Below are 72,089 nucleotides of genomic sequence, written 5' to 3'. Positions count from 1 at the left end.
GATTTGTAATTTTTATAGTACTTTATATACAAATGTGACGGCGGGATTGAAAAAAAAATAATGTGATCGATACTTCAAAATTGTTCCAAAATCATATACTGTTTACCTGTAAAGGCTAGGCTGCATAGCGACCTCGAAGCGCAATTTGCGGTGTGATTCGTAACATTTTTTGCTGCTTTTAACTCTTGATGAGATTTAGTAATGAATAAAAAACTGCGCTTCTGTGTTAGAAATAACAGGGCAGTGCGAATGATTGTTGCTGCATGCCTGAGGGCATATGATGTATCCCCGCTTTTCTTGCTGTCAGAAGCTTCACGGCAGAATCAAATGCTACACATACCGACCTTCACATCATCAACATCAGCCGGACTATGCCCACTGCAGGGCAAAGGCCTCTCCCATTTCTCTCCAATTAAACCTATCCATTGCCAGCTGCGGCCATCGTATCCCCGAAAACTTCTTAATCTCATCCGCCCAACTAATTTTCTCCCGATCCCTGCTACGCTTGCCGTCTCTTGGAATTCAAACCATCACCTTTAAGAACCAGATGCAAGATGAAAAAAAATCTATAGCAAAATGTTTGGAAAAAGAGTTGATTCGCTAAATTTCGCAAATATGAATTGGCTATCGAAATTATTCCGCCATATGTGAGCTCAAAATCAGAGTGGAAAGAAAAAAACTTATGTTTACGATTCCTAGCGCACCTCATATGTAAAGTATGCAGAATTTGCTTTAGTTGATTACCAGAGATAAAGGCATGATGCGCAAATATAATGCACAAACAAGTAACATTTGAAAAAACAAATTTCCCGACACTGCCTTAGTATTCGACTTCAGAGCATTTGCTACGGGAGCTTCAAGTCTTTACTTGGGTGTGCTCAGAAAACAAGGTACCGATAGAAAGAAAACGCCCTCGCGCTGCGAAAAATAGGTTCCCATATTCTTTGCTGCCGTCGTTTAATCTTCCTTGTTTGCTAATAAAATAGGTGAAAGCCAGGACGCTTACCTTGCGGTTCATCACCAACTTTCAAAAGTAGACAATCCTTTGCAGCAGCTAGCACCAAGTATTCTCTTTCCAAGTCGAACGGAAGCGGATCTGGTGAGGCAAGCAGGGCTAACATAACTTTACATGCGACATTTACGTGGCGACACAGTTTCCAGATTGCATAAAGAATAGAAGGTGGAGTAGTCAGCTACATAATTAAACAAGAAGTTCCCCAGGGTAAAAAAAGGCGATTTATGCCCAATTATAAATAAAATGAGGTATTAGCACTGACATACTAGAGACCATTTTGGTGGAGTTTTTTGTATAAGAAAGGCAGTAAGTCAAGGGTGCAGGAAATAGACAAATAAAAAAAGTAAAGTGACTTTGATATCGCCAGGTTTGCCTGTACTCGACGTGCCTGACCTCGAACTGTTTTCGCACCTGCTTCTGTTGGCCAGGCAGTACTGTGAAAACCTCATCTTACATTTATTGGAGCTGCTGGGTGCCAGCCCCAGGACTTCCTCGACGCCTACGACGCCTCATGACGTTCAACGTCAAGCCGGCAAGCGCGCCTGTCTGTCACCTGTGCCGGCTCCTTTAGCAAACACAAACAGGTAACTTTAAGCGGATTCGATTAGCATTATATGAAATACTGGCTCAAACCATACGTGCGAGGGAGCCTTTACAACAAATGGGATATTGCGACAGACCTGAATAACGCGATTTTTCATCTCACAGTCATGAACCAACCTGTCGTGCCAGAGCCATAAGAACAGCCAACCTGTGTCCACATTCAACACGAATTGGGCTAGTTAGGGCACGTTTGTCATTTTTCGCAAGCGCTAAAATAACACGAACAAAGAAGGAACAAACATGGACAAGCGATCGTCAATGTTTGTTCCTTCTTTGTCCGTGTTCTTTTAGCGCTTTCAAAAAATTCAACACGGATTTCTCAGAAGTTTTTGGTCGTTCGGCTTTCAGAAAACTCGGCGCCGAACAACGCTTGCGCGAACGGTCCCAGCAGGTAGACGAGACTTTTACCAGCTACGTCGAAAATGACATCGACTTGTGCAAACGCGAAAACTTCACCATGTCGGAAGCCGACAAGATCAAACACACTTTCAAGATTATTGACGGAGACACCTTTCAGGTGTTGGTGCGCGAATTGCGCACTGTTGCCTGTTGCTGAAGTTGTCACAACCCTGCCAGAGCTTCCAGGAGCTGCACATGCAAGCAAGCATGGCAGGTTCCTTCGCTTGCCGGGCTGACACCTGCAACTGCCAACTTCCCGCTGCTGCAGGAAATCGTAAACTTTGTTTGCGAAGAAGTGATTCGTCAGCTCTATCTTCTGGCGAGCCTCCAAGAGGGTACCACCATATCTGGCTCCGGGAATCAGGCATGTCATCCAAGAGCACGTTGCTGAGGTTCTTCAGCCCTGCAATCATCTACCACCTGTGAACGCTCCGCCGCCACTCGCCGATGACGTAGCAAAACATCACCCGCCTAAATACCCTTCGCCTCCAGCACCTGGGCGAAAGCCGGCGCGGTAGCGGTAGTAGATCGATTGTCGGTTCTGCGCAGTCCCCGGCGTATAACCTACAATCGATCTACTTGCTGCACATTCGGATTACCAGGTCACGTCGCACGGTATTGCCGTCGTCGTCTCTAAATCCTCGTAACATATCCCCGGGCTTCCGGTTACTGGCCTCCAACGAGGTACTACTTTACGCTTGCTGCGCTGCCACCAAGTCGTCTTTTCTCTACTGACCATTCAGCCCTCGACACTCGAAGTTCAGTTTGGCGCATCGCGCGCTTCATTTCTACAGTTCCAATTAGCCTCACATCTACAGAAGAGAAAAGCTAGGTACCGCAGCTCCCGAGGCGAGAACGCGCCCCCGTCGAACCTTCAATGGCCTCATCCGTCACTTGTCAATCTTGCTGAAGCTTTCGTCGAGGACGTTTTTGTCACGGCGCAATGCAACTCTGCGGTTCTGTGGTTTCTGTAACAGAGGCAAAGCTTCGCCGCTCTCTAAAGAAAGAAAAAGACTACAATGGCTGGCGCTCACTGCGCACGGACAGCCACGGCAAGAGTTCTGCGCGCCAGCCGCTAGCAGCGTCTTCCAGCTTCTGTCAGGCAGTTATAATTTATCGCTACTGTGTGAAACATGCGAGGATGCATACAACACTTTGCGCCGCCTCCTCAAGGCACTGCCCAATCTTCGCCATTGCGACTGGACCACTCCCATCTACATCCACCCGAATGGTAGTGGTGTTGGCTTCGGCACCATACTCGACCAGCGAAATTATGGATGCGCCGAATACGCCTTTTGCCTTGTATGCCGCACACTTACGAAGGCTGAGTCGAACATACCGTAACATAGACGCTGTTTTGTCATATTCTGGGACCTTGCCAAAATTTAGCCTTTACTCCTATGTCTGGCCTTTTCACTTTGTGATGGAACCACCATGTGCGCTGTTATCCTAAAAGAGCCTTCCTGACGCCCTTGTAGGTGCGCCCATTGGCTGCAGGAATATGGTATCCACGTATTTTATCGCTCAGGGTCAGTGTTCTGGTTAGTTGGTTCATTATGACGAAACTCGTAGCACTTGAAGGTGCGAAGAGATACGAAGTAGACAACAAAGGTACAAAACTTCAGTTTATTTTTACTCATGGCAAGCGTGGGTTTTTTGTGGCCCTTTAGTACCTTTTTTGTAATGATTTTGGCATTTTTGTAAGCACGATATACCCATCGGGTTTGCACTCTAAACAGTGTGTGGCAAAGTTGCTTGACAATTACAAGGCTCGTATTAAGATCTTTTGACCTCTCATTGGAACCCATACTCAGATATACCTTATGTCATATTTACCGCATGACAGTGGCAGTGAATGCACACACAACCCCATCCGCTTATTTTACAGGCTTCTTTAGGGCTTTCTTTTGCATATCGTTTCGTTGCAGCAAAACGATCAGTTATCCGACGTTGTTTGCGCGTTTCTCTAGTGGCAAAACACTTATTTGGCTTGTTGCCCGATCTTTTTTTTTTCAGACTGACAAATCCGTTGCAGATATGGAAGCACTGCTGCTCTTCAGTACTTATCGCGTAGGTTTTAACCTAGGGAATATATTTTTGTTATTACACCTTGAGCTACAGACATCAAGATTAGGTTAGGATATTCGGCTTCTCATGTGCATTTGGACCTGTGATCGTCCGGTGCGTGGAAGACTTTTCCAGCACTTTCTAAAAACTTATTCTGCCATTGCTCTGTTTAGCGAGTTTAGAATAAGGAGAATTATACGGTAGCAATGATTTTTAGTCGCAGGTTCATAGCTTCTGTATATGTCATCATGAAATTTGAACCTGTTGTCAAGGAAGCGAATCTTCCTGTTTGCTGGGATATCATAGGCCATCTTGAATAGATGAAGACCTTGTAGTCTTTATCATTGTAGACATTGTAGAATGTAATCAGTGAAAGACGTTCTCGAGGTCAAACACTAATCGGGGAATACAAAGTAGTAGCAGCGGTCCGGTGTCTTCAGGGGACTTAGCATAATCTGAAAAAATTGGGCAGCGAGCTTATGTTAAAGTAGTATTTTCAGCAACAGATAAACTTGCAAAACTCTGTAGAATTATTGATCCTTCTGCCATGAAGAAAGAGATGCCAAAAGAGTGCCAAAAAGTACATGTGGAATTCTTAAACAGGTCTGTGTATTCCGTGCCATTTCCATGAAAAAAGTCTATACCAGAGGCACCAGAAGACGCTTCAATAAGGCTAAGAATTCATAATAAATACATTGAAAGTAACGAGGGGAGCCGTGCAGAAAACTCTTTGGAGTTCAAGCCGTATGGCTGCCATTCGATTTGGAAAGAATGTTAAACCGCAACCGGTAATAGACCATGTAATACGTGAGATTGCAGAAGCCAGAAGTAAAAACCTAAAGTATGCAAGTGTTCTATCTAGATCACTGTCGAAGAAAAATATTGACTTTGAGAGGAAATGTATACAAAAATCCGGCTCAGTGCTATAGTGAAGAACTGTGATTCCCTACTGGAATCCTATAACGCTCTTGCTACCGCAGACTTTAATAAGGATATAGCTCCAGTGAGTAAAACTCAGCTCAACGTTAGCCTACGTGTTGTCAACTTCGTATCGGTCTTTATCGAGTGGTATAATAAGTTTCGTCAATTAATCCTACCGGCCGCAAGCATCAAGACTCTGAGGCTCTGTCCCACCTCCCACTTCCAGCTGAGATCAGCAACTTTTCAACCTACAACGGGTCACCACTGTCACTACATGTTCTTTCAGCATGATGTAAAGACGCCTGAATCACTTCTCTTTTCGACTTTCTCAATAACTTAACGGCTTTCACCCCTTCATGTGCTTCATGCTACTTTGATTTTGCATTTTGCATTGTGTGATAATCTTCCTTTAACCGGCAGCAACAGCTCAGATGACCGCGCGTGGTTGCTAGTTATTCCTGCAGACTTGCACTCGCAATAATCTGCGTATACAGCTACGCTGAACCACAGTGCGATCACGCGGGAGCTTTCTAGATATACATTCCAATCTGGCTTTGATGCTTCAGGCGTGGTGTGTACGTATATGCCCTCAAGTTCGTGTGCTCATGCCTCACATGTCATGTTGCATCACATCTCCTCATCGTTCTGTTGGAGAGCTGCAGCCGCTACCTTGCTACGCAAGCCTATTCACTGCGTTGGCGTTGATTTATACGGTCCCCTCTGTACACTGCAGCCTTTAACGGTAGGGACATCATGGCTCTTGAGCACCTGACGGGGTACGCAGAAGCCACGGCCCTTCCCACTGCCATAGCGCAGACTTCGCCTCCTTTATGATGCAACAATTTGTCTTTCTTCGCGGTGTAATTCATCGCTTCCTGTGATAGAGGATGCATCTTCTTTTCTGACATTTTCTCAGGACTTCTCAATAAACCTCCGCTGACGCGTCAGGGTCACTGGGTCCCGGAAGTGACTGCACTTTATTTCATTAGCATCTTACCCGATCACGTGCTCTACTAGTGCTACCATATCACATGGAATAACAATGTCACGTAACAAAAGGTTACAGTTCGTATGCACGCGCTCGTCACCGACATGCACCTATAATCACACACATACTAATTAGCATACAGTCCTATACAATTATACGCTGAAAGATCATAAGATATACATGTAAAAGTTCTCTTTAACAAAGCCGCACGACCCTGCCTGCATGATTTAGGATTAGTTTGTGTGCAATATAGCAATTTTCCGATCAACTCAAAGCATTTTCTTCATATGCTTTACTAAAGTGAAGTTTGGTTTATGATGTGACCTTGTAATTGCCATTTATATAATGTTTTATAATGTGCTTCTGGCGTCTTATGTGCGGCAGTTCTAGTCCGACGTGCTTCTTTATTTATGCAACGCTTAAGTGTCCGGAGTATTGCCTTGATATGAAACTGACAGCGCGGTTTTGTATGGCTTCTACTTGATCAACCAGGTACCGCTGTTGAGGATCCCATAAGGCGGACGCATATTCTAATTGCGCCGTTACAAGCGACTTATATGCTGTAATTTTAAGAATCTGAGGGGCAGTCCTAAGGGTTTGTGTAAGTAGGCTAAGCATTCTCCCGGCTTTTTTGACAGTCGTGTCAATATGGCTAGGAAAGAACAGATCTGCCGTTAAAAAAAACACCTAAGTACTTAATTTACCTTTCTGAGTATGGAATCGTCCACTTTGTAGGTGGGTTCAGTAGTGATTTTAGATCTAGTAAATGTTACCTGGTAACATTTGTCTGTATTCGGAGCAAGTTCCCAGTTTTGACACTAGGAGGCTATCCTGTTTAGGTCTTGCTGGATTGCATCTATATTATGTTGATTTCAAGTGGCTCCGTAGACAACGCAGTCGTCTGCAAATAGTCTAACTTCTGAGGAAATGTTTGAAGCGATTTCATATATGTAAATTAAAAATAGTAGTGTTCCTAGCACAGAGCCCTGCAGCACTGCCGAGGGGATTAGAGCAAAACTAGAATTCTTGCCACCAATAACTACACTTTCAGTTCTGTCGTTCACCTAGTGTTCAATAATCTTGATGACTTTTGTATCTAAGTTAAGAGTACTCATTCTGCGTATTAAGAGATCATGTGATAGGAATCAAAGGCTTTGAGATAATCAAAAAAGACTGCATGGTACCCATTCTTTTTCCTGGTTCAGTTCTTTCTCCCTGCAGGCTTCACTTTTCTATACTACTCCAAGAAAAAAGAACAATCGCCTTTTGAAAGTCGTTATGGACACCCGTTTCAAACTGTTTTCTAATTCGGTACCTGTGCAAGCTGTGTTTTTAAAGCATGCAAATCTCACTTTCTTGATAGGATAGATTTTTAGACAATTGCGTTGTTTAGTAGCCCAACTCGACTATCCTCGTCGGCGCCTTCAAATGCCATCTGTTGATCATTTTTTGGGACATAAATTTCAGAATATACCTTAGATATGTACTGCGCATCTACCCTCTGAACCAACAAAAAAACTTACACTTGTTTGTGGTCGTCAACAGAATGCTTGTGAACTGTTTCTCTTTTTCTACTTTAAAAAATATAGTTTGCTTCCTGAAAAGTACAACGATTACATTTAAATGCAACGGGAGAAATTCTTTGGGCCACAAGGGTGAAATGCGTTAGTTCATCAGGCGTCAATAATTTTAACAATGATCCTACTAGGCTCTCCTTCCTTTCCAGAAATTTTCTTTGCAAAATTCTGCCACATACTGCGACTTTCTTCAGTACATATAACTTCTAAAGTTTTTTTTTGACACAAGATAGCACCATATCTTTATGGGAAACTGTTTCTATAGAGACTAGCACTAGCACCTGTTTTCAGTGACAAGCTTGATGGGACGACAAGAGGAAAACAGTGCGAAAGTTGTATTTTGGAGTTGCAGAGAGTTTTGAAGGAAGAAATTGTTTATGGTCACAATATTTTTCTTTTGCTGCTGTTAGGAGAGCTCTGCCAAAATGTACGAATGAAGTGTCATGAATGATTCATAAGAAGGACAACCTTGGACCGGTAATTATGCTTTTACTTTGTTTTCTCTTCTATTGTCCTTTTATTACTATAATATTCACATTGACAAGAAACAGGAAGTGAACCGAGGTAGAAAAATTAAAAAAAGAAAATTGCTCTTTGAGGAAAAGAAATGGCGGATTATCTGTCTCACATATCGACGGACACCTGCACCGCACCGTAAGAGAAGGGACAAAAGAGGGAGTAAAAGAAGAAAAGAAAAAAAGGTGCCGTAGTGGAGGGCACCCGCGTGCTGTGCGATGTCAGTGCACGTTAAAGATCCCCAGGTGGTCGAAATTTTTCCGGAGCCCTCCACTACGTAGCGTGGTAGGGCTTGAGCTATATTCCGCTCACCGACTGAAACATATCAAAACCAGTGGGTTACTCCTTAAATCTAACTGCCTAATCGATAATAAATTCGAACAAAGAATATTTTAGGCGAATATTTGAAAAAACAAAAAAAAAGGCAGTTGATGATGACAACATTTCGTGCGCACTTGATAAAACTGTGATGCAATGAATTCACCGCTTCTTAATAAAATACTATTTTACCTCCTAAGAAAAAAATGTTTCGCCTTTTAAATGTGTTCTTTTATTTTTTTTGGAAACTGAACACATCGAGAAGAATCAAACATTTCGGTTTCTAATCAGGTAAAATGAATATATGATGGTTGATGGGTTAAATTTAAAGCCTCGGGTGTATTAATTATCTTGCTTTAGCTGTTCCCTTTTTAGAGGTGCGTTGTATGTAGATATATTCCGTAAAAGCGGTGACGCGGTTTGGACACTTAAGCTCCATTCTTCTCGCTGCCCGTAGCAGCATTAGGCTGGCTGCCAAACGCCCGAACAGCGTGGTGCATCGGTGACCCGTTCAACACACGAACAGAGCGTGTCCGGCACATGTTTTATCTCAACCAATCGTCGACAGGAACGGCGGCGTGAGTTCCGTCCCATCATGTGAATGAGGCAAAGCGGTCGACATACATTTGTAGGAGGGTTTATTTGAAGAAATCAAGCTCTTAATTTTCAGCTGGCTACCCTAAGTGAATAGGTAGATATTAAGCGTAGGCACTAGGTCTGCGTGTCATCCCTAAGGCGACTCTGATATCCATAACCTCAAAGCAATGCACGCGATAGAAACCCTGGGCGCGATTGCATTGAATCTTAAGACTCTCGCTGGGTGCGAAAAAACCCATCTGTATATTTTGATATTCCAGGTGCTGTATAGCTTTTGCTTCAGTGCGACTATGGTGTAACGGTTAACGTCTGCTCAGTAATGATGTTTACTGACGCCACGGGAAATGTAATGTCGCAGGATCATTGAACCCGAAAGGCTTAACCAGTCTAGATTATAAGACGTGCTGCTGGACTCTAGAGTGGCTTTTAATCTTCCGCTCACCTCACGTGTACGAAGGCTAAAGGAATGTGCACATAATATTAAGAAACCTCGCATGAAAAATGCTGCGCAGTGTAGAAGGAACGTAGGCAAGAAAAACAGACAAGCGCCACGTTCTATCTGTTTTGCGCAAGCTTTTCTTTTTTTTTAGAAAAACTTTTTGTTGGGCTAGATGGTACATACTGTAACAAAAGAACTGTAGCGCGACCAAGACGAACACAAGAATAGAGGCACAGGCACACAGTCCTGTGTGCCTCTATTCTTGTGTTCGTCTTGGTCGCGCTACAGTTCTTTCTTTTTTACGGCAAGCATTGTTCACCAGTGGACCCATAAGTCTGCGGAAATTAACACTGCGCTGCAAAAAGAAATCTCGGTGTCTAGTGTGTTCGAACCCGACCGCGGCGGCTGCGTTTTTATGGAGGAAAAACGCTAAGGCGCCCGTGTGCTGTGCGATGTCAGTGCACGTTAAAGATCCCCAGGTGGTCGAAATTATTCCGGAGCCCTACACTACGGCACGTCTTCTTCCTTTCTTCTTTCACTCCCTCCTTTATCCCTTTCCTTATGGCACGGTTCAGGTGTCCAACGATTTATGAGACAGATACTGCGCCCTTTCCTTTCCCCAAAAACCAATTATTATTATTATTATTATTATGTCTAGTGACGAACGGCGTAGTTTTACGTTTGAGTTGTCGAAAAAGACTGCGATGTTTTATTTTATTCCGGAGATGCCAGCTGAAAGAAATAGTCAAGCTGGAATGTTAATCGTGGAACATGGAGCGATTAAATTATTTTTCAGTGTGCAAATACCTCCCGTCCCCTTGCTATTCATATGGGTTACAGAGTAGCGTAGCAATATCTAAAGGTACGCACGATTTCGTCATTGCCTCCATTGCAGTGTCTGGACGTGTCCTGAAAAATAAACAGGAGAGGTAAGTGATCGGTTTCGAACGGTACATTATTCATTAACCGTGTCTGAAATGGGTTAGTTTCACTTCATACGTTCAGGCGAAAATACAGGCGTTGGGTGTAGCCGCCTTTGAATCATACATATTATCACTCTGATGCATCGATTGATGGTTCCTCGCGCTCACAATATAATTCATCACATTATACGCCGCGAAACTCCCGAAAACACTGTGGCTTCAGTATACAAAAAAATGTGAAAGGTAGGCGATAATCTCCTAACAAATAACATAAGTAATATATATACGAGGTGTTTCAGGGAAGGTGATCACTAGTGTTAAAAAAAGGGCTTTTGAGGTAAACAGAAGCTTTTTCCGGCATAGCGATGCCAGCGTTGGCAGACGTCAAAAACAGGCGAATCATCTTAACCAGCTAAGTGATTAACTAAATTCTAGTAGTTAACTTTTTAACTATTAAGAATAGGCATGTGGTTGCAATTAGAGATTTGCAGCCGGCCGTTAATATTAGCCATATCATTTTTTAGAATTTCGAAAACGCCATTACTGTCGCCGCTGTGGCTTGACAAAATTCGGCAGCTTCGTGCGAAAATACATGTTCTTTCGAAAGCATGCAGGCAAAGCAACCCCTCCAGTGGTCGTAACTAGTCGAAATAGCCAAATTTTGTCGTGACAGAGCGGTGAGAGTAACGACGTTTTCGAAATTCTAAATGCTGATATGGCTATTACTAACGGCCGGCTAAAAATATCTGATTGCGGTCAGGCGCCTATTGGTAATAGTTAAAAAGTTAACAATTAAAACTTGATCACATAGCTAGTCAAGATGATTCGCCTGTTTTTTGACGTCCGCCAACACTCATGTTACTATGCCGGAAATTGCTTCTCGTTACCTCAGAAACCTTATTTTAAAAGATTAGTGATCACCTTCCCTGAAACATCTGGTATATTGACACCCCATGTCGCCCACGAGGACAAGCGGTTAATGTTAGTAAAGGCTTCTTTTGAAAGCAGGAATGCAATGCATCAGACCGCAGCAGCAATAAAAGTGCAGTCTCACCGCAGAGGATTTGCAAAAGCAGGTTTTATTGTTCCACAACGAAGGTCTTAGGTTATTGGAAATTTGATGAGGCTTTTGCAATGAAGCTTTTCGGTCATTAGAGAATGATGACGGATCATGGCACTGGTGTGTCAGTGCGAAAGCCCTCATACGATCAGGAACACCGACCGAATATTCAGTTCTTTTTGAATCTTGTGCCATTCCTTAGAAACAGCGACGCCACATTACGTGAAAAATGAAATCGAGTCAATATCCACGACGGGTAGTCGAACCCACTGCGACTCGCACAGATCAGCTTCGCAGGCCACTGCGCGAGAGAAGTAGGCTATCGGCGCCGCCTAACACGCCTCGTGTTAAACTGCAACCAACTCTTGCAGTGTGCCTTGCACGGAATCTTATTCGTCCATCAATAATACCCGTGCTTTCGCACTATATTTGGCTCAGCGAAGTCAAAAACGTTGACACTTTTTTTAATTAGAAACTTAAGCTATACGCACCGTATTTCAGTAAACGCGTAGCACTCCACTGTACGGTACGCTCCATTATCCTCGGCTTCACGCAGTTTAGATTTAAGGCAGTAGCAGACGGTGTTCATCCATGTCCATGTAGAAATATACAGCAGATCGAGGTCATTCCTGCCTTGAATAACCTGTGTAAGAAAGAAGGCCTTTTCAGGAAAAGAAATTTTATCATATATAGCGAAACGGTAGTGCGTCAGTCGAAAAACCGCTTCGGAAGCAAAACTGAGACGAGCGTCATTCATAATCTTTGAAGACACTTCTGACACGCTTTCAAAGCAGGCACTCTATTTTTTTGCAAAGCTTTAAGTAACGATGTCTATTGACGCGATATCAGTGTTATTGCAATGAGCGAAGGCGTTTGCTTTTTGTACCTTCGTGGGGATAAATAAATGAATGAAAATGTTTTTTCGTGTGGTTAATTCGAGGACAATTCATAAATCACAGAGCGCGATTAAAGTTTTCCTTAGCTCAGACATTATAGCGATTCCACGTTTAAAAGTAACATTAGGCTTTAATTAGCTTAAATACATGTGCAAACAGGACGTCGTAAAGGCCTACGGTCATACATCTAGCCGTGAGCCGATATTGTCGAAAGCTTCTATGTAGACGTGGAATCGGCAGCGAGCAAAGTAAAACACAGAACTGTAATAATGGGCGACTTGAACAGGAAAGAAGGCAATAAGTGGCTGTAGACAAGGCAGTAGGCGACTGTCGCATAGTTCTACGAATAGCAGGGTGGAGTTATTAGTAGATTTGGCAGAGAGAAACAATTGATAGATCATGAATACTTTCTCCCTCAAACCAACGAACGGGAAGCGAATATGGAAGACCGGCAGTGCTAGACTAACAAAGAAATAGACTTCATACTATGCGGTCAATTTGGCATTGTTCATGATGTGGCCGTCGGAAAGGCGCGCTATAGAGACCACAAAATGATAAGGTCTCGGATTAGCATATACTTGAATAGGGGGAGATATGGTTTGGTTTACGGGGGTTTAACGTCCTAAAGAGACTCAGCCTATGAGGGATGCCGTAGTGAAGGGCTCCGAAAATTTCGACCACTTGGGCATCTTTAACGTGCGCTGACATCGCGCAGCACACCGGCCTCTACAATTTTGCCTCCATCGACATTCGACCGCCACGGCCGGGATTGAACCCGCGTCTTTCGGGTCAGCAGCCGAACGCCATAACCACTCAGTCACCGCAGCGAAATACGTGCTTTGAGAACGCATGCCAAAAGCCAATGAACTCTTAATCAGGTACTGTTTTTGAAACAGTTAAGAGTGAATACCAGACTTCAATTAATGATTGGACAGCGCACACAGCCAGCAGGAACTCAAGCTAGAGAGCGAGCAAAGCGCCGCTTCCTGACTTTACGCCAGGCTTTGCGGCGCTTGAAGAAAAGCAGCGAACGTGACTCTGTCAAAACCGTCGATTGAGAATCGAGGAAATTTTTTTTTTTTGAAGTCGTAGCATTCATGTGCGGACGCCGCCATTTCACCGTTCTGAAATTCCTTATGATTAGGTTTTATTCAGTAAAAAAGCATGCAGTTCTTCTAGTGTGTATACACGTAGCGCCACCAACAACCTTAGTGTACCAGCTCTGAGCAAAGAAGATTGCTAAACTGGCTTACGAACGCATTTGCATGACCACGTCTTGGACAGGGCGCTTGAGTATCGTAAACAAAAACGGTAGAAGGGGGTTCATATACACGTTGTACTTTTTAATTTTAGTTTGTAGATAATGTTCCGAAAGCTGGCATTATTCGCTAAGGATGCAGAAAGACAGTTGCCCTTCCATTATTTGATGCTGTTGATGGTTCTGCTTGTTGAAACTCAAACCATCAATATTCTCGTATACATGCGTCGTACGATAGCACTTCGGTTCATCCTTTCATAGGTGTTGTTTTACAGAAGGTATGCTCTTAATAACTGAAGTTTTCATACCTTTAGAGTATGTTCATAAACCTTTTCTTTCCTAATTTGATGTTCCTTGCGTTTTTGTTCAGCCTCCTTTAAAACCGCATCTGCAAACAAAGATTTGAAATGCCTTTTGAATAATAAAGAAAAAGTATACATTTTCATTGGGAAGCTGTGAGAAATAGTATAGTGCGATTCTTTAATTCTTCTTGGTCCCTGTTTTCATTGGTTACCTGCTGTAATTTCTATGCGTATATATCGAAGTAAGGAGTTTGTTGCCTTCAGAACTACTGGTAGCTTGTCGATAAGAACAGACAAATACATCGAGTGCAAGATAATCTGAGCAAAATACTTCTCGTCACCTATTGTACTAATTAGAAAAGCTAAATAAACGCATGACAGCAAATTGGTAGTAATTGTTTAAATTTCATCATCATCATAATCATCAGCCTTACTACACCCACTGCAGGGCAAAGGCCTCTCCCATGTCTCTCCAATTAACCCTATCCTAATTGTTTAAATTTAACAGGCGGAAATCTATGCGTTATTTCATCACAGTGAACCGTTGCATTTCCAGCAAACAAATAACAAGCACTGATAAAGCGAAGCATTGCAACACGTGTGCATGTATAATGGCTTTTTCATCTCAGCGCATCTGCAAATTTTAGAACTAGCATTTTTAAGTTAGAGAAGCGCTTTCCTTGGTATAGCCCTGTCAGTGGTGTAGCGCATCAGAATACAGAAATGGGTGATAGTTTGTAGGATGGTCACTCTATACTGAAAACTTACTTTCCTAACTATTGCTGCCATTTTCACTAATTGAAAACTTTATTGAACCAAAAGGTTGCATTGTCACCGCCGTGGATGCGGTGTTGGGTCCAGGGTTCAGGCGATGGCCGCGGGTTCGTGCCTGCAGGCGACCTCCAGTGCCCAATCCACCACCAGCCTCTGAACTTCAGGTTCCGAGCTGATTACCGCAGTCTCCCAGTGTTCTTTATTGCTAATATGCCATTCTGGCCTAGGAATAAGCCTGGGGCATCCGTACATTATATATGCAAGGTTTCTTTTTGGATCCTTACACATGGGGCACTGTGGTTTAAAGTTACCGGGGTACATTAGGGCTCCTCTGTGTGGCCTAGCGAATGTGCCTGTTTGAAGTTGCCTCCAAACAACCTGTTTCTGTTTATTTAGTAATTTATGTGGGGCCGGATATATTAATCTCTGTTCTTTGTAATAGTTTATAAACTCCTGGTATGTAGTCATGCGCTCCTCAGCTATCTCCCAGGGATGAGAGCTCATTGCCCGGTTAATGAGACCCCGAGCTTTTTCATGAGCCATTTCATTCCCTGGATGAAAAGAGTGTGCGGGGGCCCGGATCAATTTAATCTGGTGGATTTGAATATATTTTACCTTGTCGAAGATTTGGTGTGCAATTTTGCGTATTTTTCCTTGTGCAAAGTTTCTTGCAGCACTTTTCGAGTCACTCATTATGACCCTACATTGTGTGTTGGTTATCGCCAGAACAACTGCTGCCTTTGCTGCTGCCTCGATGTTGTTTGTGAGGACGGTGACAGCTGTTGTTGTTAGGTCGTCCTGGTTTACAGCGGCTATCACGTGGCCCTTGCTCTCCTCATGCTTTGCCGCGTCCACGTAGGTTACCTCCCTTTGGCCACTGTAATATTTATGAAGAGCTTTAGCTCTAGCCAGTCTCCAAGCTTCATGTCTCGTGGGGTTCATATTTTTTGGAAGCCGCTTAACTTGAAGCATCACGTAAATATTCTTACGTATTCAATGCTTCTCGAATTTTTTGCTGACATAGCCAATTTTGAGTTTTCTAATGATTGTTTAGCCGGTTTTAGAGTCAGCGAGTCTCTCCAACTGGGAGATTTTGTGAGCCTCAGTCAGTTCTTCTATGGTGTTGTGTATTCCTAACCCCAACAACTTATCCGTAGCCGTAGTAGTGGGTAGGCATAGCGCGATTTTGTATGCCTGCCTAATCAGGGTGTTAATTTTCTCTGCTTCAGTCCGGTCCAGATTTAAATACGGTGTCATAAATACGATCGTACTCAGGACGAAGGCCTGAGCAAGTCTCCTGATATCTGCCTCTCTCATTTTTGTGTTTATTGGTGATTCTTCTAATTAACCTGCTGAATTTACCTACGCAAGAGGCCATTTTCTTGATGGCTGTGGCGTTTTTATTATTACTTTGAATGTAGAGTCCAAGTATTTTAAGTTCCTTGACCGCCAGAATTTTGTTTTGCCCCAGAAGTATCTCAATGGGTGGGCATTCTTTAATTCTCGGGTGCCTTAATATTAGAAGTTCAGATTTAGACGGGGAACAGGTGAGTCCGACCCGCCCAGCTTCTCTGAACACTGTGTCCGCGCCTCTTTGAAGCGTTTCCTCCAGCTCGGCATCACTTCCCTTGGTGGTCCATAGCGTGATGTCATCGGTGTAGAGTTCGTGGGACAGGCCAGGCACTTTGTTAAGTTATATAGTCAGATTTATGAGCGTTATGACAAATAGGAAGGGGGACAAGACTGCTGCCAGCATCCTCATTCATTAAGAGGCTTGTAGCCCACTGTATGTACTATTTACATTAGTTTTTAGAATTCTGAAAACACAGGCGCGCTCGCGCTGCGGCCCAACAAATTTTGGTTGCTTCGCCGACTTACGTTTACTAGAGGGGTTGCTTTGCCCGCAAGCTTTTCGGAATTGCATGTACCCTTAATTTGGCGTAAAATAGGCAGAGGTTATTGGGCCACAGACTGGAGGTTAGCTGTGTTTTCGAAATTTTAAACACTGTATGGATACTACTTGCGATGGGCTGCAAATACTTCTTAGTAAATAAGGAGACTAACTCTGAGAACAATGTTAACAATTGCGTATTAGGTAACCAGCCTGCCAGTTAGCAAGTCTTATCTGTACTCTTAAGCGCTGCACAGCTTTGAATTCTATGCCGAAAGAAACGCTCTTCTAACTGCAAAAGCCTATTAAAAATGGCATAATATCTTAGGTTAAGCGTCTTATACAAGAAGAGGTGCCTGGTTTCAAATTTGCAATCCCAAAAATCGAACATTATTCAGAGAACAGCAAAGTAACGAAGTTTGTTCTATCGGAGCAGCGGACACCGATATTTCACATACGCAACAACAAGAGATCATAGCTTCCTACAGGGACCATTTTGCTACAAGTAGTTGCTGATGTTGCCCTGAATCGAAGTAGTGCATGCTTCATTTCTATGCTTAAGATATCCGTTCAAGGTGTATTTTCATAGCCGAATTGTTGTGAAAGGAAGTGCTTCTAAGGGAAACGTAACTAATTCTTAATGGCCACTATAAGTGCTGGCGCACTAAAACAACCACATGCCGCCGTTGGGATCCGAAACCGCTACCTCAGAATTTTGTATCCGGCGCTATACCAACTGCACTACGACGACGACTGCCCAATCTTATTGTTTCGGGGGCACTAGTGTGCAGCGCAACCGACCTTTGCAAGAGCTCGCCAGCGCCACCTTCGTCTATAGCGGCGATATCAGTGCGTCCTGTATCACCGCGAGAGTCACGTGTAATCGAAAGGTGAGGGCGGAAGCTGTGCGAGAACCCTCTTATGCTACCTACGGCATCTCGACTGCCAGAATCGAGACCCTTGTTAGCTACTGAGCAGAAATGGGAAGTGGAAGCGAGGAATGTTATGACGTACTTATCGGAAGCCGAGAGCGATCGAAACCAAGGAGCATAGCGGATGTTTATATATATGCATAAGACTGGTTCTGAGTCGAAACGTCAGTAAACCCTTAATAGGTTTTTAAACGCGTGTCTTGCGCTGCGCTTTCGATGCAGTCTTCTTCCTCTTCTATTCGTTAATTCGCGACGATCGGTGTGCAACAAAGAACGGTGCCGTAGATAACGATGAGTATGTGTGCGGTATACCACCGCGAGCCAACCTGAGCAGTTTCTAGGCGTTCAATAATTTTTGGGCCAAGACGGTACATCTACGATATTCCTTCAGTCCAATTCTGCTTTTGCTGTGCATTACTGACATCCCCACAACACTGACTCATCCATTCAATAAATTTTCCGCCTATGATTGGATTATTTACACACGAATAGCTAAACCAAAAGGAATTCCAAACAGATCTTAATAGGCTAACAACTTGGCGCACAATTACGCGCATAGAAATAAAGATAAGCGAAACTGAACAGATGTGTTTCTGAACACATCGCAATATTTCATGAAGTAACTTGGCTCAGCCATATAGGATATATCGCTTGCAGGGCGCCCCTCCCCCCTTCCACCAAAGAAAAACAGGGGGGGGGGGGGGGGGACACTTAACATCCGCCTTAAACGTGTGTCGCGATTACGGTAATCGGTTAATTCCCATATATGCCGATTTGCTCATTATCTACTTTGCATTCGCAGATACCTGGGAGTGCTCATACCCCTGCCCTCCTGGCGCAGTGGTGCAGCGGTTAAGCGGTGCGCCACTGCCCTGCGATGGCAGGTGCTGCCATCCAGGTTGCTCTTGCCGAGGCTCTTGCGACGAATCATTGATTTAAAATCTGCCTGCCACGGTTGGCATTTTGTTCACTCTCCGATGGGCAGCGCCCGCCGTGGTGGCTCAGTGGTTAGGGTGCTCGACTACTGATCCGGAGTTCCCGGGTTGGAACCCTACTGCGGCGGCTGCGCTTTCATGGAGGAAAAACGCTAAGGCGCCCGTGTGCTGTGCGATGTCAGTGCACGTTAAAGATCCCCAGGTGGTCGAAATTATTCCGGAGCCCTCCACTACGGCACCTCTTCTTCCTCTCTTCTGTCACTCCCTCTCTTATCCCTTCTCTTACGGCTTGGTTCAGGTGTCCAACGATATATGAGACAGATACTGCGCCATTTCCTTTCCCCAAAAACCAATTATTATTATTATTATTATTATTATTATTATTATTATTATTATTATTATTATTATTATGGGCAGCCTGTGAGGGCGTCACAAGGTCACATTACCTACGTGGCCTAACCACTTTGCTTCTTTAAGGATTTTTCACCCACGCCTCAGATGACGCCCATAAAGAGGCCAGGTTCTCTGCTCGACGGGATCCTAAATCATTAAGCGTTAAAGTTGTCTTCCTAAACGACATTTGTCTCTTTACAGTCCTGGCACAAAACCACAGGACTATACATCAGCAATTCAGGCTTCGTTAGGATATTGTCTGCAGACTTGCATCGCCATCAGTGTAACTAGTGAAACAGCATAGAATCACCAATAAAATGAAGCACCACTCATATATCCTAAGGTAGTACTCTGGATGCCAGACCTGTTCGGCAATAAAGCAGTCTCTAAATGTCTAGGACCCTAACATACCACAGAAATTGTTTCCTTTCTTAACAGTTTTTTGCTCCTTTTACTAGATCAAATCATTCTTCGCACTTCACTATGTGAGAGCAGAACGGCATGTACCATGTCGCAAAGATAATGCGCTTAAATGAGGAAATTTTTGCCTCCGCGAAGAAATATCAAAATTCCAATTTCTTTCGTCTATAAGGAAATGTAATGCCCTACCTACTAGCATTAATACATTAATATGAATCCTCTTCTTTCCGCTCGTCATCAGTAACGCTTAATTCAGACGCAGAATTGCACTTTGTTAGAATTGTCACTTTTGTACACGTTTCCAATTTTTTAACATGAACGCGCGAGCGTCGACTGCCCGGTGCAGCGGTGCCGAGGCGAAGCAGAGCGAAAATGGGGAGAGGGAACGCGCATGCGCACTGATCATGCCGCTGTAGCCAGCATCGTCTGCTTGGCTGTTCTGTTTCGTGCGAAGCAACTCCCGCGAAGCAAGTTTATGGCCGAGTTCCGAGAGCGCTTATTTCGTGTTCTATGTGCTGCATGTCTGTGGCTCTGGACAGGTGCAAACGCGTAGCGTTCCAAGCGCGACTCTAGGCCCCGGTTGCATTTGCGAGTAGCGTGCCGCGAAAACTTGCTTTAATGAAATTAACGCGGCAACATCAAGGGTGCTTTTCAATCAGGTTTTCATCAGTATCGATTGGAACCGGTTTCTTGGGCATGCTAGGCTGTTCCCAAATGTATGGTCTTTTCAGAATTACCCACGCTATATGCAGCAGATAAGAACAATTGCTCGCGGCTTCTTGGGCCTCCGATGCATAACAGGCGGTGATGAGCAGGGGTTGCATCGCGCTAATCAGAACAGCCTAGCAGACGAAGCTCACTCTAGCAACACGAATTGCGAGCATGCCCTTGCCTCGCACGCGTTCTCCTCTCCTTCTTCCTCCGGCGCAGCAGCGCCGGGCAGTCGACGCTCGCGCGTACATGAAAAAAATTGGAAGGGTGTACATCCGGTGTACTGTTTGCACTTTTTTCTCTAACATATCTTATTGCGGTTTATAGCATGTCAGCAACAAAGCTGAGTATGCACAATATTGAGCCAGTTAAATAATGAACTTCAAGAACTTTCTTTTTTCTTGTATGTGTTTTGCTATGATATGATGCCTTGTGCCTTCATGTACCCATTTTTTCTTTTCTTGTCTTGAAGCTGCGTTACAATCTCCTCTTTCATAGCACCCAATTGGGCTCTCCATGTTTTTTGGCAACTTCAGCGAATCATTACTTACAGGGCCAATTTAATTTTTTGTTAACGTGATCAATTTTCTCCTAGGCGAAACAGATAGAGAAAGAGTGTGTGTGCGTATGCGGGAAGGTGGGGGGTGGTTCAAGAGCTACCTTTGAATTTGATACTAAATGCATAAACATCCGCATGAACTTACGATGAGCATGGGTCCTTGATTCTCTTGCAAGTGTTAAATGTTTCTAATGCACTATTTGACCGTTTTTTATAGTGGCAGTGAGAATGTTGCTACTATTTATATCTATGAAGTATAATTACTGGTGCTTGATAACTTTCATATGGCACTTACCGCACTTTGACAAGGACACGCAATTTAGATCTTTGTTGCGGTAGAAGCTTTCGCCACACGCACACCTAAGTGTATAGCGGCTGCAGGTGACAGGCTCCACTTTAGGGCACCTATTTTCTTTTATATGCGTGTACGACTTGCAGTAATAGATTTTTTCAGTTTGCCCGCACGCTGAGGAAGAAAACATTAAAAATCTCAGTTATCATTGACACATAGTTAATGTTTTTTTTTGGAAAAACGCGAGCCCAATAAATTACAAGGAAAGTGCCTAGCGCGCCAATTTTGCGATACGATAAGAATTTCTTTGAAAACCAGATAACAGCGCTGTTGCAAAAAATCGTACTTAAAGCCTGTGGTTACAAGACTGACGTGATACCGGCCTAGGCGAAATTATGAGTATTTTTGCTAGTGACCATTTTTATTCAAATGCTAGATTTTTTGCTGATTTTGCTAAATTAAAAACAAGCATGACGTGGTGTCTACGATACCGCGCCTGCCACCAATCACTTCGGGGCATGTGTTCGCTTAGTGTCGGGCATCGGTGATCGCGAGTGCGCTTATTCCCTCGTTATGTGAAAGACAATGCCCGAGTATGTCTATTGCAGAAGTCTGTTGCGTGGTGTATTCCTTGACGTTTGGAGAGTAGATGGCAAGGATAGACAGTAAATTCATGAGATAAAACAATCTGTGGCTAGCGTCATTCAATGGATATGAAAATCGTATTTGGGTAAAAACAGGTCTCAGTAAATATCTTACATTCGAGCTTTGCTACATGTCTGTGGGGCAATATATGAGGTGGTTAAACGGATTTTTCGGATGACACAAACCTCCGACATAGCCTAGTAATGTTTTCGCTTTAATAGTAAGCGTTTGTCACAGAAAATTAATCACAATACAATGCAGGTTTTTTTTCACTAGGCGCGTTATTAGAGGAGGTATGGCTCTTCGTGTTAAGTTGCTTGTTTCGCCGATTTTTCTTTGTTTTTGCACAAATCTAACAATTGAAATTATCAGTTATTCACGCATTTTGACCGTAGTTAATACACCATTTACAATACGTGACAGCACGTTAGTATTCTTTCTGATATTGGGGATCAGGTCACGGAGGCTTATTTCATCATATGGAGCCGCTATATTGAAGGTAATTGAGTGCATAATAATTTCTGTCTGAGCAATGCAGGGGGAATTGAAAATAACTGTTGAAATCTTCAGGCAGTTCAATTGTGCCATGAGTAATTTAAAACTTGAGTATGACCTTGGCCGAACCTAGCTTAGCAACAGCCTATGCAGCAAAAAAAAAAAAGAATATTGCCGCGACTAGGTTTAGCTGGCCACTGCAAGAGAGCACTATGCTATAGCTACAGACGATCATTCTTCATGTTAAACTACAACACACTCTCGCGCTGTGCATTGCACCCAAAACCTCTAATCGTAAAGACTATTAAGAATTAAATTGGTTCAAAATATATTTATTCTAATGATATTTGCTCACTAAAAATAAGGAGACTCACAATGCACCAACGAAATTTCAGTGAGCAGGGTACAAAGCAAGATGGCATTTATATCAGTCTTCATATGTCGAGTCTTGTGATCTGAAAAATTAAGCGGTTTCATAAAATGATACTATTAACATAATAGGCAGCAGATTAATATATGTGAATGGTGGAAATTTGAAAACGAAAGTCAATAAAAAGTGTTTCGTTGGTTTTATGCCGTGATTAAGAAAGAAAATGGTTCAGGAGAAGTAATACAGATTTTTGTAGAGGTTGCAGAAAGGCAATTCTTCCCTTGGCTTCATGACGTAAATAAGAAAGTGTTTCAGGAGATGAAATGAATAGACACTTTTTTGTAGTCATTTCAAAAATGCAATTCTGCTGCCGAGGAAGGACTGGTGACAATTAATAGTGCATGTTAGCACTCAATACGCAGTTAACCAGCTGTTCAAAGTACGCAAAAGGTTTAAAGAAAATGGCTGGTCACAAACATAAGCATATGAGCACTGCCACCAAGTCGACCAAGCAGAACAGAAACCATGTCAATGAAACACAAAGAACTGAGTGTCTGATGCACCAGAGAGACTAGCTGGGAAATGAAGACTTCGAGCCCTTAACATTCCTGAACCACATGCGCATGCATTATTAGCGCGCTGAACATGTTGATAGAGTGAGAGCGTGAAAGAAATTGCAACATACAGCCCTAGGTCGAGCATAGGAATGCTGAGTAGTTTTCATGTGACTAAACGGAACTTAATGGCATTCACGGACAAAAGGAACGTGTGTGTTGAGATCATTCGCGTATAAGAGGCGGTTTTGGAGGGCTTTTCTGGTTAAGGACTCGGTGAGTGTTAAAAACGCGGAGCAATAAAATATATGATCCGCCTAATCAATCTCAAACTGGCGCTTGGGATAGATGTTAGCAGAAAGTTTGCAAACTGGAGCTTAAAGGGAAGGTGAAGAGCTTGTAGAACTTGAAGATACTTGACATTAAGCATGTTATCATATCACATCTTACGTCTGTGAAGCTTTTTACGTGATTTTTCGCGCAGAAATTACAAAATGGTCGAATAAAGTTCCCTTGATGCTCCGCCTCCCGCAACGCGCGGAGCGTAGAGGAAGTCGGGAGAGCCAAGTTGAAGCGACCCGAAACAACGTCATCGTTGCCTTGCGATGAGCCCGGCCCATTTCCTCCCTGTGCTTTTGCTGAGACCAGCCGACCAGCGCCGCTGAGAAGACATCGCCCGCACGTTTTTTTTTTGTAGTGTATTCGAGTGTATTTGATAAGTTTGCTTACAACAAGTGGCCGAGGCAGGGTAAAAAAGCTTAGCGCCCAGCATGCCGTCTTTCTGCGCGGCGTACGTCTGCAGGAGCAGAAGTGGCCGTGACGATGTTGTATTCCACAGCTTCCCTAAACACAAGGCGCTTGCTAAACGATGGATTGCAGCTGTCACAAGGAAGAACTTCGTTCCCTCAAGGAACAGTATGCTTTGCTCAGATCACTGTCGTCACACGGATTACACCCGGAACCTGTCACTGACACGGGCGATTGGCATCACAGTGAAATCTGCTCGGCTCAAGCCTGGCGTCGTTCCTTCGGTGTTCGCGCACAGACGCGCGTCGCTGCCACCAAGAGTAGCTTTCGTCAAAAGAAGTAAGCAAGAGGCAAGAGCTCAAACGCACCATCTCCACTGGCGCTTGAACCGGCTCGTATGACGACGCCAACGACGCTGACAGCGACGCCAGCCTGAGCACTTCGACCGCCACCTCGACGCCGGCTACTGGACTCATGCAACGCTGCATCAGCACCGAACCGTGAGCACGAACGCCGACAGCTGACAGTAGAACACTAGTAGTAGACCCTAGTAGCAGTGTTCGCGGGTCGTGTGTATTGATAGTCTTTGTGTTAGTTATGTTAGTTTTGTGTGCTAGTTTTTGTGGCACGTAGGGTGTGTTAAATGTGCGTCTGCGCGGGTACACCTGTCGCCTAGTCCATCCTTTTGGCCCGAGCGTTCTCCGGGGATCTGTGGCAATGACGCACTCTAAGCTTTTCAACAATCCGTAATATATTATTTTGCTTTAGTTTGTTCATTTACACGCCCTTGTACGCATACAAGAAAAAAATACGTACCAGTCAGTGCTTCCCATGCGTGAAAAAGTTGCCACCTCACGTCGGCTACCAGTCGAGTCGCAGCTGTCATTTTCCAGTGTTTGTCGCTTCTGCGTGCGAGCTAAGGCTCGAACATATACGGAGAAGCACAAAGGTCTTTCGGAGAGCGCAGATTACATAATCACGAATGTCTGTCGATAAACAAACTGTACAGCTGCGAAAAGGCGCCGCTTCTCCCAGCACGTGAAACGACAACAGCCGAGATGGCAACGATGACTTTAATAAGCTTTCGACCAATGACGAGCGGAGACTGCCCTTTTGAAATAGCCTGCGGTGATTGATGCTTATTTCTTGAAAATAAATGTCCATGTTACTTTTTTCGGGCTATTTAAATGCCATATTCGAATTGACAGGGCACAAATCTTTGGAGTACCGCTCGAAACTCATTTTTTTTAAAAACCACTTTACCTCCCCTTTGACACATACTTACAAAAATATGTGGAGCTGCTTACCGGTGTACCTCAAATTTAACGAATATGGCCCATGTATTCTGACACTATTGATGGTCATGCTCTGCTGGGTACCAAAGGGCTCTCAAACATTTGTATTTTCAATGTGGTGATGTAAAAGCGCAACCAACCATACAAAAAGACATACGCCAGGCATACATGGCTAAGGCTTGAATCCTATGATCATATATAGCAGACAATGCAGTGCGCGCTGTTTCTTCCACGTGTATCAAGATCATTGTCATTTTCTACACCGTGATGTCTGCACTTGTTGCTACACCTAACTTGGATACCGGCGAAAGGTCATCATAATACAATCGCTTTAAAGAACATCTTGCAATACTCGCATAGGGCAGGCATTCCCCACCGCAACGACAATAGCGGCATTCATAAAAGGTCATATTTTGCAGAGAGTTAATGCGAGTCACAAATACAAAAATAAATCATGCCCAAGTACTTTGCTTCAGCTGCGACTATCACTTGCTGCTCTTCTATGTAGACGCATAACAGTGTCACTCGGAGACAAGAGCCGGCGGCAGTTTGTTCAGTTATTTGCTTTCGTTTGTGGGTTATGTGCGCGCTTTTTCACTGTTAGTGCAAGACATCCCCAAGAGATCCTCAGGTGGTCGAAATTATTCCGGAGCCCTCCACTACGGCACCTATCTCTTCCTTTCTTCTTTCACTCCCTCCTTTATCCCTTCCCTTACGGCGCGGTTCAGGTGTCCAAAGATATATGAGACAGATACTGCGTCATTTCTTTTCCCCAAAAACCAATTATTATTATTTCTCCTCTTTTCCTCCCTCCTTTATCCCTTCCTTTACGGCGCGGTTCGGGATTCCACCGAGATATGTGAGACGGTTATTGTGCCATTTCCTTTCCTCAAAAACCAAACAAAACAAGTGAGCCGACGGCGTTCATAGAGTTCATTGGCGTTGAGAACCTTGCAAAGACCATTCATTTTCACGAAAGGAAAGGCGCACAATCGGCTCTGTGGGTCAGTGGAGACCTCAATATTGCTTTTGCTTTGTATATCCTAGATTATCTGGGCTAATCCGCTTTGATTTTTTGTAGAGATTTATATTTCCTTCTTGAATAACTGGTACAACACAAGCTGAAAGGCGACAAAGACAGCTTGTGCGGTTCGTTCGGAGCAAAAGGTTAAAAGTGAATGAGACCTCTCGCATAAGTACGTTCTGCAGCAGAACTTGGCCCTTCTTGTTTTAGCTGCATAATATATGGTTATCTGCCGGCTACGAAGTTGAATTGTGGTCAATGTCTGCTTCTTCCTCCACGAAAGGACACGGGGGCGTGTTTGGTTATGTTTGATCAAAATACGTTGAATTCGGCGTAGCATATGAGACTTAAAGGACGAAATATCACGTGGAATGACCTTTTTAGTACCTATCGTGCTTCTGTAAGTTCAAGCTTAAAAAAAAACGAAGAGCAGAGAGACAGAAATGTCGCGAGGCTTACAAACAAGATGGGCACAAGAAAGTGTAGCTTGGAAAATTTTGCCTTGTTGGTTCTCGAGACTTCGCTTGACTCCTGATTTATGTGGTGGCCAAGCTGCACATCAAAAGGCAGGAGCCTTCAAATTTCATACTGTGTGTTAGTTCTATGTTCACGCGAGGGTAGAGTAAGGGCAGCAATGGGTAAAAAAGCTGTGCTTGAAATGTATTTCGAACATATTGTATTAAATCTAAATTTTATAGTGTTGCTTTGTCTGAAAACGTAAATACCAAAATGAATGCTTTAAGTATGTTAGTGCAAAACTGAACACTCTTTATAATGTGTCAAAGTTATAGCTTTTGTTTGTTGTGTATACTTCTGACATTTAAAAATCTACTATAAATACTTTGACTTTAAAAATTCCACAAGTTGGTTTTACCCCATGAGACAGATTTTAGTTCTTCTACGGGGGATCCAATTACAGACGCCTCGACGCAACGATTTGGATCATCCCCAAAAAACGGGCGCAGTCGCAAATGAAAAGGTTGATGACATCGCAAGGTGACGTGACAGGAGTTAGCCGCAAGAGACACTATGGCACCGCAATCGCCTACCGAAAGTAACGCCAGCAAACTGGCACTGTTCCGACACGTGTAGCACTTGGCTTGCATTATACTTAGTACCGAGGGACAACACATCATCTTGCCCGGTCAGGCTCTTTTGGCCCGTATACTGTGGGCCCCCAAATTGCTGCACATGTGCGGGACTGGTCGCGTTCGAATCCGTGGGCAATCTGCAATCGAACTGCTAGTCGCGACTAGCGTCAAGCATGACTCATGAGTCGAACTGTAGAGCGAAGTATATACATCGCTGTCTACTGAAGCCATCCAGCCCGGCGAGTCGGGGCCCTTTTCGCTGGCATGTTCGGGCTCGGAAAGGTCCATGACGCAGTTGCCGCTCTATTGCTGTCGCGTTGTCCACGCGCAATGTAATTACGCGGTCGTTGTCCCCCAGCTAGAAGTTGTGATAAACGAAAAGACGACAGAAAATGAAATCTTCTGACTGTTTCGCGAAATGCAATTTCGAGCAGTACATTCTTCAATGACAGCTTGATGAGGGCTGTTTATGAGGACTGTCCTTTTAATATACATAGGGCGAATTAATTTCTTATTTACGAAAATACACTTTAATTACACTACCAACATCCAAATGCGATTTCCAAAAACACAATTTCGAGCACTAAATCGTTCTCGAGCTGTTTAATGTGGGCTGCAAATGTGTTTACTAGGAATGCTTATTTGATACAATGGAAGTATACTTTCAAGGAATTATTTTCATATTCACTAAAGTACGCATTCATTACATAGGCAACATTGGAAGCACCGCAATGTATTTTTTCACGTATTTGAAATGAGCTCAAAGCATGCTTTACGTAAAGCATTTTCGACAAAAATTGCAACACTATATTTTGAATGCCTAGCAAGAAATTTCAGGATTCTATTTCGTACATATTTTACTTCATTTGTAAGTACAAAATATGTTGAAAATACAACACAAATACACGGCCCTGTATTCCAAACCGAATAATGTGCGCTAAGTGTGCTATTTTATTAGTGCGTCAATATTGAAAATTAAAAAAAGAAAACAAGACTTTGCTCTCGTTTTACCGTTGCCGGCGCTCAGCGGTTACTATTACAAGCTGGCTAGTACTTTAGTAGTTCTTTATTTAATTTTTACATATTGCAGCTCGACTCGGAGATATAGCAGGAGTGGGAGGTGTACATAGCAAATACAAGATAAGTTATACAGTGAAATGAAATAAGCAAAAAAAAACACCACAAGACTTCTACATAGCAGAAATTTTGTTACAATTTAGTGAGGTTAGGTGGCAGTTTTATCCATAAATTCAGGTAAAGCAACAGTGCAGTACGAGCCCGAGAGCAGATATTCGAAGCCCCGATAGTACGAGCATAATAAGGAACGAGATTAAGTTCAGATGTCTTGTGGTGTACAGCCTAGCTGCGATATTATAACTGCCACATGAAAGTCGATAATGATCACGTGTAACGCAATACAGAAATTTTAATCATCCTAAATGGCGGCTCCTTGACAACGTAGTTAGTTGCAGCGAAAGAAGGGCGGAGGTTGGCATAAAATTTCGTTGGCACTGTTGACAAATGGAGCGAACTGCTTTTTTTTTTTAACACCTTCGATCTTGAAAATGTTTTTCAATTTGTGAGGGTTCCATATATTGCAGGAGTAATCAAGTTTGGGACGTAATGATGTTTTATGCATTACTAATTTCACTTCTCTTGGAGCTTCAGTTTAGGTGCATCTTAAATATCGTAGTTTCTTTAGGGCTTTCATACAGATTAAATTACTATGCTTCGATCAACTTATGTCAGTAGTGAAAATATTACCTAAGTACTTATGTTCTAACAGCTGTTCTAGTGAAAAAGTATTAGACGAATACATTACAAATGACAGGCCGAAGAGGTGTAAATGTCATGACTACCGATTTGCAAAAAGTAATGCTCATTTGCCAGTTACTGCACGATTCAGAAAATGTACTAAGTGATTCTAAGATGTAGCGATATTGCAAGTTAGGACCTAAGAAAATCAACTTGAGGATAGCGGCAGGCAGGACAGTTCCTTAGGTGGAAATAGTACCTCTCAAAAGGTTAACAAACCTAATGAATTCACAGAATAAATCTGGTCACTTTTTAGTTTCTTTTGGTGAACTTAACATGAAATTACTGCATAGAAAGAGGAATAAAGTAGCAAGCGAGGGATCCAGAGTCGCGCTAAATTACTTGCACAGAAGTTGAAGAGTTCCAAAAAATAGCATTATAAAAAGCGTGAGGGAAAGAAGAAAAATAAGAATACTGAGTGCACATAGAAAGGTATAGAACGTTTACGTAATATAAAACGTGAAATGCGAAAATGCGTAATAATATTGCAGAAAAATGGATGGCAATAATATATTTAAGCACTGACAACACAAAGCAAGCAGGAAAAAAAATTGAAAAGATCTCAATATCGTGTCCGACACGTACAGAAGTGAATTTTAAAATATTGTGAAGAAATTATATATAAAAATCGTATAGAAGTTTTGAAAGTGTTTTCCGAAAAGAAAGGGTCAGCAAAAATGAAATAGCATACAGATAATACAAAACATCAAATCAAGCTTAAATGTTGGCATTGATATTGATTCAGTGCAGATGGTAACTTATTTGTTTGTAACATTGCACAAAATGAAGACATCACTTCCCCAGTTCGTTTGGAATCTAGGAATTACGAAATATATATTGGCAGCAAACTTAGCGCACTTAAGACTCGGGAGTTTGTTCGTAGCCATGAGTTGATACGAAGCTTCCTTGTCAGTAGTCTGCTGAGGATTATGTCCAGATTATACCAATTAATTTTGCAATTGGTAGAACACAATATATCTGTGAATTTTGGGTAGTTATAAAATGACCACACGAGCAGGTGATCATTTTGATCGCTTCAGATCCAAATGTTAACTGAACATATAATCGCTGCTTAGAAATTGTAATGACATGGCAAGCGAACGTTCCAGAGTCACAGACTGAAATGAGTGCTACGTGCTGAATGGATGTTAGATTGGCAGTCCTGAGATGACATCTTATGCACATTAAATTTTTACTAAAAACTGCGCCACCTACTATTCGATGGGTGATGCGGTTCATATGAACAAAGCAGGAACGTTTCGGTTTTGTTCTCGCGAGAACAAGGTTATTAAACCGCTAGTGGAGAGTTTAAGCTTAAAAACCGATTGCCTCCTGTGATCTTGGAGACCGGATCAAGCTACATACGGCAAGAGTTGACCGGTAAACATACGACCTGTAAATGAACTTCTGTCTCAGATTTGACCAATTTTAAAGCGACGCGGCGGAAAACCAGTCGGGCTGCAAACAACTTTGCGCGTATGTCGGTGTCCTCGGCGTGCTCTCTCGTGGATTACGTTTGCACCGAAATCCAACTTAATCGTCGACTTACGGTAAGTCTACACAATTATTTTTTGTTCCTTAGGTCTCATAAACCATTCTAAGCAGAGCTGTGTGTGCAGAACAGGTTATGTGCGCCACGACAAACTTCTTATCCTCGTTTGTAAGTGGCGTTATAAGCAGCCGAAACCATCGCGTTTTCGACTAATGCCGCTTCAGTCTATACCACTATGTTGTTTTCTTGCGCGCGGCAAGGCAGTCGGTTCCTAAACTGCAATGGTAAGCCGCTGCTCGCGAGCTGCCTACTACCTTTTTCGTGTTTCAAGGTAGATGCAGCTAGAGATATTGCTTTGTGCGTGAATGACAGCCGAAATAGAACTATTCGTTAGCGCCATGTCAGGTAGATATACTCGGCACCTCCGGAAACGCACGCTCACGATCTGAGGTGGATTACATTTATTTTTTAATGTTTGTGTTATCGCCTGTCCGCACCATGGAGTGCTTTCATGGCGAGGTGTTCATGACTTGCTACGTGTAGACGCTCGCTCGGTGCGCGTTGTGGACAGCAATGTTTCACAGCAGACGTTTTGCAACGCTACAGACTGGAACACGCTACGTTTGACAAAGCTGCTGTCAAGTGGCGTTGGAGGAACGCTTGTGGTGTGAAGGTTGAATAAAAGTTGCCGGTGCGAATGGCCACCGTGTACTAACACCGCTGGCCTGCAGGCACTTCATTTTGAAAGCTGAGTAAAGGGCGCCTCGACAAGAGATGGCTGACATTTCGCTCCAAGAGGCTCGTTCATGAACCCCGCTTACGCGCGCGCAAATTTCTCCAACAGCATTTGTGCGAGAGCCGGAGCATGCGTTCCTGATCTCAGACTGCTACAATATGAAAACGCCAATATAACTCGCAGCTTATTTGCTCCACGAATGCAATTCAGCGTTCACTGTGTTATTAGGTCTGTCCCTGTTGATAAAGACGTTAAATCTTTCATTGAAAGAGTTTGCTTTTTGAGCGCGTTCGCACTTTTGTTGATTTTTCTAGCAGCGGTATGTTAGGGTACTTGCACGCAAGAACCATCAAGAACCGCCACTGCTCGGTTCGGGCTGCATTTGAAGGAAAAACTATGCGAATTTGAGACGGTATTTCATCTGGACAGTAATGTATATTTTGTTTCAAGCTCGTGTATGCTTTTGAAATGTCACAACTGCCGCCACTGTGTGCTGTTTGAGTTTTTCTGGGTAATGAGCGCGGCACGGAAGCTCTGCAACTCGCTTGTTTCTAAGAGTGCGCTCTGATGTATGAGTACGCTGTTCTTCCTTTGTGGGTGCAAAACTGCGGTGAGCTGGTTCGCTGTCTGCCTGGTACATTTGACATGGCTTGTGCCAGTTCGTGCGTCGGCTTACGTACTAGGCATCACACAGGGTATTTTGAAGTGCTTCTTTATTAGCGAGTATAAGAATAGATGTTTACATATTCTCCTGTTGGGATCCTTGTGTAAGGAGCAGTAAAAGTGCATTTTATGGGGATGGTATTCTCACACCTCGTTCCCTCAAGGGCACCTTGAGTCTCAATGTGATGGTGCTTGGCGCCATCAGGACCCAGCCCCCGTACTGAAGCTGTCATCCGCACCTTGGCTAAAGGTTGTGAGGTGAAGGCTAGAAAGCATGAACGGTGGCGGTCGGGGTTGTGGTCAAACCCCAGCCGATTGGCTTGCTGTCTGTTTACCGGATGGGGGGCTTCGGGACTTTCATGTACATAAGACGGTGACACAGAGTTGACGTATACTTGGAACCGTCAACATACATATATCGCATGGATAAACGGACATCGAATAAACATGATCGGTACTTGAAAAGGTCCTGTTCCGAAGTACCGCTGGATAATACTTGTACTGACTCCTAGCACTTTCCACACTTCCTTATTGTACGCTTCCTGAATTACCCTGCTCCAGTAGCCTCAATGTCTGTCTTCTTGATTGCGAAGACTTTCGAACAATTCATCGGGAAAAACTAGAAAGCCAAAACACTCCTCTAGTGACCTACATGTTGAAGTTTCAAAGAATGAGCACACTGAGGCCCTCCTGATACAGCAACAGTTTGCCGCACCTAAATGTGATCATAATTCCACAAAGTAGCCCTAAACAGCATCCAAGGTGTGATATCTGAGCGTGACCTTATCCGCGAATCCGAGTCCGACTATCCTCGAAGGCTTCCGTGACCAAGTCGTTGTCGCCCTCGCTGCATCACAATAAGGCCGAACGGTGAAGAGGTAACGAAGCCCCACATTGTCCTCCACTTTAACCGGACACGATCCTTAGAATCAGTGAACGCAGAATTCATACATTGTGAATCGCGAACACACGCAAGACGTATCAAGTGTCAAAATTACGGGCACGGCTCAACTACCACTCGTGGGAAACTGACCTGTGCAAAGTGCGGTGAACATGAGCACCCCACCGGAAACTTCAGTGCCACCCACGCAGAATGCCCCAACTGTCACGGGCAACCCGCTGCCTACTCAAGAACTTGCGAACTTTTGAAGAATGAGAAGCATATCATTTAACGTTAACTGAAAAACATCACATTTTCTGAAGGCCAGAAGGAGGTTTCGCTTCATTTCTCAAAACCCTGCACTGACTCAGCTTGCCGGGGGTAGGGCGGCGTCTAGTCTCTGTGGGCATGCAGCACAGCTTTGCTGATGCGTGCCCATCTCGGCCCTCCACCAAGCGGCCACCGGCTGCACCAGTCCAACATCACAGAGGTCAACTTCTCTCAGATCTCCGGGACAGCAAAGACTACAAAGAGGGAGTGTGTCCCTCGTGACAAATCCCCATTCGCCTCTGCGTCTTCACCGGAGGCGATGAATGCGACTTCGAACTCGACAGCGTTAGACACGTTAAGGAGGTTAGCAAAAGAAAGGAGGAGCCTTCTGGACCGGCTCAAGCCGAAAAACCATATCTCAGTCAAGCCGCCTCTCAAAGGCCGCGTGTCTAAATAGCCCCTTTCCCTTCCCCACAAACAACCATGGCTGCGGAGAGCATCATCCAATGGAACTGCAGAGGGTTACTTAAGAACCTGGATGACATATACGAAGTACTTGCACAGTACCTACCAAACATACTTTGCCTACAGAAAACACATTTAAATGGAATACACAAAAATTTCCTAAAAAATACGCTGTTTTCCGGAAAGACCGACAAGGCACTGCCCACTCATCGGGGGCGTTGCCATTGTCGCCCAGTACCAAACTGCTGGTCAAAGCCTTTTGCTGATTACCGTTTTAGAGGTGGTAGCAATACGAGCCCTAATGGTCAGAGTTGCCTGTGTTCCATAAAACCCAACATAACACATATCTTAGCATAGGACACAGCTCATACACTGCTATAGACATTGCTACCGGCTCTCACTCGCTCCTGGCTAACACAGAGTGGGCTGCTATTAATGCATTTTATGGGAGCGGGCAATTTCCTATTTACATGAGAATTATAGGAGTAATAAATTCAAGGATAAATAACCCAAGGAAGTTTAGAGAACAGGCGACTGATTGGAAAATGTTTAGAGAACTTTCAGAGTTGACTCCTTCAACAATTTCGCAGTTAGGCATTGATTATTTGCAAAACTACATTACACTGCAGATCATCTTTGCTGCTGAGAAATGCATTCCAGAGACATGTGGCAAAATACGAAACAAACGCAGACCATGGTGGAATTCACAATGCACGGAAGATCTTGAAAATTAAAACCATGCATGGTCGAAAGTTCGGTGGTATCCAACCTCCGACAACTTAATAAACTTTAACCGGGAAAAAGCCAAAGGCAGACGTATCCGTCGTTAGTCGGAACTAGAAAGTTGGAAATCCCTTTTGTCATCGATAGACTATTATACAGACATAATAATTGCACCACCGAATAAGAGCGCTTCAAGGCCACAGTGTGCACCCAACAGCTTTTGTTAGCACTGCTGGTGATTCGCTTAGGCACCAAGAAAATGCATTAGCGTAACATTTTCAGTATGTATTTAGCTCGGCACACTACAAATATTTTTTCTTCAAGTACAAAATAGCTGAGAAACGAAAACCGATCAACGATAAAAGGCCTTACACAGCAGGGTAGAATTCTCCTTTTACCTTGCAAGAATTCAAGGTAGCACTAGGAACACATGGTAATGGAGCAGCTGGCCCGGACAAAATTGCATACAGCATGCTTAAACACCTGCATGAAGGCATGCTTGAAATTGTTCTATTTCTCTTTAACAAGATATGGTCCTCTGGAAGGCTGGCCAGATCATGGAAAGAGTCAGTTATTGCACCGATAGTGAAACAAAAGAAAGAAGCAACTCTTGTTGGAAGATACAGGCCAACTGCCTCAACTTGTTACTTGTGCAAACTCTTTGAAAGAATGATAAATCGCCTGCTTGTGTACTTTCCTGAGTTCAATAGCTTTCTCGACCAACGTCAAGCCGGATTCAGGTCTGGTCGGCTTGTTGCATTTGAGTCGTATTTTAGGGATGCTTGTGACCCTAGACAGCATTGTCTGTGTTCTTTGACCTGGAGAAGGCATGTGATACAACATGGCGCAATGGAATCCTCCGTCATCTGCGTTCACTTGGAGTCTCGGGGAACATGCTAATATTCATACAAAGCTGCATCTCCGAACGCGCCTTCAAGTATCATATTGGAAATACCTTGTCAAAGCAGTTCGCACAAAAGAATGGTGTCCCGCAAAGAGGTGTACTCATTTTCACACTTCTCATTTTTAGAATGAATTCTCGAAGAAGGGTGCTGCCTAAAACTTTTTTTATACTCTGGATATGTTCGTCACCATCAACACCTCTCGAGTCAATACAGGTATGTTGCACATTTTTTAGAAGTCTTCTGTTCAAGTTAATGTAAAAAGAATGCTATACAAAGACCAGTATTGCCAGAAGGTATTGAGTGTAGAGTTAGAGAGGGATTATGGAACTTAGGTAGAATGTTTTATGAAAACCGCTTAGAGTTCACTGAAATGAAGCCGGCCCAATGGCTGAGTGGGTATCATGTTCCTCTGGTGACCTGAAAGATGCAGGTTTGATCTCGACGTCGGGGGCCGCATTTTTATAAAGGCGAAATGCTAGAGATCTTCGTGCAATGCGATATCATTGCACTGTAAAAACGGCAGGCGTTCGAAATTGCACGCAACCTTACACTACATCGTCTTTCATCGTCTAAGTCACCTTGGGTCTTGGAAGCCCCTCAAATCATACCAAACGTTCAAGATTAGCTTTGTAGAATGGGTAGCCAGGATATGCCTTGCGTTGTAACGCACGTGTGTAGAGTTGCTATTTTTTTAAGATTCCTTACATTATTTTTGCCTTTATGGTTTACAGGTCAACATGCCAGGATGACTGACCTTAGACAATAGGCCGCAAGAATACATCCGAGGAAACTATTTGGACCATTTCTTTCAACATTTATTTGTACTCGTATAATATGGCGCATTCTTATTGTACATTACTGCAACATTTCAGGCTGGATAGCTTAGAAATCAGCTAAATTTGTAAGTATATTGATCGTCGTGTCATTTGTGAACACCGTCTGTGTGTCTATAGAGAGTCTATAAACAATGAGACGCTGTCTATAGAAAAGGGTCTATAGTATTGCCAGGCCATATACCTACGAAATGTCTACCTGTCTATAGACAGAAATCTACTTGAAGCGTATCGACTTAAGTTCATATATCATCTATGGAAACTCTATAGTTCTGCGTCTATTAGACATTCAGTAGATATTTTTCTATAGACAAAAGTCTATTAAAAGCATATGACCATAAATTTGTACACAGTCTTTAGACTAGTCTATGGGATTTCTCTATAGACAGTCTATAGACTTCGATTGGGGGCTAGTCAATAGACAGTCTATGCACTGTGCAACGAAATATTTGTAAACGTCGACAGCGCGCTGGATTTGAACCACGTTGGGAAGCCAGTGACCATGTTCATCAACAAATGAACTTTCATAGGGAAAAGAAAGCTGTAGCCATCCTGTTGTAATCTGTTTTCGACCATGGTTAGTAACTAGTGAAGTTCTTCCGCGTACGAAAGCACGCGAGCCAAGCGAGAGGCTACCTGTGGCTAGGATTGTCAAGGTGTTTACGTTTCTAAAACAACCTTGCCAAACACTCACTTCGCATTGCACGGTATTCGTAGCGGGCACACAAAGAGTCTTCATGCCCGATCTTATGAAGTGCTGTATATTTCAAAATGAACGTAACCCAACAAGCCCAACTTGCAATCGTCCTAGACTAGCTGACAGACTAATAACTTTAATTGCCAAATTATTTGCTGGGAGGGCGTGGAGCGGACCTTAAGAGGCTGTTCTTTATAAACGCTAGGTGGGCTCCTCATTACAGGAGCCCACTGGCTGTAGCTGCGTCTCGGGCGCACCCGACTAAGCGTTCTGGACCGCCAAGTCAGAGCAGCCGGTGGTGGTGCAAACATTTATTTCCAAACAATACAAAGGGGGACAAACTCCCTAACATGCAACGAGGCAACCCTTAGGGGCTGCCCCTAAAGCGGAAATGAAAGCCCTTGGAGGGGTATTCGCTTCAGAGCGTGGGTAATTACCTGGCGCTGGCCAGCAGCAGTGGAGCTGGCCAGGAGACTCTCCCAGTATGACTCCGTCGTGGTTTGGGATGGAGGTTGCGGGAAAGTAGGACATGTGAGGAGGGCATGAAGGAAGTCTCCCGGTTTCCCGCAGAGCTTACAAGAAGAAAGGAATTGATCGGGGTAGCGGGCATGAAGGAGAATAGGGTAGGGAGCAGTTCGGGTCTGGAGTCGGCGCCAGTGGGAGGCCTGGGTTAAGGTTAGGGAGGAAGCCGGTGGTGCGTAAACGCGCCGGGTATCTCCGTAGTAGTTAAGAATATCTGAACGTAAGCAGACGCTCCTTGGATGGCGGAGGAGGTCCAACTTCGGCCTGGAAAGGGAGACCTCGGGCGAGGGAACGGACCTCCTCGTTACCCGGGAGGCCTGCGTGTGTGGAGGTCCAGATAAGGGTTACGGGGTGGGTGGGGTGCCAGAAGCGTAGAAGCCGAGCCGCGGTGCGGGATATCAGGCCTTTGGCGAAATTGGATAGGGCGGATTTTGAGTCGGAGATAATTTTGGTGGCAGAGGTGGAGATGAGAGCGAGTGCAATGGCCGCTTCCTCTGCAATTTCCGATGAGCCTGTGGTGACGGATCCTGATGCGATTAGTCGAGCCTGAGAATTAGCGACGGCGAGAACCATGCGGGAGCCCGACGAGTACGCTGCCGCTTCCACGTAGGCTACCTCGGAACGGTTGCCGTAGAGCTTGTGCAAGGCATTGGCGCGGGCTGCCTTGCGTTCTCCGTCGTGCTCGGGGTGCATGTTCTTAGGGATTGAAAGGATGATGAGATGGGAGCGTAGGTCTGGAGGTAGGGGAGCCCCCTCGGTAGGATCGGTGATCGGGCCCGGCGATGTCTAGCTGACAGAGTAGTGTGGCCTGCCGCGGTACTCGACAGGCGAGTCAGCTGTGCTGTTAGGGTGGCTTCTGCCAGCTCTTCACACGTGTTGTGGGTACCGAGGTTGAGGAGCCGGGCAGTAGAGGCTCTGGGGGGTAGACGGAGGGCAACCTTCATGCCGCTCCTGAGGAGCGCGTTGATGCGGTCCCGCTCCTTCTGCTTTAGGGGGAGGTAGGGGAATGAGTACGCCGTGCGGCTTGTGATGTAAGCTTGGGTGAGGCGGAGAGTGTTCCGCTCTCGCAGATCCGCGCGCCGGTTCGCCCAGCGCCGAATGAGACGGGTAGCTTGCCGGGCTTGGGTCAGGAGAGTTTGGATGGCATTGCCATGCGCGCCGTGAGAGTGAAGGACGAGGCCCAGGATGCGAATCTTGGAGACCAGGGGAATGGGATGGTTTCCTAGAGTGAGTGAGATGGGAGGGTTGGCGGGGTCGTGCGGCCGGGGGCCGTAGATGAAGAGTTCTGATTTAGAAGGGGAAAAGGCTAGGCCGCGCGCGCGCGAGTGTATGAGTCGTTGATGGTGTATTTATTTTTTTCTTCAAGTGCGCTCAGGACCCGAAGGCATTAGAGAGGGGAGTGGGAAAGACATACATTGAGTAAGATACAGTGCGGCAGAAAAACAAACAAGAAATGACAACGCGTCGAAAAATGAACAAAACAAACCACAAAAAAATAAGGCAAAAGAAGGCAGAGGGGAAAAAATAAGAAATCCCCCAAAAAAGGAAAACATTTCCGGCATACAGCAATGAGACAGCGAAAACCAACGCGAAATAAAACTAACTAAAATCTACAAATAGAGATTACATAGGGCAGTCTAAAAAAAATTGGTTAGTAATGTTGACAATGTGCCTGGGAAGGTGGTTCCAACTGTCAGAAGTGTTGGGGTCAAAAGAAGAAAAAGCGTATTTAATATGGTATGACGGAACACCCACTTTGCGAAGATGATCAATGCGTCCTGAAACATATGTAGGGGTAGTTAGAAGCCGGCTCTTAAGGACAAGGTTGTAGTAGTAGATCTTATGAAATAGGCATAAGCAAAATTTTTCTGCGGAGTGAAAGCAGTGGCAATAATGAGGTAGTTTTCATAACCGTAACACTGGAGATACGGTGATAATTGGAAAGTATAAAACATGACGCACGGTTTTGAAGATTCTATTTCAGATGCTAATGATGACAGGTCAGGGTCCCAGACAGATGCTACATATTCCAATTTAGGCCGAACAAGTGCGTTATAAAAGGGAAATTCTATTGAAGTAGAAGAGAGGGAGAAGTTTCTACGCGTGTACCCCAAAAGGCGGTTAGCATTGTTAGTAATAAATTTCACATGCAGATTCCAAGAAAGATTAGAAGTTATGTGCACACAGAGGTACTTATACGAAGACACAGTTTCAAAAGGAGTATTATTGAGGTCGTAAGTGGCTATTCCAGTGTTACGTCGAGAAACACGCGTATGTTAACACTTATTGATGTTAAGCTCCATGTTCCATAATATACACCATTCCGAAAGTTGGTTAATATGAGATCGACGGACAGAAGAGTCAGAGTCACTGTTAATTTCCCGGTTAATAACACAATCGTCGGCAAGAAGACATACAGAAGAAGCAATGTTGTCAGACAAGTCATTAATATAAATGAGGAAGAGTAGAGGCCCTAGGACAGAACCCTGATGAACACCTGAGCCCACTGGAGAGGAACGAGAGTTGGATTTATTAGCAGTCACGTATTGAGAACAATCAGTGAGGAAAGACTGAAGCTACGAAATGATGATAGAGTCGAGATTGAGATCATTTAATTTAAAAAGTAGTAATTGGTGAGAAACTTTGTGAAAGGCTTTGGAGAAATCGAGGAATATACAGTCAGCCATGGAACCATCGTCAAGAATGAAATGAAGATCCTGTGTAAAGCATAGAAGCTGCGTCTCGCATGAGAATGATTTACGAAACTCGTGTTGGCAATAACCGAAAAAAGAATTTGACTCGAGAAAATTGGGAAGGTGAGAGCAGATGACATGTTTCAAGATCTTACAAGGGATGTTAAGAAGTGAAATGGGCGATAATTATTAGGCGAATGTATGACCCCAGCTTTGTGCAGAACTATCTTGCCCACCTTCCAGTCGCTAGGAACGCAGCCAGACTCGAGAGATTGTTGAAAGAGTTCAGCAAGAATAATAGCACTATAAACTTTGGTGTTTTTCAAAAGTTTCGTGTTGGATGTAATCCACTTTGTATGATGATGACATCTTCAGCTATTCAATTATTGGTTCGATGCAAACAGAATCCATTATTTTAGGATTCATAATCAAAATTCGTGGGCTGGGTAATGAGGATATGCGGTAATTGATTCGTTAGCAACAGAAGCTGTAAATGCATCACTAAGAACATCAGTACACATTTCACTGGGAATTACTTGATCGTCTGAAGTTATAAGAATAATTGTAGATGGATCAGTTTTATTAACCACGCCCCAAAATTGTTTGGGATTATTTAATAGCACCGACGGAAGTGTATGACTAAAAAATGACAACTTAGCTTAACTGTTTTAGTGCTGACTTATATTCAGACGCAGTGGACTGATAAACATCCACCTGGGCACAGAATAGGACAGTGTGGCGGAGCGAAACAGACATTTCCTTTTGTTAGATAGCCTTTCTAGTGAAGAACTAAACCAGGGCAAACATTTGCTAGTTATTACTTTTCTCAGCGGCACAAGAAATTTTGTCAGGGACGCAATATTGTGCTTAAAAAGGTTTCAGTTAATTTATATTGGACGGTCGTGAAAAGAGGGTAAGTATACATCGATAAAAGCAGCGAGTTCACGATTTATGGCTTCAAAGTTTGCATTTTTGTAGTCACGGATGTATTGAGAATTGTCATTTTGGCTTGGTGACAAGACGTTCAATGAAAATTTAAGCATACAGTCATCACTTAAGCCCGACAAACAAGATATTGGAGTAACATGATCAGGTAAAGTGGTAAGAACAAGGTCTGACAGGCTGGACGACGAAGATGTAACACGGGTAGACTGAGTAACAAGTTTAGAGAGATTAAAGTCGGCACATAAGCACAAAAAACTACCACACTCCGTAGAAAAAGGGTCGGCATAAGAACGCACATTGTACCAAATAATAGTTGGAAAGTTGAAGTCACCTACCAAAAGTATAGGAAAGTTTGAAAAAAGAACAGTAATTGCGAAAAAAGCATCATGAAGTTCTTCAACTAAAGTGGCACTGCACGAGGCAAGGCGATAGCAAATGCACAAAATTAGTTTTTTCACGCGCGTGCACAGTTCAACGCAAAGAAGTTCTAATCTGGTAACAACATTAACAAGAGAAGAAAAGAGTGTGTCGGCAACAGCTATCAAAACACCACCACCACTTCTGTCGCCCCTGTCGTACCGATAAGTGATAAAATGCTCGTAGCAATGAAAGATTTCCGAGCAATCAACTTTCGCTGAAAGCCACGTTTCGGTAAGGGAAACAATGTCAGCATGACATGCGTCGATAGTCGCACAAAGCTCATCACGTTTAGGTAAGATACTTCTAATATTAGTGTACAGAAACGATAATGAGCGATTGGACAGTAATGGGTGCCCACTACCCCTCACGCATCGTTAATCTGCAGGCGATTCGGCTGAAAGGCTTGCAATACCACGAAATTAAAAAACTGTCATTAAGATGGTCGTAACAGTAACACCTACTGTTCATGTAAAGCTTGTTATAGCGCAGTTGGAATTTAGACTTTTGAGCGGTACCAAATTCAACGAGCTTTTTCCGCGCCTGCCGAGTCATGAGAGAATAATCTCTTACACTAATGTGATCATCTTTCAGTTGAGAACTTGAGAAGAAAGTTTATTGTCTTGTTTTAAAAGATGAGAACTTCGCAAATACTAGCCTGCTTTTGTCTTCAGATTGGATTGGAAAACATTTATTGTCAGCTTTGAGACCTATGTGGGTGCTATACTTGATGGCCTCGAGCCCGTGATTCTCGGCGAGCTTGTGAGTCCACTCAGTGACCCGGAGTTGTGTCAACGGATCTGAGCTGGCCTGTATAGCCTCCCACCGCTCTAGAGAAGGGACTGGTAGTAGGTCCGCCGGTGGCGGCGCCTTTTTGCAGCTCCACAGAATGTGATCGTATCCGGCTATCTCGCCCCATTCTTTGCAAGTTGGATTGTATTGTGTTGGGCACATGTCAGCTAGTTTTGACGGGCTAAAGAAGGGTCGCGTCTGTTACCTCCTGCCTTTTGTCGAACTTCTTGTCAGGTGGCGGATATATCCTCCTTTCCAGTTCAAAGTGACTAGTGTAGTCGTGATAGCATATGAATGCATCTCTCGTGAAATTGGGGGACTCAACCTGGCTCACTGCTCGGCTGACATAACTTCGAACTATACTGTGAGCCAACTCGTTTTCCCTGTTCCCCGAGTGTGCCGGCACCCATATTAGTACCACCTCTCTTTGGTTCCAGTCTTTATGCCTTAGGATTCGTTCTGTCTCCTTGGAGATCATACCCCTCGCGAAATTGTTTATAGCGACTTTGGAGTCGCTAATTATGGTGACTGCTTTGGTGTTGACCATTGCCACGGCGATAGCCACCTCCTCCGCTCTCCCCGAGTTCTTTGTTTTAACCGAACCGACCATCAAAGTTTCACCCGAGTCGTTCACGCCCACGACCACAAAGGAGTCGCCTTCCTCGTATTCCGCCGCGTCTACGTGCGCAGTGTATTCCGAGCCTTCTAACTTGGGTTCAAGGGCCTTTGCTCTTGCTCTCCTCCTGCCTTCGTGAAAATCAGGGTGCATGTTTTTTGGAAGCGGTTTAATAGTTAGTGAGTCCCTCACTTCAGTCGGTAATTTTACCTGCGCGTTTTTTTCCGGGATTCTATCACGTAGTCCTAGGTTGGCCAGGATCTTGCATCCCGTATGTGTGGTGGCGAGCCGTCTTAATTGTGTGATTTGATGTGCCTCGCACAGTTCCGCGATGGTGTTGTAGATCCCAAGTTTAAGAAGTCTTTCCATAGATGTGCAGTGGGGTAATCCCAGGGCTGCTTTGTATGCCTGACTTATGATCCCTTCTTTTTTGTTCTTTTCCGCCAGCCCTAGTTTGAGATAAAGGATGGCGTATGTTATTATGCTTATAACAAAATCCTGAACCATTCGGCACAGATCATTCTCTTTGACTTCTCGTCTTTTGTTGGCTATTAGCCTTATCAGCCTCGTAGTCATGTTAATTGTTGACTTAAGCCTGTTTATTGTCTCTGTGTTCTTTCTATTGTCCTGGACTATCAGTCCCAAAACCATGATTTTGTCCACTCAGGCTACCGGTGTCTCATTGACCTCTACCTGAATGTCTCCTGCGTTGGTATCGCGTTTGCTAGCCCCCGGATCACCAGAAGTTCGGATTTGCTTGGCGAGTATTTTCTCCCTGCCCATTCCGCGGATTCCTCGACAATGTCGATCGCCTGTTGTAGATTTTCTTCTGTTTCACCATCATTGCCTGTGTGCGTCCATATTGTGATATCGTCCGCATATAGCGCGTGTTTTATTCCTTTCACAGTCTTCAATAGTAGTGGTAGGTTCATTAACGCTAAGCTGAATAAGCAAGGGGACAGCACTGAGCCCTGCGGGGTGCCCTTGTCTCCTAGCTTAATGGTTTCGACCTAATGTATACTAAATTTATTTCTGCTGTTCTTTTGGTTAGAAAGTCCCTAACGTATTCGTAGGTTCTCTTACCAGGGGCAATTTTTGCCACATTAGTTAGTATGGCGTCACGTTTAACGTTGTCAAAGGCTTTACATAGATCGAGGCACAGTATAGTTTTTGTGCCTCCTTTATTGGGTGGGTCTATGATGTCTGTTTTGAGCTCGAGCATTACGTCCTGCATGGACAACTTGCTCCTATATCCTAGCATGGTTTCGGAAAATACTTTTTTCCTCTGCGTACTCCTGAAGTCTGTTTAGTATTATACGTTCCATCCGCTTCCCCAGGCACGACGTTAGCGATATCGGCCTGAGGTTTCCCACTTCAAGTTTCTTGCCGGGTTTGGGTATAAAGACTACTTTAGCATGTTTCCGTTCTGAAGGTAAACTGCCTTGTTTCCATATCTCGTTTAGGAAGTCAGTCAGTGCCATGACGGATACTAGATCTAAATTCCTCAACATTTTATTGGTTACGCCATCTGCCCCCGCCGCTGACATGGTTCTTAGTTGACTCGTTGCTCTCCATACCGCCGCTATCAAGATGTCCCTTTCTAGCTCTGCGCTCTCTGGTCCTCTGTATGCTAGAGAAGAGCCCCCTTTGTCTGCGATAAGGTATCTTCTCCTCAGTTCTTCTATTAGGCCTTCGGCCGTTCCCTGGTATTTGTGAACCAATCTTTACAGCTGCCCTTGTGCTGCCGTCTTATTTTGTCCTGGGTCTAGCAAGTGGCGAAGAAGTTGCCACGTATTTTTACACCTTAGCTTTCCATTCATTTCATCGCAAATCTGTCCCCAGTGCTGACTCTGAAGTTCGTTCGCGTACTCTTCCATCTGTCTTTCGAGTGTCTATATTCTCTTCTTTAGCTTTATATTGTGCCTCTGCTTTTTCCACCTCTTCATGAGGCTCTCGTGGGCTTCCCACATATGGGCCAACATCGAGCCTTTGATATCACTATTTCCGCTCGTTGGGGTCACTCTAGTGTGTCTGTTTACATCTCTTTTGAGGATCTCTACCCATTGATTTAGATCCGCGATCTCCCTCGGAGCGGTTCTGTCCCTGAGTTTTCTAAGAGCATCCCAGTCGGTCAGCTTCGTTTTGTGCAGCTTTCCCTTCAGCGGCCTGGTTTGTGTTTCAATCTCTATGGTATAGTGATCACTACCCAAGGTGTGTCCTGTGTTTGACCACTTCTCGCCCTCTAGGTCTTTGCCTAGCGTCAAGTCTGGCGACGTGTCTACACTGACGCTGTTGCCTATACTTGTGAGGTCTTATGGGTTGTTTAGTAATGTGAGTGTTAAGTGCTGGATTTAAGTTTGTAGTTTGTTTCTCTTGGGGAATGCCGTCCTATATCCCCATGCCCGATGCGTTGCATTGAAGTCCCCTGTGATTACTAGTCCTTTCTGATGAGCTAGTCTTATGGCTTTCCGTAGAGATCCGCCAGCCCGGTCCCGCGGTTTCATGGTAAGTGGTATGTATTCAGAATAAAGAGGCTGTTGTCCCCTTTTGTGTTTGGGATTAGTTCTATCATCACGTAGTCTTCACTCGTGTTTTTGAGTTCATGTTGTATAGCAGACAGATTTCTCTGCACCAACGTGGCCGTGAACGACTTAAGTTTGTGCTCCCCTTGTTTCTTGGGGGGTGTACGCGGCGTATCCGGTTAATTTAACCATGCCGCTTGCCTCTTGTAGCATAATTACGTCCGGTGTGTTCTCGCTTTTTTGAATGCGTGCCTGCAGGTTTCCTCTCTTCGAATGGAAGCCTCTGCAGTTCCACTGCCAGATTGTAATTTGTTGCCGAGGGGCCATGATGTCCTAGGGCTGTTGTTGCGGTTGCAGCTGGGAGAGGGTGCTGCCGGCAACAGGGGGAAGCCTGGCTTCTATGTTTGCTAGTCGTTCCAAAATTTGCTGCAAGCAAGTCATGGTTTGTTCTCTGACCACGACGAATTCCGCCGTCAGATTATCGACACGTTCGGTTAGTTTGTCAACCCTAGCTGTAAAGGCATCTATTCTAGCGTCTTGAGCGTCAGCCCGCTTCATGAGCGTGTTCATGTCCGACCTAAGCTTACTGTAAGTTCTGGTCGATGCGTCCTCGATTGGACTAGCTGCCGTCTTTTTGGGCTTGCTATCTTCGGTGTTTTCCTCTCTGGGTAGAGGTCGTTTCGCGGGAACTAGGGTGTCCATATCCATTTCGCTTTCTTTATCTCTCCATTTGTGTTACGTGGAGGCATCTGGCTCGTGTTTTGTGACTGCTTCAAAGGGGACTTTTCGACCACCTGCGGCTCTTGTGTGTTACCGTTAATAAGTTTCCTCATCTCCGCCATTTCCTTCTTTATGTTATCGAGCTCTCTATCTCTCTTAGTGAGCTGCTCTACCAGTTCCTTCTCCCGAGCGGTTTCCCAAAGGGAGGTCTTACCCGGCGAGCCCACTTTTTGCCCGTGTCTCTGCTCTTGCTTGAACTCCTTCCTTTGCTCGAGCTTCTGCCTCTGCCCGAACCCGAGCTGCCGCCTCCGTCTTCGGTCCCCGCTAGTGGTGGGAAAGAGCTCGATCTGCTTCTTCCCCAGTAGCCTTGGCGGTTTCCGCTGTCGTCCCTGGTCCTCAATCTTGGTTGGTGGTCGTAGTAATGTGGCCCGGGTCATCCTTGGGTCTGTAGGGTACTTTCTTGGCCAGCCTGTACTTGCAATTCCGGCTGCCGGTATTGTGCGCCCCCCCCCCCCTGCATACAATGCATTTGGGCTTGCATGTCGGTAGTTCTCCCTCTGGTGGGTCCGGGTGGTCTTCATCGCATCTGCGGCAACGCTTTAGCCATGGCTTGTAGCACACATCCGTCCTGTGTCCCGTCTTTCTGCAATTGTAGCAGGTCTCTACCCGCTCTCGGTACGGGTAGACGATGAATACTGATCCCCAGTAGAAGACGTGTCTAGGGAGCTTTTTCTCTCCGAAGGTGATGAAAATAGATCTTGACCTTCCTATTCTCCAGGCGTTGAGCACGGCGATGTTTGGGTTGCGCTTAATGAAGCCTTGACAGACTTCTTTCGGGGTTCCGATGTCGCAGGCATTGTATACCACACCCTTAATGGCGTCATCGGGAGCCGCGACGTAGGGTGCCTTGTCGAGGGTCTTTTCCCCGATAACTATAGCCTTGATCCTCACGTAAGTGCTCGCGCGTTGACGATTCGGTGTGCAGATCATGTACGCGTTGATACCAGAGTTGATTCTTCAAATGTCTTCGTCTTGGACGTCTCCATATGGTAGGTTTGCGGCCGCGCATACGGCCTGCAGTAGGTGACGTGGCACGTAGTCGCTCAAATTACAGCCTCTGGGCTAGATGATTATTTTATAGTCGCTCTAAGGGAGCTTCGGCATCGGTGTCCTCTTGCGGATGTTCGGGTTCTGCCTGTTTTTCTGATTGTTAGTAGAATTCTTGTCCCCGACGCCGTGCTCGCCGGCCTTCCTTTTGTCCGCGGGTTTCCCCTCTTTTTCCCTCATTCGGTCATGCATGACGAGTGAGCGCGCGAGCAGCGGCGTCGGCCGCTTCTTTGCCCTCGAGACCCGCGTGCGCGGGAGTCCATATCATCGAGCGGGACGGGGGGGGGGGGGCGGGAGGGGGGGCTGATATGATTGCTATCTTGAAGTATTCGGCACCACAGATAGGGAATAAAGCCCCTTTAAATTTTTCTGCAGGCCGCTCGCGAGTCGGTAAAGACGACCCGCGAGTCCTGGTCGGCGGCTGCGAGCGCGATGGCCACATCTTCCGCATGCGTGATGTCTTGTGCTTTGAATGTAAGGCCTTTCATCCCGGTGTTTTGGTGGACGACTGCGGCCGTGGACTAACCTTCATGATGCGGGCCGGAAGCGTCCACGTATAATACTCCATGTTTGTTCCCATAGTGGCGTGCCAGGGCTTCTAGAAGCGATACCTTTCTTCCCTTGATGTTAACCGCGGGGACTGGTAAATCATTTTCCGTCTTCGTCTTGGCTGCTGTAATGAAATCCCGGAAATCCCGCTAACGTCAGCCAGGAATACTACAGAGGCCAAAACACGTCTAGAATGCTCCGCAGCTCCCAAAGCCGCCGCGAAAAGGAAGAAAAATATGGAGAAGGAATCCTATCAGTTTCACTGCACATAATTACCTGCGCACAATTTTTAAACAAATGTGAATAGATATCGCGTGTTAAGCCCGAAACACACCCGGAGTGCATTAAAGCGTTACGCCTTCTGTACTAGCCTGTAGTGCTACAATCGCCCAATTCTCACATTTAATTCCTGCGTATGCTCAAGCCTGAGGTGTATAGGCATTTCTAGTTTACAAAAAAAAATTGTGGCGTTAATCCACGCTGTGCAGTTGGCTGGACAGCGAAGATATGCTGTTTGCGTTTCGATGGAGACGAAACACAAAAGGCTCCCGTCTGCTGTGCGATGCCAGTGCACGTTAAAGATCCCCAGGTGGTCTAAATTATTCCGGAGCTCTCCTCTACGGCACCTCTTCTTCCTTTGTTGTCTGAATGCGTGGATCGCTAGCTCCATACGAAGCGATTGTAATGCACCGAGTGGTATCACCTCAACTTTTATACACACTGCAGCACATATGCAGTTTATTCACACACCTCCACACGCGGCTGCGGCGGCGGCCGATCTCAGACGTCATGCGCCGCGCACCTGCTGCTCCTCTCTGGTTTCGCGCATGTGCACTATCGGCCTCCTAGGCTCGGGGAGAAATGCTCGACTGGTCCATGTAGTGTAGCTCTCGCTACAAAAAAAAATGTAACGTGCAACAGAGGCGCGTGGAGTACTTTTTGCTTATCTAATCGACCCACTTCAAGCTTGCAACCGCATACTTCCGTGTATTTGGAGGGTGGAGCGATCACGGCCAACTGGACCTTTGAAACGGATGGCGAAGGCAGAGATCACGTGTCGCCAACCAGCCTTTTGCAAGGCGAGTGACTCTATCAAGCTACTAGCTACCATTAAAAAATATACAAGCATTAGAGCTGCCATTGTTAGAATGCGGTTTGCGTGGTATTAACTAAAAAATTGTGGCTTCAAACTGATCTGAGGGTTGACTGGTGAGCGTAGGTTTCGGAACCGGCTGAACAGCATCCAGCCCTTCCTGTACTCGGTGAAAAAGTGGCCACGTCAAAATTTATTTCGACTTTATTAACAAGGCCGCTGCAGGTTTATTTGAACGGAACTCCCAAAAACAAATGAAGAATGCGGTTACTGCATGGCATGGAGTCTTCGCTGCCAACTAAGACCCATAATGCTGCGCAGGAAAGCGTGCGATTTGCGCCGACGCAAATGAACAAACGAGCGCAATGGCGACATGGAACGGAAGTGACGAGGTGCTGTCCGGTCCTTATCACCGCAGTGTGCATGGTGTATCCCGTGAGTCGCTAACTGTAGTTCGCCTGTCTGTGTTCAGAATGTATGTGTTCCGACGGGAACGCCGTGGTGTGTGCGTATAGCTATTATATGTGAGTGTGCGTTGCGGTGTTCACGTGTAATAATCGGAAACCGTTACTAAGAGGACACAGCGCTTACTCGCAACTACAGTAATTTTTATTCATAGGCTTATATATATATTGTCACGGAGTTCTCACGGAGAGACGCTTCAACAGCTGGAGTCGGCAAGAGGAGACGGTAAAGGCGGCCGATCCGCGATAGCACGATCGCAACCTCATCGTCTTCGCGGACAGCTTGCGCCACCTGGCAACACTAGGTGGCATTATTCCCCCCTCCGAAAAAGAAGGGCATCGCAGTGGTGCCGCCAGCAGCGTAGGCGCGCTAAGGTTCAGAAGGGAAACAGAGAAGAACGCGAGGAAAACGGAGCACACACAGAGTCACAACGGAGGGCCGCTAAGCCGTTATCGGGCATAGTACGGCTTAAGCCGCACAACGTGCACAATGTCAGAGCTGTTGGGCTGTCGACGTCTCGGTTGCGCGGCACCGTCGGGAACCACTTCATAGGTAACATCACTGATACGCCGTAGCACTTTATAGGGGCCAAAGTACCGGCAGAGTAGTTTCTCGGACAAGCCCTGGCGGCGGACAGGTGTCCACACCCAAACGTGTTCACCGGGATTGTAGTCGACCTGTCGGTGTCGAAGGTTGTAACGGCGCGCATCAGTGCCCTGCTGCTGGCCGATGTGTACGCGGGCAAGCTGACGGGCTTCTTCAGCGCGTTGGGCAATTTCATGAACATCGGGTGCGAGTTGGTCGTCATCGAGGCATGGTAGCATCGCGTCAAGCATGCTCTGGACTTCACGTCCATATACAAGACGGAAGGGAGTAAAGCGTGTAGTCTCCTGGAGGGCCGTGTTGTACGCAAATGTGACGTACGGTAGCACCTCATCCCAAGTTTTGTGCTGAACGTCTACGTACATTGACAGCATGTCCGCAATGGTCTTGTTTAAGCGTTCGGTTAGCCCATTGCTCTGCGGATGATAAGCTGTGGTCTTGCGATGGCTAGTGCAGCTCAACGTAAATATATGGTCGATTAGCTGCGCTGTAAACGCTGTGCCTCTGTCGGTAATAACGCACGAAGGGGCTCCGTGCCGCAAGACGATGTTTTGCATGAAAAAGTCGGCGACCTCTGAAGCTGTGGCACAGGGTATCGCCTTGGTCTCGGCGTAGCGAGTCAAATAGTCAGTAGCGACTATGATCCACTTGTTTCCTGAGAGTGACAACGGAAAAGAACCGAGAAGGTCCATTCCTATTTGATCGAACGGAGAGCGGGGTGTAGTAACGGGCTTGAGAAAACCCGCCGGCTTAAGCGGTGGCGTCTTCCGGCGCTGGCATTCACGGCAGCTTTTTACGTACCTTTGGACATCGTCCGAGAGTCCGGGCCAGTAGTACATGTTGCGTATCCTGGCGAGCGTCCGGGAAAAACCCAGATGGCCTGAAGTGGGCTCGTCGTGGCATGCCAATAAAATGTCGGCGCGAAGATCGGCCGGAAGTACCAGAAGGTAAGCTCTTTCTTGGCCTCTCGAGTTCTTCTTGTATAAGATACCTTCGCGCAAACAGAAAGAGCCGAGACGTCGAGCGAAGTGTCGTGGTAGAGGCATGGCGTGACCTTCAAGGTTGTCAATCAGCGGTCGGAGGTCCGTGTCAGCCCGCTGCCGGGCTATTATGTCCGATGCATTAAGTATACCGAGGAAACCGCTGTCGTCGTCGATTTCGGGACCGGAAGAGTCGAGTGGTGCACGCGACAGCGTGTCGGCGTCTTCGTGTTTACGGCCCGACTTATATACGATGGTAATGTCGAATTCTTGGAGCCGTAAACTCCAGCGGGCCAATCGTCCAGACGGGTCTCGCAAATTAGCCAGCCAGCATAGGCAGTGGTGGTCGGTTACGACTTTGAATGCGCGGCCGTAAAGGTAAGGGCGAAATTTCATGGTGGCCCATACGACAGCAAGGCATTCCTTCTCTGACGTAGAGTAATTGCGTTCGGCGCGGGAGAGAGTACGGCTAGCATAGGCTATAACTCTCTCAAAGCCCTCTTGGTGTTGGACAAGGACAGCTCCAAGACCGATATTGCTGGCGTCGGTGTGGATCTCGGTGTCGGCCTCTTCGTCGAAGTGTGCAAGAACGGGAGATGTCTGAAGGCGTTGGCGGAGCGAAGAGAAAGCCGTCTCTTGGTCTATTGTCCAAACGAAGGAGGTGTTGCTCCTGGTGAGGCGCGGCAACGGCTCTGCAATCTTTGCGAAGTCCGCAATAAACCGTCGGTAATATGCACAGAGACCCAGAAAACGCTGGACAGCTTTCTTGTCAGTCGGAGTAGGAAAATTGGCGACGGCGGCTGTCTTGTCGGGGTCGGGTCGAACTCCGTCGGCGCTCACAACGTGACCGAGGAACCTGAGCTCTGTGTAACCGAAGTGGCACTTCTGGGGCTTCAGCGTAAGGTCAGCGGAATGGAGGGCTCTGAGGACAGTTCGCAGGCGCACGAGATGCTGTTCAAAAGTTTCTGAAAAAACGACAACGTCGTCCAGGTATACAAGACAACTTTGCCACTTGAGGCCGGTGAGGACAGTGTCCATCATCCGTTGAAACGTCGCTGGCGCAGAGCACAAGCCAAAAGGCAGCACTTTAAATTCATAGAGGCCATCTGGTGTAACGAAGGCAGTTTTTTCGCGGTCCCGTTCGTCCACTTCAATTTGCCAATAACCGCTCTTCAGGTCAATGGATGAAAAGTACTTAGCACGCCGTAATCTGTCCAGGGAGTCATCAATGCGGGGCAACGGGTAGACGTCCTTTTTAGTCACATTGTTTAATTTACGGTAGTCCACGCAGAATTGAAGTGTTCCATCCTTCTTTTTAACAAGGACAACAGGCGAAGACCACGGGCTTTGGGAAGGTTGAACTACACCGTCGTCAATCATCTCCTGAACTTGCTTTTGGATTACTTCCCGTTCTTTGGCGGAAACACGATAAGGCTGCTGGCGGATAGGGCGAGCGTCGTCATACGTAATGATCCGGTGTTGCGTTAGGGGCGTTTGACGAACTTTCGACGAAGAAGCGAAACACTGTTTATACTCCAATAGCAAGTGCTCTAAGGCCAGGCGCTTTCCTTCGGGGAGGTTGCAGTTGATGTCGACATTCGGAACAGATTGGTCGTCAGTGGCGCGCGATGATTGGTCGTCAGGGGCCGCTGCCGCGAACGCAAAGCAGACCGGAACATCCACAACCGCTTCAGCGGTAGCGATCGCAGTTCCAGAGAAAAGGTGCCGGTGCTCTGGAGAAAAATTTGTAACAAGGATCGCAGACCGGCCAGCGCGAATTGTTAGTAAGCTTCGAGCGGCGCAGATGCCTTGAGTCAGGAGGAGCGAATGATTAGCCTCGGCGACTGCTTCAGCGTCGTGCAACTCAGCACAGGCGACTTCAATCAAAACACTGCTACGGGGCGGAAGTGTGACGCTGTCGGCGAAAACGCGAAGTGCGGCACTGCGTTGGCAGGAGTTGTCGAGTTCGGCGGCTTGCTCTGTGGAAAACATGACGATTCGGTTGCGCAGATCGATAATTGCTCCATACTCCCGCAGAAAGTCGATGCCGAGGATTAGGTCCCGAGAACACTCGCCCAGGACGATGCAGCTGACGACGAACGTGGACTTGCTGATCTGAACGCGAGCAGTGCACATACCCTTGGGCGTAACCAGATGACCGCCGGCAGTTCGAAGGTGCGCGCCAGGCCAAGGGGTAATCACTTTTTTCAGAATGGTCGCCAGTTGTCCACTTAAGATCGAATAATCGGCCCCGGTATCAACTAATGCGCTTACTCTGCGACCATCAATAAGAACGGGTATTTCTAAAGAAACGCGGTTTTTTAACTCTGGTGATGGCGTCGGCGGGTTTTTGTCGGATTGTAGCGGCGACGACGGGAGGTCTTCAGCACAGCGCCCCCCAGCGACCTCGCCCCCGAAGGTCGCGGGTTTCAGTTTTCCCGACGAGGACTTGGCGATCGGCCCGGTGCCGCTCGCGAGAAGCCGGGAGGTGTCGGGGAAGAGCGCCTCGGTGAGGGTGAGCGGTTGCTGAACCTCGACAGCGCGAAACGTCCTCGTCCCAAAAGCGACGTCGCGCCCACGGGAAAAGAGGTCGAATTAGGAGATCGGGTAATTCAAGCATGGAGGTGGCAGCCGTCGGACGTTGGGTCCGTGCTGCCGTGACCTCCCTTGGATCACCGACGTAAGCCTCCTGCTTTCTTTGCAAGTGACGTGGTGGCAGCCGATGGACTGTGGCTCCGTGTTTCCGAAAGAAATGCAGCAACTGTAGATGGTGGGCTGCGCACGAGGCCTGCGAACACCTGCTCTTTGACGCCTCTCATTAAGTGCCGAAGTTTCTTCTCTTCAGGCATGGCAGGATCAGCTCTCCTGAAGAGCCGCGTCATGTCCTCGACGTACATTTGTACGCTTTCGTTCGGTAGCTGGACGCGGGACTGGATTGCCCGCTCCGCTCTTTCGCGGCGATCCGCGCTGGTGTAGGCCTCCAGCAGGCGACGGCGAAACTCTCGCCAGGAAGTTAGAACTTCCTCACGGTTCTCAAACCACGTGCGGGCGCCATCCTCTAGGCTAAAGTAGACGTTTCTTAGTTTCGCGGCGTCGTCCCACTGGTTATAAGCAGCCACACGCTCGAAGTGAAGGAACCAGTCCTCCACGTCTTCGAAAAGGTCCCCGTGGAAGGCCTTGGGAACCCGCGGGGTCTGCAAGGTATAGTGGGCAGGTGTAGCACCGGCAGCTTGCGTGAGAATACCGGTGGCTGGTATCATGACTGTCGCGAGTGGTCCAAGCTCCGGTGAAAGTCCCTGCAGCCTCCGGCTGAAGCGGTGTACCGGGGTGTCAATCGGCGCAGGGCTGGCGGCACGGCTCCCTGGAGGGGTTTCTTGCATGGGATACTCGCACCCAGCACCTCCACCAAATTGTCACGGAGTTCTCACGGAGAGACGCTTCAATAGCTGGAGTCGGCAAGAGGAGACGGTAAAGGCGGCCGATCCGCGATAGCACGATCGCAACCTCATCGTCTTCGCGAACAGCTTGCGCCACCTGGCAACACTAGGTGGCAATATATTTATATATATATATATATATTGTAGTGTGGTAATCTTCATCGATATAACCACTGACATGCGTCGCGTGCTGCCGCTCTCAAGGACGAAGAAGTTGTTCGCTGCCTTGCTTTTTCGCCACGCCTGACGCTTCGCTGCGAGTCTCCCCTGAGCGGCTGGAATCATCTGGGTTCACCGAATAAACACACCCCTACAATATATATATATATATATATATATATATATATATATATATATATATATATATATATATATATATATATATATATATATATATATATATATATAACGAAAACCAAAACAGCCCGAGAGTAATCGGACGCCACATGCACCGATGTGCAGGAAGATTAACACGCGGTTTTCAATCGCTCTTTCAAAAAACTTATCTCTGTACCAGACAAGCCGACTGAAGGGTCACTAACATAGGTATGCCCCGTTTCCGTGATATGATAGGCTTCAACTATCTCCCGCCTTCCACGATCTCGGTGAAGAAAAGAGGTTTAAATTGTATTCGAACACCTTAGCTGCTTGTATTACGGCACAAGTATTCCGTGAATAACAACTTTTTGATCATAGCTTGCCGAATGATACTTAGCTGCTAAGTTCCTCACGTTGCACTAAAGCAACTAGCGTCTTTAAGCACGTCAACATTCAGTGCTAGTACGTGACGCAATGTGCGTGAGCTCCACAGGAGATGGATTAGAAGAGCAAGAAGAGCAAGGAGAAGGGCAAAGATTCCACAGACTACACAGGCACCTTGAATTGTATGCCTTCCCAGACTCTTTACGTCTTTCCTTAAGGCTTATGGTATTATGGTTTATGGGGGTTTAACCTCCCAAAGCTGTAAAGTTTCCGCTGAAATGTGACCGTTACTGCAAATTTCCTTTTCTCAGAAACCAATTTTCGTATTAAAAATGTTTGGTTCATGTGGTTTTACTGCCCAAAACGACCCAGGCTATAAGGTCCAGTAGTCAAGGGCTTCGCATAATTTTAATCACCTGGGGTTCTTTAGCGTGCACTGACATCGCACTGTACACGGGCATCCAGAATTTCGCCTCTATTGAAATTCGACCGCCGTGGTCGGGATCGAACCCGCGTCTTTCCGAGTTTGTTGCCGAGCGCCATCATCACTGAGCCACCACGGCGGCTTGTATCAAAATAGTAACGCCACGAATCGTCGTACAGCGTTGCAGGTGGCGCTATACGATTTCTCTGCATGTTGCATACGCTCCTTAGGTTGGAGGCTAGCTTGGGGCAGGTATTCGAACCTAATGCTTTCGCCTTCACAAAACGCAAGCAGTCTGAAGTGTCCTCTGAATTTTCTGCAACTACGTCAACTGCGCCATGATTATGAAAATTGGCTGCAATGATGGAAGACAACAGCGGCGCCACCATGGAGGTGGTAGTAACAACTCTATTTGAAGCAACAAAATAAAATAAGGTCATTAAGAGTGGCCTGCTACTTGCCCAAGAGTGCTCGGGCGTGGGCTTCGAAAAGAGCTGTGTTCAGCCGCCATGTTTGGCCAGATGTGCTTATTTCGTACAGTGTTATATTTTGCATTCTCCAGATGCAACACGCAAATGCAAATGGAAAGGAAAAATAAGCAATGGCCCTTAAAAGGTAACGGACTGGATTCTAAGTGAAGGCATGTGTAGCTGTGGGTGGCGGGAATTAAGAGGTTTGCGGGGATGACGTCGGAGCGGGTGGTACAGGACAGGCTTAATTGGAAAGATATGGGAGAGCGCTTTGCCCTCTAGTGTACATAGTTAGACTGCTGACGCTGATATTCTGCACGGCCCCAGTGTATTCGTTCGGGTGCTTTAACTGTATCTGGGTGTTTGCAGTGTGTCTGCAAACGAGCATGCAATGTGTGCGCATTTTTAGCCAGTTTGTTTCGCGAAACACGGCCGTAACCTCGCTTTTTTCACAAAGTTTAAGGGGGAAGGAATTGCGGAAGTTTTTTTCTGTATGCATGCCTTGTCTCTGCGACCGCTGCTTTTGGGGAATACGACACAGAGCGGTGGTTGATGTCCAGGTGTGGATTTGGGAAAGTTGCGAGGAAGCGAGATTCTCAGTTCACGAGCTACACTGACGCTCTGTTTTATTTCACTTAATTTAAAAATGGCTGCGGCTTAGCTAAGCCAACCGCGGTTATGCAGGCGAAAGCTTTCGGCGCCCTCAACGCTAGCCACAGAGTTCGTAGAGGCCAGCGATTCCCTCTGAAAGGCTGGATCTATGGTAGTTCCCTAGTGAATTGTCTGAACGCTCTGATCAGACACCGAGTAGGTATCAGTCTTTCGGTCGCCGTTGAGCCAGGCGAAGCTCCGGCTATTCATCAGTTTCGGTCGCCGGTTTATGACGTTTACGCTACTTATCGATTGCGACATCCGTCGCACGGTTGGCAGTGTCGACCGGATGATCACACTCTGCCCGATGTGCGCGAGCACCCACTCTCGAAGACGTCGGCTCCGGCTGACTTGCTTCCTCCATATATAGCGAGGCAGTGCATAAAGAGCGCGCAGTGGCGGCGGCGGCGGTGGAGCGCGCGGCGGCAGCTGCTACAAGCCACCTGGTATGGCTCCTGGTTATTTATGTAGCTCCGCTCTTCCTGTTCAAGGTCATTCGTGCAGACACAGCGGAATCAGTGACGCTAAGCTAATAAAGCTCTCGTTAAAAAAAACGCGAAGTATGTATGTGCACGCTATGGAACCGCGGGAAGCAATTGATGCCGAGGAGGTTGAGCAAGCCAAATGCAAGCGTGTCGCATTAATAAAATGGGGAAGTTAGAACAGTACAACTGATTTTATAGTACAGTAACACACGAATCAGAAAGTGCCCCAATATGAATTATTGTTTCCTTTTGTAAGGCAATTACCAGACTAACAAGTTAATAGCTATTCTCAATAACGAAGTAGGCGTCAAACTATGTGAAGAGTATCGAGCCAAATTCGTAGAGCTGCAAGATACATCGAACACATTTATGCCTTTTCCCGCTAATTATTTTTCAACCTGTCCCGAACTAGGGCATCATGTTCTGCACATCGTTTAATATTTGACTCTACATCGACAGCCACATTAGCGTACTCCCTTTCGATAGTGTGGAAGCAGGCGCCCTCGTCCTTTTTTTCTCATCATTATCAATTTCCGAAAGCATCCTCTATGGCTTTCCTGAAAGGAAAAATTGGCGGTGGTTTAGCTGTGGTTAAACATGGAGTGACGCGATAGCGACATCTGGCCGAGTGGAACTTGGTCACGTGACCAACCACGTGACGAATTTGGTGATCAGCCACGGCGTCGCGCCGCCGGCAGCTGCTTCGCACCACGTCTGCAACCAGATGACAGAGTGGCGGCGCTGACACAGGGTGGCGGCGTCGCCACGCTGAAGGCTGGAAATGCTGCAGTAATGTAGCCATCGCTACAAAAAGCAGTACGTCTCGCAGACAGTAACAATTTCCTCTGAAGTACAGAAGCATCGTGCAGTGCTAGATTATTTGTTACAGAAAATATTGTACGTTATTATAATTCAAGAATGCTGAGTGCAGTTTTAATTTTTTTCCCGACATTTAAGAAATTGTTACCAGCTCTTCTAATCCATCTCCTGTGGAACTCACGCACATTGCGTCACGTACTAGGACTGAATGTTAATGTACTTAAACACGTTAGTTGCTTCAGTGCTATGCGAGGAAGTTAGCAGCTATGTATCATTCGACAAGCTATTATCACGAAGAAGTTTTATTAACCGAATAATTATGCTGTAATAAGTGTAGTTTACGTGTTCAAATACAAACCTCTTTTCTTTGCACAAAATGATAGGTCCCCTACGGTGAAGTGAAAAGCGGCCTTGTTTGTTGTTTATGCATTAGAGAAAACCATTGAACATCAGGCATGCAATGCTTCTGTAGTGGACATGTAGGCATTGCATAGATGAAAGCGCTAATTTTTATTTTTAATAAATTTGTCGTGGCGCTGCTATGAACAACTTCGCTGCAGACATGGGAGTCGAATCTAGAAGCGCAGGTAGGATCGTAAAAGTGCCAGCAACCGATCAACTGTTCACGACGTTGCTGCGCATGGAATGTCGCTTTTATAGACGATACAAGGTTCCTTAAGAAACCATGCCAGTACCCATTTTTGTTTTGTAAAAGCATCGTGATTTCAAAACAAACAGCTGGTGGCTAAGAATAGGGCTTCATAAAGGCAAATAATTCCATTTTTGTTTTCATGGTCACTAGTAGCTCCTTGATCCGAGTTTTCATGTGGGTAAAATTATGCCAGAGTCGTGTATTCCGTCGAGGTTTAGATTTATTCTGTTGAAATATCAGCTTTGGGTAAACGAAGTTTATGATCTTCCTACGTTTTTTTGAGCGCTACTTGTGTCCAGCCTCTTCACCAAATTGTCGTGATTGGTGCAATTCTCTTGGTATGCCACCCAGATATCCATCATTTCTTTTGAGCACTTTTCCTCCACTATTTTAAAGCACTCATCCTCTTTTTTATCCACGTCATTTCCGAATCCCCAAAGAGCGCACTGAGGTTTTCCTGAAAGAAAAAAGAAATGACAAGATCAAAGCGATAATCAGACTTGCGAACAATGTTCGCTGCCTACATGCGGTCACCCTAATGCCACGAAATTTGTAAAGTTTGTTTTCCCTTGTCGTTTGGTTAGCCTGCATGCATGCGGATTTGTCACTTCATATTTGTGACGCGAAGCTCAAGCAGACCTCGTAGATGAGTGCCTAGAGAGTATCACATGCTTAGCAAGTTCCTTTTTCTCCATTGATTTTAGCGCAGTGTTTAAAACATATTTCACGAAAATAAAGCGTAGCCGCTGGATGCTTTTATTGTGATCCCTAAGAGTGCGGAGCGCTCTTGACTCTCGGGGCAGCCGAGGTGTTTTGGGAGCAACTTTCTCCAGATACACGAATGCTTCTAGTTCAGGTCAGCCTCCACCTTTTGTAGTTCCACCTACATCCTTGTCTATTGTCGTCATGCCAACAAGTGACTCCTGGATAGCATAGGACTTCCAGGGAATCCTAAAGAAGTCACGTGGCTGTGATGACTGGCACGTGTTTGAGATGCTCACAAGAACGATGGCATTGCACTGAAGACAGGATAAACCGTTTATTGCTGTGAAGCGACAAAAAACAGACCGGCTTGCTGTTGCCAATAACAGCAAGCGTATTCAAATTTTTCGGAATAGTTATGTCCAGAACCCTCATCATCACTCTAGAGATAGCCTATAGATTCCGGAAAATTTTGCTAAATGGCTGCAAACAATGACGAACGCTATGGACTCTGTCGGGAGCGGTCCTGGTTTTCCTAGAGTAATCCTTAATGACCGTTATAAGAACGGTTTAGAAGAAATTTTTAAAACCGCGGAAAGAGCAAATGGTGTCGGGTTCTTTTTTTTCTTTCGGAGGCATCCAGCGCCCGACGGCGTCCTGTATACGTATGCTGAATATGCTTCCAAAAACACTTTCAAATTTCAGAGTCATGAAAAAAATTGGTCTGATGTTCAATATGATGAAAACTCTCTAAAGCAACCGTGCAAAGACATCCATCTATTTCCAGAAAAAATGGAAGAACACCGGCATGAAATTGTGGCTGTTTTTAGATGTATCAAGTGAGTGAATTCCGCTGCGGATTGGAACGGCTTGAGAAGGTTTCGCTTAGAAGAACAACGCATCACACTTTAAAGATTTCTCATTTATGTAGGTTTAACGTCACATAGCGACTCAGGCTACGAGAGACGCCGTAGTGAAGGGTTCCGGAAATTTCGACCACCTGGGGTTCTTAACGTGCACTGATATCGCACAGTACAGGGGCCTCTAGAATTTCGCCTCCATCGAAATTCGACCGCCGCGGCCGGGATGGAACACGCGTCCTTCGGTCCAGCATCCGAGTGCGATAACCACTGAGCCACCGCGGCGGCTCTTATGAGCTTACTGAGATACGCTGATTGCACAGCCGAGTGAGTAATTCCAGCTCAAAGTCGCGCTTTTCACAAAATTCAGCGCGGTAAGAACAACTGGCGGATGGGCGCAAATAATCATGGGAGAACGCCACGAGCATAATACTCGTTAGCCGCTTCTCGAATGATCTGCGTCGTTGTTTTCGTGGATGAGAACACATCTATAGTCGCCTTCAGTGGAGATTCATTTTCAATCAAAGCTGCTTCAGTAAACTGTCCTTCTTTGGAATTGAAAGCTGCTTGTCTGTTTATTCATTCAGAGTGATTCTTCAAAGCTAAGTATGTCATAGAAAAAGTATGGTGGCCCTCCTTCTTGTTGTGTACCCATCTCCGGCAACACGAGAAAGGACACTTACTTTGCTTTCCGTGCAAATACCCGAATATAGAAAGTAGATGCAAGAGTGATTATGTAGGATAAATGTGCTATACTCAAAAGGATTATGTTCGCAGTGGCAGCCTACCAAGCACCTCAAGACATGCATGGTGCATTTGAACTCAAGTGCACGCATTCTGTGCGTGCGGCGGGAAGAATCTATGAAACCTGCGATAAGCACGTCAATTGCATGGAAGCCGCTTAGACGGTTGAAAAATTCAAAGGTAGCGCCATAGTGTAACCGATCGTCCCATTTTGGACGACATACGCGTGTACTGTATACGGTTGAAAGCCAGCCTGACAAACGTAAGCGGCGTCCTTCGCATTCCACTTTCAGCTGTACTTCGAACGCAGACAGTGATCAAAGAGGTGTTACCATGCCTTCGATTTCCCTCTTCCCTGGGAGGAAGTAAGCCGGGTAAAGATCGGAACTGTGATACCGGTGTGAACAACGTACAAGTTTCATTGCATGATTTGTTCTCATTTTGTGCGCGCAAACCAAACCGCGAAAACAAGCCTAATGGCGTGCTTTTTTGTAGCGAAAGCTACATTGGCCACGAACTCGCAGTTTCGCCGTGCTCGCATTCCCACCGTGGTCGCACCGCACCACGTGACCAACCACATGACTGGTCACTTTACCAACTGCGTGACGAACCACGTGATAAGCCACGGCGCCACCTAATCGCCATCTGGCGTGACGTCAGAGGATAATCCGCACCGTGGCTAACCAGTCTATCTAAGGCTAACCAAGGCCAACCAAGTTATGCCTTAGATTTTGCTACGTATATCTTGGTATAGCCGAGATAAGCCACTGCCATTTTTTTGCCATAGAGGCGGAATGAAGGTTTGGAATAAGTTTGTATCAGGGAAAGCGCGCGGGTGAGCCGCAGTAGGCTGCCGCCCTGGCTGCGTATTATTCTAAGATTGTCTCTCACCAGGATGGTTATAGCATTAATTATTATGAGTGAAAGCAAGCTTAACTGTTAATTTTTCTTGCAGTTTATTTCTCAATAACGGGAGATAAATTCAGGTACTGTATCCTTGTTAAAATAACGTGTTTAAGAGAAATTTTTATGTATTTCATCTTTGCTGAGGACATTATAAAAACCTTATCCGCATTGACACCTTATGCACCTCATCCGTTCAACGTCAGCCAAAGGAGCCAGAATGTAGATAACCGTCTAATCAGATCCTTTGTATTGCTACAGCGTGCCTGCTGGCACAAATTATTATTTAAAGATAAAGACACACACTGGACTCTCTAAGAAGACCCAGTAACGTCCGGTGGTGCCGCTCAGAGATCTAGTCTTCTACTTCCGGCGGTCGCCCTGGGGGTGGTTAACTCTGTAGCACACATTTCTGCCGGATTACGCGCTAAGAGGGGCAGGTCCAGATCAAGTTTTTAGTGTACGCCTCGCAAACAGGAGCGTAACAGAAGGGGCAGTAGTGGCAGAAAGTAGTACTGCGCAGGCCGTGAACAGGTTACTTGCTGAGGTAAGGGCGACGTGGATGTGTAACCTTCAAAGCAAAACCGCTTCTTAGCGTGCAAGGACGCCAGAGAGGTCAGTAACACACGGCGAGAGAAGCGGTTGCGGGACGTTTCGGAGCTTTTCTTTTCCTTGGAAGAATATTCTCACCGGAGAGGTTGGGGCCGATTGAAGGGTATGAGGAGGGCTGAGCCGTGACTTGCTTCATCTATTAAAGCTTGTGTGAGGTGTGCATTGCGACGTACCCATCGTGCGGGTACTGTTAGGGAGAACTTTTCAAGTTTGTACTGAAATTCGTGTGTCAATAAGTCGGAGTCAGAGCACGCCGCGGACTACGGACAGGGCCTCAGGTGTCAGTAAAAATTTCGAGGTGGCTTCTAGAGAACAAGAGTGGACAGAAGGTGTTTATTGCGTACAGAATGGCCAACAGTTTCACCTGTGTCGAACAGTTTCACCTGTGTCACCTGTGTCGGGCAGGGGAAAAAGCGTACGAACATGTTGTAAGTTGAGTTATTTTGAGAAGTGACAGCCATAGTCACGTAACCTGCAGTCGCACTAGCATCGACATACGCCAAGTGTCGCTAGTGTTTCCAGTCAGATACGAGATCACATCCGCCCCCACACTAGACTCACCCAGGCGGCCAACAGAAGGTGTGCATATGCCAGTCATGGGCCGAGTTTCCGTAACTTGTTGATAAAGCCACGGTGGTCGTGACGGGCGGGATACGACAGGCAACACAGGGGCTCTGCGGAATTTTATGCACCGTAGTTGGCGACGCTGGTTGAAAAGCTCGTCAAGATATTTATTTGCGCCTCGGCCAGAAGAACGTGTGCTGGAGTAAAATTTAGGAGGCCTGTAACAACACGCAATGCTGCTCGATTGATAGGTTCCAAACGATCAACGTTCCCAATCGGCGCGTACAATGTGATGGAATTGGGCTTAGTATATCAATCTTACCAGTAGCACAGAACGTATGAGGAGGCGGACGACGGTGGACGTGGCACAACCTGACCTCTGTGAAATACGGCGGAGGAGATGCAGCATTTGGGACGCCTTCTGGCATGCTGTTCGAAGCAAGGGGCTTGAGGAGCCGGCATCATACAGGCGAAGGCGGAAGGCTCGGAATGAACTGACAAATGGAATTCTATTTCCAAGCAAATAAAGGTTGATAGCAGTGCTGTTAAATGCAAGGCTGCTAGTGCGTTTGCGACGGGAAGTAGAGCCGTCTTTTGGGGCGAGTACGTGAGTCTGACAACAAAACACCCTTGATCTGTAATTACGAGAGCAAGCTCTAAATTGTGGTCATATATTGGAGAACTGGATGGGCGGACCAGACAGTAATATCATCCGCATAAATCAATACGTGCAGGTAAGCAATGTCGCCCAAGCGCCACGCCAAACGTTGGAGGTAAATGTTGAAAAGTAGTGGTGTCTTAGTGGTAGATCACGATGTCGCTGAACCAAGTCCTCATTTTCTTTGTTGTTGCGGATTGCAAATTCACGACACATGAGGAAGGTGTTACGAAACGTGAAGATGTGGGTGGGTAAGTGGAGTCAGAGTAGCTCATAAATGAGGGCAGCATGACTTATATGAACATATGCTTGTGCACATACATGCCGAGAAAAATGCGGACGCAGGTTGGTAGGCCTCCGATCAGACTCATGGAGGGTACGTGACCTAGGCTGCACAGCGACTGAGCTCAAGACCCGCACTGAGCTGTCGAGGAGGAGGAGGAGGAGGAATTTATACTTTCTCACCGGCCTGCGAGCCTTCTGTCGACACGGTCGCGTCGTCTAGTGCCCGCGTCGAGGAGCTAGCCGTATACGTCTCACCTGATTTATAGCGTACCGTCAGTCCCTAGTACGGGACCCCAGTGGCGTCGGCCGCTGCCCGGGAGCGCTCAACTAGCTTAAATAGGTCAGAGAAGCCGAGCAGGGTCGCCTCCCAGTCCTTCCGGGTGGCGTTAGGGTGAGAGGGGATATCAGGATTGTAGGGGCAGGCCCACACCATGTGGTAGGTTTCCAGGCACTTCTCCGCACAGTGTGTACAGGTGCGCAAGAAAGATGGATCAAAGTGTTCGAGAGCTGCTGGACACAGCAAAGTGTTAGTATACAGGCGGAGCAGAAGCCGCTCCTGCGCCTTTGGGAGACCTTTACTTGGGCGCGGATATAGGCCGTGGCCAGACTGATGGACTAAAATAATGTCTCTGAAGGAATAAGCCGGAGTGAATTCGAACTTCTGATCGTCGGGGTCGGAGCGAAATGCCCGGCGAGAGAGAGCGCGGGCGGCGGTGTCAGCTGCCTCATTACCCTCTAGGCCTAGGTGAGCAGGAGCCCAAACGATATTCTGGTGAGCGAGGTCCCCGGTGGAGACGCTGTTTTAGAAAAGGCGGTAGGCGAGGTACGGTACCCAGCCCTGCTCGGCGTTCAGACATGCCCCTCGCGAGTTGGAAATAATTGTTTTGGAAATTGAATGAGATGCAGCCAACACAATGGCGACCTCCTCCGCGTGTGTTATGTCACGCGCTCGGAAAGTAAGGCGGTTCACTGTTTTCGATTGGTGAACGACTGCGACCGTGTGCCATCCCCCAAGTTGGAGGCCGGAGGCATTCACGTAGAATTCGCCGGCTCTCGATCCATAGTGGCTGAACAGGGCTTCCGCCCGCGCCAGGGAAGAGGGCACACGTGGATGGCGCATCTCGACTTGTAAGGAATACGTACGCGCTCTTCCATGAGAGTGGAGTGTGTGATGTGCAGTCGGGCAAGGAGGCGCCGACCTGACGGTGTCTTCGAGAGACGTGTAAATTGGTTAGTCAAATGGGCTTCCCGGAGCCCCCGAAATGTGTTCACCATGCCCAGCCCCAGGAGGCACTGGTTGGGGGCGTCCGCGGTGAGGTCCAGAGGCCGCTTAATAATTTTGCGGAGGATGACCTCGTGTGCATCCTCGTCTTGCTTCAGCATGTGAAGGTATAGAGTCGAATATAGATTTCTACTAGCAACAAAGGCATGTGCTAGACGCAAGGCTTCCTTGCATCGTAGCCCCCCGCGCTTATTAGAAACCCGGCCGACAATGCGGCCCACCTGGTCTCCTCACCTTATGGAGTTTGCCCAATATCGTTTCTGACCGGGTGTGTTGATGTATATAGAGCCCCAGTACCCGGACTTCGATATGCCCATTTATTGGACATGTCTCAAGAGACAATGCGATTTTGGCTGTGCACATTGGTGAGGGCGTATGTGCACAAATTCAGACTTTTGAGGGGAGCATTGGAGGCCGCAGCAGCGAGCATAACAGTCCACTATGTTCGCTACTTCTTGAGAGTTGGCCTCAGTGTCTCCGAGGGAGCCCTGCACCGCCCACAGGGCGATGTCATCGGCGTACAGCGCATGCTGCACACCGGCGACAATGCCCAGCTGGGCCGGTAGGCGCATTATAGCCTGACTGAACAACAAAAGATTGATTTGGTTGGGCTTATGGGGGTTTAACGTCCCAAAGCGGGTCAGGCTATGAGAGACGCCGTAGTGAAGGACTCCGGAAATTTCGACCACCTGGCGTTCTATAACGTGCACTGACATCGCACAGCCCACGGGCTGAACAACAAAGGGGAGAGCACAGTGCCCTGTGGTGTACCCCGCCTTCCTAAATAGAAAGGACCATGTACCTTATCCTTGATTCGAATGTAAGATTGTCTGTCGGTCAAAAATTGCCGGTTATATTGAAAGGCGTTTGTGCCGCAGTTAGTATGAGAGACGTGGGTGAGAATGATCTTGCCGGTACCGTGGTCAACTGCTCCAAATCCAAGGCGAGCACAACCTTGTCATTGTGGCGGCATTCCATGGGTCAAGGACGTCTCGATTGATTCTTGTAAACCAGCGCAACGGCTGGAAGCCAAACAGAAAGGGACAAAACACAGCGCTGAACCAACTGCTCGAAATTGAGCCTCTTGCACAACTGTTTTGCCTTCCTTTTTGCTTTTACGAGGAAGCTGCTAGTTCTCTCTTTGAATAAAGTGCTAATTGCTACGTCTGATTTCTGTTTAAAGCTATCTATTGAAAGTACTGCAAAGCCTCCTTCTTTGTGAGCAGGACATCCTGTGAAGATCTGTGTGATCGAAGCCCAAACTTGCTGTCTGCGAAAAGGTGTCTCGATTCCATGAAGTAAGACAACCTGTCGCGTACCATTGTCTCTGTGAGTTTGCCCACGGAGGAAGTGTGAGAGATGGGACGGAGATTCTCCGTGTTGATGGCCCTGCCAGATTGAGGAATGAAGGTTACCCCGGCCGTCTTCCAGTCGATGGGGAGTGGCATTTCCCCAAGCCGGACTCGTAATCCAATAAATATAGGTATGCCAGGTCAGTGAGGTTGGCTAATAATTTGACTAATTTTGTTTCGACCCGGAGCAGTGTAACGTTGCATTTTGGCCAGGGCCGCCCTCCGGTCGTGGAGCTGGAACGGTTGATGCAGCTTAACGTTTTCAGGGCATGCATAAGGTATGCTGGCCCGCGCGTGTCCTGGCTGGTGCACAAGTACTGGTTCAGGAGCTTGTGCGACAGGTTAGTTGTCTTGGCCTGAAAGCTGTGTATTGCTCTTTGGAGATGTTTTAACCGTCGCACAAATAAATGTTTTATTCCGCCGTACAAATCAATGTTTTCACCACCACTACCACCAAAAGGCAATGGAAGTTGTTTTCTCTTCCAGTGATTCTACCGCCACATCAAAGGGAGTGTCATCGGCGATATCCGTGATTGCGGCTAGAAGTGCGAGCCGCCACGATGGCTCAGTGGTTAAGGCGCTCGAATACTGATCCGGAGTACCAGGGTTTTAAACCTGACTGCGGTGGCCACGTTTTGACGGAGGTGAAACGCAAAGGCGCCCAGGTACTGTGCGATATCAGTGCACGTAAGGGCCGCAGGTGATCGAAATTATTCCGCCACCTCCTCTACGGCACCTCTTTCTCCCTTTCTTCTCACAGTCCCTACTTTATCCCTTTCTTTACGGCGTGTTTCTGGTGTCCGCAGAGATGCGAGACCGATACTGCGCGATTTCCTTTCCCAAAAAACCAATTTATAGAAGTACTACGCGCCCCTAACGACATTGCGAAAGGAGATGAGGGTTAGTCTGGAAGAATTTCTAGTTCGTGCGCCTCGGCACCAAGGATAGCTGTAGCCACGCGGTGCATGGCAGCGAGGTCATCGAGAATCCAGTATCTCGAGACACTAAGAAATCGAAGTGGTTTCCAGTGTTCACGCGCGAACAGGTTTGTTCCAGCCAGGCGTTACCGGCACGAGCGCGAGACACGTGCCAGAGACACGGAATGCCGTGCCCGGGGAAATTGATTTGCAGTGATTGATCACTGTACCAGATGATAGCTTATCTAGACGAGTGAGTTCCGGATGTCTGGAGTAATAATCAATCACGATTAACCACCAGTGGCTATTGAAGAACCCTCTCCCACAGTGTTGAAGGAAACTCGGTGCTTTGAAGGGCCTTTTTTGGATACTGGACTTCGTGACAGATTCTGTACAATGTTTTGTGGTGATTTCGAGGTCTTTGGTCACTGTAGGCCACCAAACGGAACCCTTAGCTCGGGCCTTGGTCTTCGTGATGATGAAGTGACCCTCGTGCAAAAGGCGCAAAATTTTTTTCCTGCACGTGATTGGGACAACCGCACGGGCTGCTTAGAGTAGCAGATCATCCTCTACGGTGAGCTTTTGACGATGCTTCTAGAAGGACCTCACTTCAGGGGGTAAATGTCGTCGGGAAGGCCACTCTTTTGTGCAGAGTTCTCGGAGGTACAAGCACACACGATCTGATTTTTGGGAATCTTTCAGCCACTCAAGGCAGTACTGCTCGATAGGAAGGGTTGTCCTCACGCAGCGCAAAAAAGCTTCATTCACGCTTTCTAGCTCGACGTCGCCACTCTCCTGCAGAGACGTTATGGAAAGCGTGTCGACCGCGAGCAGTTCTTTCCCAGGTACATATACCGCTTCGTATTTGTACCTCATCATTCGCATTTCAACTCTTTGTAGCTGCGATGTAACGTCTTTAAGAGAATTCGACATAAAGAAAAGTACCAACGGCTTGTGGTCTGTTTTGATGGTGAATTGCTTGCCGACCAGGTAGTCACTGAATTTAATGCAAGCCCAAACCAAGGAGAGAGCCTCTTTCTCTATTTGTGCATAGCGTTTTTCCGTGTCAGAAACTGGGAGACATAAGCGATGACCGAAAAGTTGTCATGGACTGGTATGTTTCTGTAGAATCACTGCCCCCAGTTTAAAGGAAGAAGCGTCTGCACTGACCACGGTCTCTTCAGTGCGATCGTAGGCACCTAGAACTGGGCAAAATGAAAATAGCTGCTTCCATTTGTCGAATGCTTCCTGCTGAGGAATGTCCTAAACGAATTCCTGCTTTTTTTGACAACAAACAACTAAGCGGCTAGATCAGGTTCGCAAGGCTGGGTACAAATCAGAAAAGATATGCGGCCATATGTAGAAGCCTTTCCAACTCGCTTCTATTAGTGGGACTGGTCATTTTTAAGATGGCTTCAACCTTTTTTTCGTCGGGTTTGATTCTGTATTGGTCAAGCTTGCGTCCTAGGAATGTGAGCTGGTGGAGGTAGAAACAGACACTTGTTCTCGTTTAGCGTGACGCCTGCCTCAGTTAGTCGTTGAAGAACGGTGCGAAGTGTCTCGTTGCGCTCTATTTCGTCTGAGCCTCAGGTAAGGATGTCATTCATATGACACACAACTCTGTTGACACCTTCCAGAATTTTTGACATCTGCTTCTGCAAGTGGTCGGACGCGATGCCAAAGGGAAGACTTTTGAAGGAAAACCTTACAAATGGGGTGATGAAGGTAGTGTAGCGGCGCTGAAGAAGATCTGCCTGGCGCATCAGAGGACGCTCTCATTCAATCAGCCCGGCCAGCCAGACACGTCAACAACCCGCTCCGCCGGGCTCACCAGCCGCGGCTGCCGGGACGTCCAATAAATGTGGTTCACCCATCACATTCTGGTGACATCGGACGACAGCCCCGACGCACGCAACGCCGCTCCCACCGGCTCACTGCTCCTGCCCGTCCTGTCCCTCCACTTGGCCTTGCCGCTGCACGCCCACTGTTCGCACCCGGCTTTCGGCAGCTTTTCATCGCCATGTACGCGCCTACCACTGCATCCGGTGAGCTACTTCAGCCCTGTCAGCGCTCCTTCCTACCTCGGCTGCCCGGCCTGCCAGCTTTTTACGCCAGGCACCCCGTTTTGTGGCTGGCGCTTCTGGACTCGCATTTTCATGTCAACAACGTGTCCAGCCAGCTGCTGCGCTATCAGCACGCCAGCCGAGAACTCCCACCAGGTCTCATGGCACAGCTGCGGTTGCCGTCTCCTGGCCCCGAGATATACGCCGACTTCAAGAAGGGCCTGACGGCGCATTTTGGCGTGGAGCCCCCGCAGACTCTCTGTGCTCCTGTTCCGGACTCGGAAGCTGCGGCGTCACTCGAATCACCGCCCCTGGCCGCATTCTCGACCCGAGCTGCTTCGGTTTTCCCTCCGCCAGCTTATGCACCGGAGCCGCTCCCCACACCGGCGTGTCCACTATTGCCGCCACCGAATGAGCCCCCATCCACGGTTCGGCAAGCGCCACGTGACCACGCGTTGGTCTCTTGCCCACCTTCACACCCAGCTGTCTCGTACTACACCCCCGTCTCTCCCAAGATTGCTCCCACGGCCCCTACGGACGGCCATCCACCTGCGAGCTCCCGTCCCACGCCGCCTCCTGCCCAGCCCTGTTTCCCAGCTGTGGCACCTGCCCTTGGACCATCAACGGCAGCACCCTCTCCCGACCCGGGCCCGGACTCACTTCTCGCCCGCAGTTCACCTGCTTCCTCAAGCCCAACCACAGTGAGCCCAACTGCTCTACCTGTCGCGAGGCGCACATGCACGCCACACCTGAGCCTTGTTGCGCCTACCGCGCCACCCGAAACGCCTGCCACGCATCACTGCCCACCTGGCGCTTTCACCACTGCATGTACCTCAGCGACGGCCGAGACAGCCTATATCCCCTTTCCGCAATAAGAATTCAGTTGAAGACAGCGCTGTGGTGTCTTGTCTCGCTTCGTCCCCGTCTTTATTTGCGCTGTATCGCAATATGGAAAATTACCAACTAGCCCGATCTGCCACTCTTGCAAGCCTCAGCAGGTGGTGGCATGTTTGTGATGCATTGCAGCGTGCCCCATCAAACACCTTCTATGGACTCGGCCCTTCCGTATCCTTCTCAGTCCGACAAGTACTCCCCGGTCTTGCTTATTGTGCCCCCAACAACCGGTCCCAACGCCACGGTGAGCTTACTTTTGCAGCCATCCGGTACACCCCGTCGCCCGTTTCGACTACTACCTAACAAGGCAGCACGTGCCTCACGCCGCAGACCTCACGCTCGGTGCCGTCCGCCGTTGTTTCGCCGTTGCCCGCGGCCGAGGCATCGGCTCCACTTCTATGTCTTCCAAACGCCATATCTTCGTCCGCACCAACTGAGCCAACGCAAAACTGCCCTGCAACCGCCGGCCCCGCCCGTAGGCTATCCGACTGAAGAACGCCTAGCTCGCCTCCCATTCCTCGATGACTTTTCCCGCCTTGTGCTTCCGTCATCCTCATCTTTTGGCTCCCCTCGCCCTTTGCGAGAGAGCCAGGCTCGACCGCCAGAGCTCTTTTCTTCCGCCCGACAGCCTTCCCCAGCTCTGACCCGGCCTTCACGAAGCTAACTGTGTCCTGGACTTGAGAACCTGTACAAACTTTTACATACTTCTTTTTCTCTTTTATCGCGCATCGCGTTAGGGGGGGGGGGGGGGATCTGTAACGGCATCGCTAGCGGCGCTGAAAAAGATCTGCCTGGCGCATCAGAGAACGCTCTCATGCAACCAGCCCGACCAGCCAGCCACGTCAACAACCCGCTCCGCCGGCTCACTAGCTGCGGCTACCGGGACGTCCAATAAATGTGGTTCAGCCACCACAGTAGTAATATTCTTGCTGTCTTCACTGAGTGGTATCTGCCAGAACCCTGAATTGGCACCGATCTTCGAAAATCCTTGGGCCCGTGAAGTAGCCCGAGTGTATGCCCAACGGGCGGAATTGGATGCTACTCTCTCAGGACGTAACGGTTGAGTCCAGTGAAGTCCATGCAGGTTCTAACATAACCGTTTGGTTTTTGGACTGCCACCATAGGTGTACACCATTCTGTAGGCTCAACAGGTGAAATGACGCCAATATTTTCCATTCGCTGTAGTTCGCGCCTTGTTTTCTTGTAGAGCGGAATTGGTATGCGGCGAGGGCAGCTCAGAGCAAATGGTTTCGCACCTTCGCGCAGGCGAACGTGGTGTTCTTTAGTAGGTTGCCGAAGCCTTGAAACAGCGAACAAAATTCGTCTCTTGGGCTTACTTTCTTTGCGACTGCGTTGATGAAGGTTAGCCCCTGCATGTCTTTGATGGCGGGCTTGCCGAGTAAGGGAGTGTGGACATCTTCCAGCACGTAGACGTCTTGGACCGTTTCTCGTACACGATAGGTGAGTTGAAGACGCGCTACGCCCTTGGCTGCGAGAGGTCCGCCATCAAGACCGTAGAGGTGCTGAGAAATGCCCGACAGCGGAGGCTTATGTCGGAGGATGCTGAAAGTCGTAGGTGGGAGGACAGATTCGTCGGCGCCCGTGTCGATTCTGAATTTGACAGGTTGGCCTTGCACGAGGATGGTTGTCTCCCATGTCGATGTATCGAGGGCGAGACGTATCCGAAAAATCCACCTTTGCTGTCTGGTCCGGATGCTTCAACGATGTCAACCCGGCGTGACATGCAGACAAACGCGTAGAGGCCTGTAAGGCCGCTGCGGCTAGCGCCGGGCGCTTTCGGCGCGCCCGCCGCCGAAAGAGAAAGTGTGAAACTCTCTGGAAAGCTCTCGTGTGCACGCGCGCTGCCGATCGCATTCTAGCGCACGGCCCAGGTCCTCCTCTCTCGCGACCTTGAGCTAGCAACGCGCGGCTGGGCGGTTCTAGAAGCCGCGAGCAGCGTCCCGAAGTTGGGCGGAGTGGGGAACAACAGTGTCAGTGCCGCGGCGCCTACTCCCTCTCCCAGTGCACTCGCTCATCTCTCGAACATTCGGATGCCACTATAAGAGTGCGTGCTGCATGTTTTTATTCGGTTTTTGCGTTTGG

This window comes from Amblyomma americanum, chromosome 8 (assembly GCF_052857255.1).
Source record: "Amblyomma americanum isolate KBUSLIRL-KWMA chromosome 8, ASM5285725v1, whole genome shotgun sequence".
Classification (NCBI taxonomy): Eukaryota; Metazoa; Arthropoda; class Arachnida; order Ixodida; family Ixodidae; genus Amblyomma; species Amblyomma americanum.
This window is presented reverse-complemented; position numbering follows the sequence as displayed.